Here is a 72,089-nt window from a genome sequence, read left to right as displayed (position 1 = left end):
CGTGCAGATAGAAATCGATTGTCGGAAGAGCATTGTACTGTATCTGAATCGGCTAGTTCGTGACAAAGACGGTACAATTTGGTACAAGACGCCTATTGAAAAATTTCTTGGTGAATCTTCAGGGGAACCTCCGGCAAAGAAGCCGAATATTCGCAAAAGATGCCAAGACTGTTCAGCCAAAAAAGACCGTAAATCGAACTATTTCATTTGCGAAAGTTGCAACTTACACCAAACACATTTGCTTAGAACATGTTGTACCTTTCTGTGCTGATTGCACCAAAGATAATGATTAGATGTGATTATTTGTTAATTTGTTTATAAAAATATTTTATTATTCTTTAAAAAAGTGCCATTAAAAATTAAAACTGATTGTTAATTAGTAATAGACTAACATTTAAGTAGAGGAGAAATATTTTGTTGACTTTTGTCGTCCTTTTTTTAAAGCTCTATTAAATATGGTTAAGAATTATATAGTATATTTATGTTTCATTAAGTCATATAAATACACATTGAATTTAATATAAACATATAAAATAAATTGATTATTATAAAAGGTTGGACTAATTTTGATATCTAACATACGGGTATGTGAGACCCACTCCAACGTCCGTGTAACACTTTTCTGCCCCCATGACGCCGGGTTAAATTTAAACTGCATACGTGCTTAGTTAAATTCTAATTGACTGTTAGTTACTTCATATAATTTTGTAGTTATTTTCATATTTAGGCAATTGGGCCACCAAATTGTGAAACTGTACGGTATTTTATTGTGTTTGTGTATGACTGGCAAAGTAACGTAGGTACCTAATACGAGTTACGATTTAATGCGACATTTTAAAAACGCTTCGCACTACTAACTATACATTACCTATTTACTGGCAGGTTCCCCATAATTTCGTTTACTTTTTGCTACGTGTTGCTAATGTTGTCAGTGGAAACTTTAATCTTGTGAGTTTAAAATAAAAATAGCGCAGTAATTTCGCACCCTATTTTTAAACCAGAATGTTTACGAGAAAAGAAAAAATATAGAACAAGTAGTAATTTACCATAAAACTAAAGATAATAACAAAATATGTTGTAATGTTTTTGTACGCTACAATAGCTAATTAGAGGACCGGAAAATAATTCCAGGAAAATGATAAAGGAACAGCACTACACAGCAAAAGAATAACAAAAGAGAGGTTAATTGGGTTATTTAGTTGTGGTAACACCGAGAGCACCAGTGTTCTGTAGTTTATGCTAATTACTTACAAAATAATTAAATTTTCCTCGAGGAGATTCGCTAATTTTAACGACGATATCTGTACAGACTGTTTTAGCACTGTAGTTAAAAGCTTCTTCACACTTTGATGCGTAGTTTGGATACAGTCAAATCTTCACATTAAGTATTATTATAGCTTCTTTATGATGGCTAATGATGGACAAATACCTGTTTTTAAGTACGTGTAGAAGATGTTTTCTTCTTAATTGACCATTATAGTTTTACGTGACGATTGTCATATTTCACATACAAGGAAGTCAATATTGTCTTTTTAGGGTTCCATAGTCAACAAGGAACCCTTATAGTTTCGGTCTGTCCGTCCGTCTGTCTGGCCGCGGTTTTGCTCAGACACTATAGGACCTACACAGCTGTAATTCGATATGAATGCAGATATTAATGATGTCGACAAAATGGTATATAAATTCTTAAAAAATATATTTTTTAAGGTAGGTACTAGTTCCCGTACAAATCAAGCGGGGATGATTTTTTTTTCGCGTCCACCCGACCGTGTGGGGAGTCGTTGGATAGGTTTTTTTTTAAATATTTATAGAGTATTATAATATAGAGTATTATAATATAATGAATTCCTTTTAACTTAACTGGGATGATGTTGTTAGTAGTGTAAAACACGTTCTAAATGTACATTAATTGACCATACAAATATTATCAAAAATAGCGGTTCTACGGATTACGGAACCCTTCATTGCGCGTGGCCCGACACGCACTTCTTTACTTAAAAATATTTGTGCCGTTCGCACTTAAAATTGCAATTCTTTGAATTATTGAATGTACAATTTTGTACATCTGGACATTTGCAGCATAAATTAAGCTGTTAAGTAATTCAAGATAACAGTAAATTACGTTTAGCGTCGCAATTTCTAGCTCCCTGCCGCCTGCGTCTGCAAATGGGTTGTTCAGCTGTAAGTGTCGAAAGCGAGATTAGCACCGCTGCGGGATAATGCAGCTAAATATACTTGACAGACCTTGTTTTTATACGTAAAAAACAAGCATGCGCGTAGCCAGGATTCTATATGGGGGGGCGCATAGGTATTGGAGGGGCGGATTAAGAAAGTCCTAAACGCGTTTTTAACAAAATATGTGCGAATGAACTTGGACTGAATGCCTCCCCTCTCACCCCGCAACTTGATCCACTCCACGTTTAGGCATGAAACTCGTGACTCGTGAGCATTAACAACCGATCGCTCTTGTAGGGGGGGAGGGGGGGCGTACCTCGCTACGCCCATGAAAACAAGTTCAAAGAACTGTGCACTTTCCCGCGATAAAAAAGCGTATGCCTTTCCACTTGATGGTGGTGTATTATCAAAATTCAAACAACAAAATTTAGGTATTCCTTTTTATACACGTAGATTATTCCACATCTGTTCTAGCAATATTCATCTACCAAAGTTCGTTTTAAATATGTTCGTTTATAATACAACACACAATTTTTGGGATAAAACATATTGGACCTGGATCCCAGAAGGATAAGACATAACTTACTTTCTGATGGATGAAACCATAGGTTCTTAGTAGCCTCGTTATTATTTGCCAAACGAATTCCTGGCACAGGTACGTCCGATTCAAGAACATAATAATTGTTGCATTGTTAATTAAATCTTCTACATTAACAACGTAATTAAATTATGTACTTTATTTTGTTGTTAAGAGCTACTGGACAGCCATAATATCGATACGAAACATAATTATACAAATTAATTAAATAGACAATATACGAACTTTTCGTGCCACAGATAAGGTTTTTGCTACTTAGGATCAACTTACTCTGTTTCCTGAAACAAGAGGCGCCCAAATACATAGCCACTTCTTAAGCCTAATTTAACTAAAACCTTAATCTACCTTAAGTTCTTCTCATTAACCTTTCACAAGAATTAAGGAGAGAAAAAAAAACAATATTATGATGATCCATATATTTTATAGACTAGCTGTTGCCCGCGACTTCGTCCGCGTGGACTTCAGTTTATAGCACGCGATGTCAACAAAATTGGTGTCAAAAGCTTTTATAAAAAAAACCCTGGTACCCCTTAAATCAAAACAGCTGTGCAGTGTGCACATAATATTTCATTTTTTAAATTAAACTTTATATTTTATGCCAAATTTTAAAGCTTATTTAGCCCCCCAATTTTACCCATAAACTATTTATCATTGATAGGTTTAAGGTAACGTCACTGTATATAATATAAAGTAATGACTTATTAATAACGTATAAAGAAATAACAATCGAAAAAAAATCGAAACTCAAATGTGCGATGATACCACCTCTTACAGAAAGATGTTGGGCAAGCGTTAGCGCGATGTAAGAGACGCACGGCGCCATCTAGTATGAATTTTTGGAACTAACTTAATTTGAACAAATTTTCGTATTTTCACCCCCTTACAACCCTTTTTTCCAGTAAAAAAAGTAGCCTATGTCCTTTCTCAGGCTTTAGACTATCTGTATACAAAATTTCATTACAATCGATTCGGTAGTTTTGGCGTGAAAGCGAGACAGACAGACAGACAGACAGACAGAGATACTTTCGCATTTATAATATTAGTATAGATTTCCGCCCGTTAGCTGAAACTTGCCGATATGTAGGGTGACAATAATTCTTAAATTAATAATATATTCTATCAATATAAAACAATAGTTCCCCACTAAAAATTATTACTACCTTTTTTTAAGTTTTGTGGCACCCTAAAAAGTTCATATTAATAATATTATACATAAGCCTCGAACCTGCACTATATAAACTTGTGTAATACTACATTACCAATAAAATTGCGTATCATTTATATTTATCCCGACGTATTGCTTCGACAGCGTGGTAACCCCGAAGACAAATCCTCTTTTCTTAATTAACTTCGTTAATTACGTAAGTTTAGTTCGACCCGAGACTCGAGTGTTTTGCTTTGTATTTCTTTGTTAATTTAAAAATTATTGCTTTCAGTCCGCCCCTCGACTGCGCAATAAACTTTTTACTGACACATTTTCCGTACAGACATGACGCAGGATGAAGCGTCAATAAAGCAACAATGTAAAATTCAAAGAAAACATTACGTATTCCCAAAGACACGATGAAAAGTAAAAGGGCGTAAAAGGGCTTTTATACACGAGTAGTAGAAATACAAAGCTCTTTAATATAGGTAATTTGTTGGATTGTTCCTTTTGGAAACGTGTGTGGAGTGTAATTTCTTTGAATCTTTTGAGGCGGAATAAGAAAGCGTTTTCTTGTGAGACGGAATCGCCGGGCGTTTTAAGACATGAACGTTATACTGAGTATATTATAAAAAGGAAATCTTTATAAATAGTATCTTTTTGCCTCAAAACCATCAAAGGACTTTGCTTCCTGAGAATTGCTTTTGTTAGCAAAGAGCAGATATACTGAAGCGTGTGTCATCGTAATTTTATTTAATGTAAGGGTTCTTTATCCCCGTATTTGCTAAAAATATAGAAGGCGGAAAATGTACAGCTAATATTCCACCTCAGTTGGTTGCAAGTTATTTAAATGTATGGTAACTACGTAGCTACGTACTACTCTTTTCACCGGCATTACTAAAATATTCTCAGGAAATTTTATCTAAGGCTGATATGTCGCGTATGTATTTAAAACCCATTTTAATAATTTTAAAACCTAATTATAATATTAATGTAATTTGCGTAATAAAGTTGGTGTAATAATCACACACGCGAACACACTCGAACACACACACACACGAACACACACTCGCGAGCGCGCGAACGTAACACCTTTTACTGTATCTGCGGGTGGAACCTGGAGTCCTGAAATACAGGGTCACCTAGTTTAGGCTCCAAGTTCACACAAAAATTTAGCTATTGAGTATAATATCTCATGTACCTAATATCTTGTAAGTTCCTGTTGTGTGAAGAATAAAACATTTTTTTTTTAATAATAGCTACAAAAGGCTAAAACTTGTGGTGTAAAGTACTCTACAATTTCAGCGTCAACAACATCCCAGGAGAACTTCCTTGAATTTTAATGTTCGGTTAAACCATATTTTGTGAACTGGGGAAATACAATTAGCTTGACTGGACGTTGGAAGTTGGGACTGTAAAATGAAAATGGTTTCTAAGTAATTTTTCTACATTGTTCCTGTGTAAAGAAGTCACTTAAATATTTAAATACGCGATATAAAATATTATGACTTTCGAACTCTTTAATTTATTCTGTGCCGGGATAAAATAAAAAAATACTCACATCCATATCCATACATTAAAAAAATTATAAACAAAAAACTTTTTGAAAAAAAGCTTTTATTTAAACACTCTAAAATGAAGAAAATAAATTTCTTCTTAAAATGTTTAACTATTAAGTTATAACTTATAACCTCAATATATTATACAATTTGCATGATAGTAAAAGCTTGTCGCGCGATTTGTGAATAAATTAGTACCAATTTAACTAGGAGTAAATTGATAATATTAATATAATTTTTTTATTTTAATAAAATTAAATACTGACAGTAAGTCTCGCGACAAGCTTTTACTATCATGCAAATTGTATAATATATTGAGGTTATAAGTTATAACTTAATAGTTAAACATTTTAAAGAGAAATTTATTTTCTTCATTTTAGAGTGTTTAAATAAGAGTTTTTTTCAAAAAGTTTTTTGTTTATAATTTATTTTTTGTTTTTTAGTTATTCTCTGGCTAGATTTCTTAGCCTGTTTGATTATACTATACTTACATAGTTTGTTTTGTTTCAAGAATTTGTTAAAATCTGATTAACTTAAGTCCAAGAAATCGTACTTGATCTTGATCAGTGAAAAACCGTGTCTATATTTAGCGAGTTCCATTTAGTACCATTTATTTCTGCGTGACTAAAAAATTAAATGTCACTTGACAAAAGTGACCGAATTTAACCGGGCATGACGCGACACGACACGACACGACACGACACGACATGACACGACGCGACGCGACGCGACGCGACGCGACACGACACGACACGACACGACACGACACGACACGACACGACACGACACGACACGACACGACACGACACGACACGACACGACACGACACGACACGACACGACACGACACGACACGACACGACACGACACGACACGACACGACACTACACGATACGACACGACGCGACGCGACGCGACGCGACGCGACGCGACGCGACGCGACGCGACGCGACGCGACGCGACGCGACACGACACGACACGACACGACACGACACGACACGACACGACACGACACGACACGACACGACACGACACGACACGACACGACACGACACGACACGACACGACACGACACGACACGACACGACACGACACGACACGACACGACACGACACGACACGACACGACACTACACGACACGACACGACACGACACGACACGACACGACACGACACGATACGACACGACATTGCATTCGCAAAATTGCAAAAGTGCATTAACAATAACTATTCCCGTGTCTTGGATGAGCCGCCATATTGGATGTAGAGTGACATTACATTCCCTTTTCATGTTACTCTCAATGAGCCCTTGCATTTGATACCCATATTGCAGTAGTGCATTAACAATAACTATTCCCGTGTCTTGGATGAGCCGCCATATTGGATGTAGAGTGACATTACATTCCGTTTTCATGTTATTCTCAATGAGCCCTTTCATTTGATATCCATATTGCAGTAGTGCATTAAAAACAACTATTCCCCTATCTTGGATGAGCCGCCAAATTGGATGTAGAATGACATTACATTAGATTTCGAGTTACTCTCAAAAAGCCCTTTCATTTAATATCCATATTGTAGAACTGCATAGAAAATAACTATTTCGCCATTTTGGATGGTCGGCCATATTGGATTTAGAGTAATGTCACATACCATATCGTGCATTGTCATCCAAACTAAACGTGTATGCAAAATTTCAGCTCAATCGGTTAAATATAATTATCTACTTCAAAATTGAGTTGCAAAATTTCACCCGAACATACTTACATACATACAGAGCAAGTTAAATAAAAGCTTTTAAAAACCAATATGGGTACATAGATTTATATCTATTTTGCACTATATTGGACCGAATAACACTTCCCTTTAACGCATTTAATTTATTTCAGTGTCCAGATAATATTTTATTATCTGTCTTTGTTAACTTCTAGACGTGGGAGAGCCATGCTTCGGCACGAATGGGCTGGCTCGACACGTTCTCACAGAAAACCAGCGTGATACAGCGCTTGCGCTGTGTTTCGCCGAGTGAGTGAGTTTACCGGAGGCCCAATCCCCTCCTATTCCCTTCCCTACTCTTCCCTATTCCCTTCCCTTCCCATACCTACACTCCCCTATTACCCTATTCCCTCTTAAAAAGCCGGCAACGCACCTGCAGCCATTCTGATCCTGCGAGTGTCCATTGGCGACCGAAGTTGCTTTCCATCAGGTGACCCGTTTGCTCGTTTGCCCCCTTATTTCATAAAAAAAACTACTATAAAGCTCTTAGGCAACTAAACCACTAGTATTCCGAAACAATAAAGTGTATAATAAAATCACTAATGTAAATTCCTGCCACGCCTACTGCGTTTACAAACTAATAACAGTAACTTTTGTTCGAGCTAGAGAAACAAAAACTGCATTCTACACTATTTATAGCGAAGATATGCCTAGCTAAAATGCGGAAACTGGGGGAATTTTTGGATTTCACTTTAATTTGTTTACAGAAACATAATCAGTAACAGAGACTAAAATATCTGAGTTATTTTCAATGTCTGGATTCCTTTAAAAAGGATTCAAATTCAATGATCACGATGATTTTGGTGGAACTAAAAATATTATTATCAGAGAAAATTATCTAATCCATACATTTTAAACGAGCCATTTGAAAAACTTTAAGATTTTGGTAATTTTTCCTAATTATACAACTATCGAATTGTAACGAAAGATTTTAAATGATAATATTTAATATTGAAATTTGTTCGTTAAAATTATTGATTTTAAATAATAAACACGGTGTGTACTAAGAAATACCTGTCATGTCGGCAACGTCCTCATATCTAGGTCCTCATATCCACTTGCTGATCATAGGACATAATATGAACTATACAGTAAATTATATGTATCATATTAATGAAGGCATCTTGCATTGTCATCAACGTAACCATTAGTCAGCAATTCCGATTACCTTATTACCGTTTAGAACTATTATAGTTTCGGGGTATAATTATAAACAAACCATCGGAATTTGCAAAATAATCCCTTTATTTTTCGTCTACAGCGATAGGAAAGGCAATTATAACGGTATGGTTTTTTCCAAGATATCGCCTAACCTACAGCTGAATGATGATACGGATTTCAACGAATGAGTTGTCTATAGATCCGTACTATACTTATATAAAAAATACTATAATATAGTATAATATTATAAATGCGAAAGTGTGTCTGTCTGTTACCTCTTCACGCTCAAACCGCTGAACAGATTAAAAGATAAAGTTAGATTTACCACCTAAAACCTTCAAGTAGACGTATTTGGAAACAATCTTGAAAATTATTTTTTCGAGGAAAAATGGGCTTCTATAATAAAATATTAAGATAGAATAAATTATAAGATAAATAATGTGAAAAAGAAGTTGGAAAATTCTGATCATTTATCCGTAGTCTAAATCGTACTTAAATTGGCTTTCGAAGTAAAACGTGCGTGGAATTTATCACGGGCCGCCCTTATGAGATCTGAGCTGTCTATTCGAGTTAGAAGAAGTTGATATCGTTACAAATCAACTTCAAGCTAAGTAGAGTTTGCTGTGAAGAAGAATTAGGACTAAACTGAAAAACATACATGTTTTTCAGTTTAGTCCTAATTCTTCTAAATATCATTTATAATAATGCTTGTACCTATACCTTGCTTCTTTAATGAATTGGTTCATTTCTTGGAGGTTACTTCGGGGCCTTAGATTTGTTTTAAATATCAAAGAGGCGTCTATAAAATATTAATACGCGAGCGAAAAACTTTGGATCCCTTTTGACGAATAATGCGAAAACGTAGGTGATTGAAATTTTGCACAGTTATAGTTTATATGGTGAAGGAGTGCATCGAGCTAATATTATTTTGAAATTATGCTTTTATCATACATTTTTTTAACAAACAAATATTTTTTAAAGAAATGATTAACGAATCAACAAATAAAATAATTTCCGAACTTAATTCGGCGACAACTTTCCCACCGTACACTTCATATTGCCGCCCGCATATAAATATTGTATTCGGATTAATTATTGTGGTAATAAATAAATGCACGTGTCGCGCTGCCGCACTTTCGGTCGCAGCGATTTGTCACCGCGCCGCACTGCGACCGCGCGTGACACATGATGGCCCCGTATTAACCAGACGAATGTGGCTATTGAATTATGGCAAATATTTAATTTGCCCTCACATATTGATTATATGAATGCCCTGAGTGGTTTTCGTTATGGTGAACATTCAATTGATAGGTAAATAAAAGTAGAGTCGTAATTTCAGATTAAGAAAATCCTAAACTTCAAATCTCACAATAGTATTGAAGGTAATATAGCCCGTACCTCGCTACGCCCGTGTAACTGGTATAAAACAAGCTCTATAGATGCAGTAGGCGACCGGAAAAACGTCTCACCTACTTTTATCAGACTTCAAGACATAACCGAACCCATCCAACCATTAGGAAAGAGAAAAGCATGATGGCTAAGTACACTTTTATAAACTATAACACTTAGTATAAAATATGTTGAGAGCTACAAGCGTCTGCACTGTAGCAATGTTTGTAAATACGTAATACACTAGCCGTGTAGTAAGAGACGTAATTCATCTTAGCGCTATGGCATCAGGCCGGTATTTCACACAACTTTTCCATTACCTACGCGTATATTATAATTTAAGTTCAAACGTAATACACATAATTCTTAAAAAGTAATTTTATTTTTCTATCTCCACTCGGGCTAACTTGTCGCTAGCGGTCGTTCACTCCCTGCCAAAAACTTGTCATTTTCCATATAAACCGCGATTGACAATGAAGTGTCAGATATTGTGGAGTATACACAATGTATACAGCATGACTGGTGAGACGTGATCAATACTTAAGGGGAGTACTCGGTGCTCGATTCTCATTATAATTATGTATTAAAATTAGGTACTTAATTTTTGTCCAAATTTCATTTCCCTTTTAATAAATGAATCATGGACACTTAGTAAATTACTATGCGGCCGGCGCGGTGGCGTGCGCCCCGCGCCGGCCGCATAGTTTAAGCTACATTTAAGCTACATTTACTCAGTGATCAATTGATATTTTTTTTTTTGTCAAATTATATAATAGCCAAATATCACGTCCTCGAGTATTGAACATGTCTCACTGTATAACATAATAATGACTATAATAAGTTTAAAAATTGACTACAAGATGTTACTATACAATACACAGCCTGAAATCTCAAACATTCATAATATCTTTCATAAACACTTGCAAATTAATATTTTTGCACTACAGTTAAATTTTTCATTTTAATATATATTATATTGATAAAAATTAATCATTTAACACGTTATACTTATTTTATAGTTCATGTTAGCTGCCAAAAAACAATATTTTCCAAGTAATAGATTTTCTTCGACTTATTAAAAGTTTAAATCCGGCCCTGTCACAGCTTAAGCTTTCCTGCTACACATGCCGTAGCAGGCGTGAAAATGAAGTTTGTATAAACGTCTTTTATAAAGAACTTTCTCAGGAATTGTGGAGATTTTTATTAAAAATGGCAAAATGTGCCTTCGTTCCAAGTAATAAAAACAAGCCTAGGACGAGTCGAAACCGCAGACGAAGTGTTCCGCAAAAATGTTCTAAATTCGCCCTTTTTTTTTAATTTATTGCAAATAGAGGCAATAGAAGCACAAAATTATTCGTTACAATTTCTATCACTAGTTACAAGATATAGCGACAAACGAATTGAAAGATGGAGTGTGGAGTGGACGCACTGCAGTGACATGATGATAGAATCTCTTCCTACCATTTTGCACGGTTACGGAAACATAAACATAAAAGTGTAAAATAAAAACTTTTTATATGACTGAAAGCTATTCATTATATTATTCAATAATTACATTAATACACGGAAAACATAAAGTAAGTCCGAAAAACATAAAGTATAGCACTCAGAAATAGTAAAATTAAAAATATAATAAAATCAACTATATTTTAAAACTCCTCCACAAATATTATACACGTTTCAATACCCATTAACAAAGTTACCTGAACCCTTAAATAATTATTATTGTACAGCTTAAACTAAAATAATAATTAATAAACTTTTATAATTACTTTTAAAAGCAAAATTAACTTCAGAACTTCACAATTTCTGAAGTCTGCGGGAAGCAGAATATTTTAATATAATAATATTTAAATAATATTCAATTTAGTACACGGTGTTAAAAACTGCAGGTTTTTTAAATGTTTGAAAATGTGTCTAAAATTAATGTTACATTTTGAAAGCAATAAGTCACACTGTACAATGTACCATCGAGGAAATTGAGTCCTAGGCAGTTGACGGACCTACGTCATGTGGTCGGTTTATGTCAATTCAATGTTAGTTGTGATCAGTCGGATGGGTTTGACTTAACGCGATCAAATTACTAACATCCGCGATCTGCCTAGGGATCAACTTCTCTGATAATACATTGTACTACATTTAAAAAAATCGATCAGCTAACGTCAAAACCAATCAGAACGCCGTTGAATAGGAAAAATTCTGTCAAAAAAACTCAGAAACTGGTCTGTATTAAAAGTTAAATTTAAAAATATATAAACTTGAAAACCCAGCATTGTTTTCGGATTCAACGAGGCTTAGAATTTTTCAATTATACGCAACTTTCATTTTACGCCTTATTACGGTTGGGGTTTGTAATAAAAAAATCGCATTAACATAATAATACGACGTGAGCAGGTTCGTATTAACTAGGCGGCTGAAACCGTGCTGAAAGTTGTATTGTATTGTATGTATACTCGCCGGGAGTCCAGACAGGCGCTAGCGAGCGGCGCGCCTGCACGCGTAACGAACGCCCGATCTGTATCGCGACAGATCGACCGACAAATCCGTGGTTTAGTTTAGTGTATGAACTAGTGACTGTTTAGTGAATGGATGAAAGTAAGTACGTTTCACCTACTCGGTTTGCTTTTGTGAAGATGTAGGTGGATTGGTTTGACACGTTTTCACTTTAAGCAGCTTTTTCGGTTATTCATTTACTGTTATTGTTTGTAGCTAATTAATTATCATTTGATGAGCATGGGATTAGCCTGTTAATACCGTGTTGTTTGTTTATCCCCTTACCTAAATGACTAGGATGATGTTATTAATAATAAACTCCTAGCTAATTAATTTTACCATTAGCTTATTTTTTTAAGTCGATGTGTTTTAATTATTATTTATTTTGCCGTAATAAAATTTTGTATTTATTCTTTAATACAACTTTTTAAATTAAAATAATCTATCTTCTATCTATATATATAAAACTCAAAGGTGACTGACTGATTGACATAGTGATCTATCAACGCACAGCCCAAACCACTGGACGGATCGAGCTGAAATTTGGCATGCAGGTAGATGTTATGACGCAGGCATCCGCTAAGAAAGGATTTTGATCAATTCTACCCCCAAGGGTTTAAAATAGGGCATGCAAGTTAGTATATAATAATACTCCATAACGCGAGCGAAGCCGCGGCCAAAAGCTCGTATACTTATACATATGTAATAAATAATAAAATTAACATTGCTAATGCAAATAACTTCTACAAATAATTTGAAAGAATGTTTTTTTTTTCATAGTCAGTATTTGTAGAACATTCGTAGCGCGGCGTAGCACTTCAGCGGTCATGACTTTATGTCGTGTAGTCAATTCATTTATAGCCTGTTCGCGTAAAGAAAGCAGTGTAGTATAACAAAACGGATTACTTTCATTGGCTAGCGCGAACACAGCTTATAATATTATCCTCTCATTAGTCAATATCATTTTGTACGCATTACGCATTTTTACCGCCAACACAATGTAGTGCCCCTTATAGCTCAGTTGAGTCTGTTGAGGCGGGTTTGAGGCTCCAGAGGAAAGAGTCCGAATTTCATTGTGGTACCGATGCGTTGCTACGAGATAATAAAATCTTACTATACTGTACTCGGCGAAACATGGCGGTAGCGGTCATTGACACTCTGTCAAAAACTTGTCATTTTCTATACAAAGCCGCGATTGACAACATCTGCCACTTCATTGTCAATCGCGGTTTATATAGAAAATGACAAGTTTTTGACAGGGAGTCAATGACCGCTACCGCCATGTTTCGCCGAGTACATAGTCCGTTAAAACGTTACTATGTAACACAATAGCGTACTTGTACGTTACATAGTAGCAGACATAATTGAGGTTCATTTCCTTAATATGCATGTTAAGGAAATGAACCTGGGTTTAGTTAGAAATATCTCCCGATGAAAATCCGCATAGAAATAAGTATTATGTCCTTCATAAGAGTTTCCGTGCCAAGGAAGGCTAAGTGTCATTACGCTTGCTTAACTAATTTAAGTAATAACGGCCGGAGGGTAAATTTACAGGCGGGAATCCGACACGCTGCGCATTTTTTTTAAATAACGATAACACGGTCCCTCATTTACATGATGTTAATATTATAATCTTCGGCTTAGTGTTAATCTGGGCGAGCACAGGCCTCGGAGTGCTCGGTCACAATAACTTAAGATAAGTGCCAAAGCTTTTAACGATGTAAAAAAGTAAACAAGTAACTTCAAGTTATGTTTATTGGAACGAAGTTCCTTATCGCGCGTTCGGCGTAAAGGAGGCTAGACAGAACGATATATTTTGACCTCGACACTTTTTATTAGACTACCTGCATAGTAGGGGCAGACCACATTTTTTTCATTCGTTTGAAGTAAAAGTACCAATAATTGGGTCATAATGTGTAATTATGGTTGCGATGATAATGATCAATCAAATAGTTGTATGGGCTTATGCTTTCACTTGTTTAAACAACGCCGAAATCCCCGAACCTGTATCTATAAGGATTCAAAAGTTCTGTTCAGTACCTTCGGATCCAGGGTATAACCTGGTGCGAAGTCTTACTTTTTGGTAGCATTTACCTCAAATGCTTCAGAAAAAATTGAAATCACTATATGTTTTTATACAAATTTCAAGGAGTCCTCTCGATTCCTCATGGATCCCATCATCAGATCACCACTTTTGTGAATATGGTACCAAATTAGAATTCAAACCTGTACAACGACAAAAGAATCATGAAAATCGGTCAACAAACGGCGAAGTTATAAATAACCTCCTCCTTTTTGGAAGTCGGTTAAAAAGAATGTTTTACGTATGGGCAACTTTACTTTGCCCTATTGAGTCGGGGCTCCCGACCATCAGTATATTTTTTGACGAAAATAACTAAACGTCAATTAATGTTGTTTATAGAGAAGCTCTACAATAATCGCTTTAGTTATCTATCCTAAACCAACGGGTTGTTGCAGTCCGAGACTAGCGTCAGAAGTGAAAACTTATTATTAATTACATTTAAATATTCTCGTCATTAACAACAGTACTTTAACATCCACAGAAAGATAATCTTACAGCCTGCGGATAATAACTGCGTCGTCGATGTTAATGTCGGTGTTTGTGAATTGACCTGGGAATTATTTTGCTGACCGTGTCTTTCCTGGGTAGGCTTTTTGCAAATTGCAGCGGTAACCGACATTCACGCGAGCGGAGCCGCGGGCGATCGCTAGTAATATAATATAATCTCTGTGGAGATAAACTGAAGGTACCGTTCCGATCTTAACCGCGGCTAGCCGCAACCGACAAAAATTCAATAAAAATGCCACTTTATGACATAGACTAACTCTTTGTCATAAAGTAGGATTTTATTCGAATTTTTAGGACTATAGTATATGTCACAAAATGGCATTAAATATTTTAACTAGACGTTCCGCGCGGCTTCGCCCGCGTAAATTAGATATTTCACAGACAAATTAGTCCACAAAAATAGCCTATGATCCTTCACGTGGTCTACTTCTTATCTGTGCCAAATAACTGAAAAATTTCTCCAGCAGTTCGTGAGATAAGCCCTTTCAAATAAATTTCCCCCGTTTTTCCTTATTTTCCTCTATTTCTTCGCTCCTATTAGTCATAGCTTCATAAAATATAGCCCATATCCTTCCTCGATAAATGGGCTATCTAACACTGAAAGAATTTTTTCAAATCAGACCAGCAGTTCTTGAGATTAGCGCGTTCAAATAAGTCCATTCAAATAATTTCCCCCCGTTTTTTCCACATTTTCCTCTATTTCTTCGCTCCTATTAGTCTTGGTATAATAAAATATAGCCTATAGCCTTCCTCGATAAATGGGCTAACTAACACTGAAAGAATTTTTCAAATCGAACTAGTAGTTCCTGTGATTAGCACGTTCAAACAAACAAACAAACTCTTCCGCTTATTAATATTAGTATAGATTTTTTGTCTGTCGCGGTTAGCCGCGGTAAAGATCGGAACGGTACGAGTACCTACAGCTAACTTCAGTTTATCTTCACAGTTTTTCTATACTTTTGCATTTCTGCAGTGGTCATTCTAGGTTCGCTGGAGTAGTTACTCTATTTCATATACCTATTGATCCTATTCTATGTCCCGACAGATTGCAATAGCATCCCGTATTCATCAGTCTAACTGTGAAATTAATTCATAAATGTCTACAGCTCGGACCAGCTGAACTCAATCCGAACACGAATTTAAGTGAACTCAGTATTAGCAATGTGCTGCTTATCAGATTAGAGGAATTGAAATGCTATTCAAAACCAAACTTCCACCGAAGATATGTGAGCTCTCCAAGGAGATTATTGTTTGGGAATCGCTAACAAGAAACTCTACCTATATAATATGTTGTAATAGTAAATAGATTGTTATAGTGTATGAAATAGTTCGTTTATAATTATTATATCTAGAACTTTTGTTGCAGTGATGCGGCCTACCCATACTTAAAACAACAACATTAAGTGTAGACGCACACGAGGCGAAACGCGTCAGCGACAGCTCGACGACTAGACGCGACGACGGCCGTAGCCGACAATTTTCATATATTTTTTTCGAGGCTCCGCACACTTGGCGTCAGAGTCGCCGAGTCGCGACGACAAGCTAGGGGAGCCGCGCGCGCTCGCGTCTAGTCGCTGCGTCTGGAAGCGCTGTGCACGCGCACACATGACGACAGTCGCGCGACAATCTCGCTGTGAGCGCTAGGAAGGTGCACGTCTTTGTTAGTGTAGGCGCACACTAGACGACACGCGTCAGCGACAGCTCGGCGACAAGATGCTAGATGCAAACGATAACGCCGCGTCTGACGCAACGACTAGACGCGACGACAAGTCGCCCTGTTTGCGATGGCTCATACTTTACCAACGTTACCGCCATTCCATTAGTTAGAAGTGTTTCTTGAAATTCAATTATGATGATTTTGGAATTATTCCAATTATGGAAAGAGAGAAACTTTTTAACCATTTTTACATTTGGCTTGTACAAAATTCCTAATTATAACAGTAAAACCGGTATAGCTTGACTTTCTTGAATATATTTGAGTTGGTTAATGCAGGATGACTAATAAAAATTTCATTATAATTTTTGTAATGAAATAAACAGAAAACAATGTCAACTACTTTTCTGCAACAAAATTGGTATTGCAAAATTTTCTCAAAAAAATCAAGTTTTTCTTCCCGACATTTTTTTTATGAAATAAGGGGGCAAACTAGCAAACGGGTCACCTGATGGAAAGCAACTTCCGGCGCCCATGGACACTCGCAGCATCAGAAGAGCTGCAGGTGCGTTGCCGGCCTTTTAAGATTAAATAGGGTAATAGGGGAGGGTAGGGATGGGAAGGGAAGGGAATAGGAGAGGATAGGGAAGGGAAGGGAATAGGAGAGGATAGGGAAGGGAATAGGGTAGGGGATTGCGCCTCCGGTAAACTCACTCACTCAGCGAAACACAGCGCAAGCGCTGTTTCACGCCGGTTTTCTGTGAGAACGTGGTATTCCTCCGGTCGAGCCACCACATTCGTGCCGAAGCATGGCTCTCCCACGTATAGATATCCATTAGATTAGATAGACATTAGATAGATAGATAGACATTAGATTACACATTAGAAACATTCAATTCAATCAATTCATACTTTTTCTATTTTCCATACTTTTACCGCTTTGCAGCTCCGTTTCAGTGTCAGTTTCATGATTTCAGCGGTATGACGGCGCGTCTTCTAAACAACTCTAAAATTGTGCAATGGAATGCCATAAATCTTAGTACTCATAAGTCTTTTAGAAAGTTAGCAACTAATTTGTTACATAAAAAATACTCATATTATGGCCTCAGTTATATAAATATAGACAAAACGATTTTTTTGGACAGTAAAAAAAACTACATACTACATCGTGGGGTAAAAACTTACCCAATAGGTCTGCACAGCTCAAACGGATTACTTTTCCACTACCCACTACACTAGTCCACTACCCCTTCAAAATGTGCGCTTTACTGAGAATACTTAAAAGGAATTAAATGTACCTACTTTCAGTAGAAAAAAAAATAGCAGTTTTTATGCCAGTGGGGTAGAAATTTACCCCACGATGTTACTTAAGGGTTAAATTACCGATGACACAACATGCCGAAATTCCGACGCGTTATATTGTATGCGTTTGACATTGCTGACGAAATCAAGCGGAATTTCCGCCGCGGAACTTCGGCATAGTGTGTTTAGACACTTAAATATACATAAACAAGCAAAAACTAAACGTATGAAATTTTCAATTAAAACTTTTCAGGACCATGATCGATGTTTAAATTTGAGCTTACATTTTAGTTCGCTAGAGTTAGCGACACATTTTGTTGTGTGAAAGCATTTCATCATTAATTTTGTTCCCGTAAAGTTTTCACCAATTTTTCTATTTTTTATTACGAAGACATACCCCAAATACGTGGTCTGATTTAACATGATCGTAACAGTTTTGTAGCGATTTTATTACGCTTTTATTGAGATTCATAAACGACTTCAAAAGTGAATTAATGTTGTAGTTTGCGGTTTATAACTTCATTAGAAAATGTGTATTAATAGCTCCCTTCCAAAACATGTTGTTCTAAAACAGGGGCTCCCAAACTTATTTTGTCTACTGTCCACTTTGAGAACACATTATATTTTAGCGCCCCAATTGTTTTAATTTAGAATGCATCCAGGTGAAATTAATCAACCCCCAAGTCTCTACACAACTCCCCCATGTTTTTTCTGGGTTCCACACCGCCCCCCTTTAGACCTTTAGCGCCCACAAGGGGGCGTTATCTCCCACTTTGAGAAAGGCTGTTCTAAAATGACGGTTTTTATGAATACTAAGCCCGGCCGCACATTGTCCGAAATTTCTGATCAGAAACAGTTGAACGTCCGCGCTGTCTCTTACATTTTGTACTGAGCCGAGTGAGCTCGAACTCGCCGGAAGGATATTTCGGATAGTGTGCGGGGTGGCGGTCCGGCGAAATTAAACTGTTTCTGATCAGAATTCGGACAATGTGCGGCCGGGCTTATAATTAGTAATGACGTTAACCAATAATACATAATGGCCACTACTATTAATACTTCAATCGTGGGAATGGCAGTCATAATAGATAAATGTATTGATTTCCTTATGTTTCTCTCTGTCATAAACAATACTTTGGAATTATTAGATAACATTAATCCGGCCTCAGTGACCTAAAGAGATTAGCAAATTTTAAGCTTGGTTAACTAAAATCGTTGAAGCCGTGCAAGTTCTATACGTAGATTAAGAATTGAGGTTTCTGGCGTATCGATTGTGAGCACAAATAATTAATTATTATATAATAATATCCTACTTCCTACTAGTCCTACTATCCTTCCTACTTCCTACTAATATTATAAAGGCGAAAGTTTGTTTGGATGTATGGATGTATAGATGTATGGATGTATGGATGTGTGGATGTATGGATGTTTGTTACTCTTTCACGCAAAAACTACTGAACGGATTTTAATGAAACATTTCAATAATATAGCATAAACATCAGAATAACCTTTGAAAAATTATGAGCCTTTTCATAGTCCTTTAGATCGAGGCTCGAGTTCGTCAAGCGATAATTTAAAAAAAATCTATACTTAATATTATAAACCTGAAGAGTATGTACAGGTCCGATTTAAAAACTTATTTTAGTGTTAGATATCTCATTTATCGATTAAGGCTATAGGCTATATTATATTATACTATCACGCTAAGACTAATACGACCGAAGAAACTCAGGAAACTGTGGTAAAAACGGGGAAAATATTAGAAAGGGTTTATCTCACGAACTACTGGAGCAATTTTTATAGCAATATTAGGCACTTGTATAGAGTAGACCACGTGAGAGGAGTATTTATAGCTATTTTTATTCGAAAATGTACGGTTTCTGTGAAATTCCTAATTTACGCGGGCAAAGCCGCGCGGGACATCTAGTTTGTCGATACATTTAACTTTTTAGCTCTTAGTTCAACAAATTAAAACTCATCATTTCTCTAAAAATATAATACCCACAATAAGTGCGTGTGACACGGTACACTTTTCGGTATCACCCTGGAATCCGACCAAACCCTTTTTAAATCTTGGTTACGCTTACGACGAGCGTTAATCTCTAAATAATTTCCAAAATTTTATAGTTTTATTTAGCTTAGCAAAGCAAACTTTCTTTTTTAAAAATTGTGTTTTTGGTTAATTTTCAATGTAAGCAATCGGATACGAGTCATTAAATAACAGGAACAAGAAAAAACTCTTGACTGGTTTTATATGGTGAAATATTAATTTTTAATTAAATAACTAAAAAACTAAAAGTACAAAACAAAATTGGTAAACTGAAAGTTTGTAAAAAAAATTGACAACTCAAAAACAAATGATTTTTGTTTTTGACTTGCATGCGCTTGGAATTAAGGCCCGTTCCTAAAGCCCCATGTCCTGTTAAGGACAAAGTTGTGGAATTTTCGAGATACATGAGTTGAAGTCCCATGAACGGAAATTTTGGTAATTAGCCTATCCCTACGAAGTTGTAAAGTGCGTATCCACATCTTGCAACAGACATAAGGAAAGTTTCAATCACTTGTCCCCCGCACCACAGGCACTACGGCTCGTCCCCCATCGAAACGGGAAAACTTTTATGTTATCCTTTAATGTAACACAAATTTTCTTTACAAAATGAGCAAAACCTTTTAGGCTGCATTGTGGAGACGGAAAAATGTTCTAAGCAATTTCAAACTTATTAATGTCAAAACTCATAATTGATATGAACAGACCCAAAATATACATTTCGCCGGAAAAAACACGAAAACCTTTTACGCCGAAATGACAATTTGTGTGTTTAAGAAGTTTCGAGTAAGCAAACTTGAAATATAAAATCCTTGTAAATTACGAAATATTTATTATTAACAAAATTTTTTTTTTATAATTAGACATATTATAATAGAATGGTTTAAAAAACTTATCTACGATCTAGAAATAACGGCATTATTTATGAAGAACTTTATTCTAAAAAATAGTATTTTAAAAAGATACAAGGCGGAAGCAGGAAATAATTGCGTTAACGTCAAGTGTACAAACGTCGAGGTTCCAATCCTCGTGTTAATGGTTTCCGATGCTCTAATAGGCTTTTGTTTGTAATTTCTAAGGTCCCAAAGTACGCATCTGTTACAAATTGTGTCCGATCTCCCCGTTCGGCTGCAAAGTTGATTTTAATTAAAATTGTCGCCCGGCCGACCTTAATTTACGAATAGGGGGTTAGATAATTTTGCAAAGACAAATATTTGTTTCGGTAAATGGCGTTGACTCCTGATCTTTAATCGGAATTTCGTACCGCCGTTCATTATGATTATTAAATTATGTTTGCACGTTCACCCGTTATTTGCGTTGCTTTGACGACTTTTCTAGTCTAATTAGGAGTTAATGTAGTTCAGTCTTTACCAGAAGAAACACCTAGATGATTTACTCTAATATTTTATGAGTATACGAATCGAAATAACAATATTATGTTGGTATGTTCATCCTCTAAGCACGTTGAACTTTTATTGGACCCCAACTTTAAGTAACATCACTACTTCACAGATGCCATGACAGGTTAAGATTATTTAAAATTATCTTGCGGTTTTATTTTCATTTTAAAAATAAATAGTTACAAGAAACCTCCTTTTAAGTGATTTATCTGTACTTCTGATATTCTAAAGAAAAAGAATAAATTGAAATAAATTTTAAATAAAATATATTTTATAAATTAAGAATTCATCAATCAGCAGCCCGATTTACTTTTTAATTTTTATTTCATTAGAGTTACAATTCTGGATTAAAATATCCATAATATTTTAAATAAACAAAAATCTATGAACATTTTCGTATAAAAGATTCCGTTGTATTCGACAAACGCGTGTTCACTCAACCTTAAAATTGAAAGTTGTCGAAACATTGAGATAAACCAATTGTTTTTTAATTGCAGCGAGATTGACGCTTCGATTAACGAATATATTTCATTGGCAGATCAAAAATAGCTTCGGTAAACTTGCGAAATATTGTTCCCGAAAATAGAAGATTTTTAAACGAATTATTTACATTCTAATAGAACCAAAATTATAAAAAAAAGTACCGACGGTCGATTCTGACTGTTTAATATTAACTTACACTACAGAGGTAACACTTTGAACTTCGGTGCAATACTCGTCAAATAATTTGTACTACTCGAAGATATTTTAGATTTCCACTTCTCTTTACCAGGAAAATTCCACAGTTGGTCAGTTTACTTACGAACAACTTCTAAGACAATAAAAGCCAACAGTAAATGCTTTCTAAGTCCAACTTAAATGGAGGGCAATTCCAAATTAGGTGCACTAGCCAAATGCAGCCTTTGAACGCGTTAGAAACAGTGTAAGCACGACCGAGCAATGCTTGCAAGTCGTTGGTTCAACTTAAAATGTACATTAATGGCTACATTTTGTTTTAAACTTCTGTTTTGGTTGCAGCGTTCTAAGTTAATTGCCATACAACTATGTAGGCTGTTTAGGAGCGGTATTCGGGTGCTTTATATTTCCCTTAACATTTTTAGTTGCGATTCTGCATTAGCTTATCTAAATAAAAAATTACAAACTATAAACACATTATCAGACATAACATTATAATAATATTATAAAATAATATTATAATACATGAATATAATGTACGAAAAATTTGTTGTACGGACTTATGTGGATTTTTGAGAACCGTAAAGAGAAAATTTATTTACTTTAGTTTTGAACTTGACATTTTATACTTATCAGTAGGTACCCTAATTCTACTATTTTAGAGCAACATTGTTGCAGCTTTGCTAATGTTGAAACTAAAATCCCCTATTCTATTCAATGCGGTGGTACGACCGATGTTTATTGAACTAGTAAATAAGTGAATTGAAATAGAATTGAGTTGAAGACGCGTCGTCAGGCGCAGGGCGCAATATCCTGACCTCTGACCTCCGTGACAGATCTCCAACTGGACCGTGACGCGACCTCCCTAATTAATGGCTTTTCCTTACGCCTTTGTATTTCACTTTTCATGATACTTTTTGTGTTAACAAACCATCTTTTATATTCTGTTATTGTTTATGTTTGGCCTTTTCTTCTCTTTTTGATATTCGAAATATTTTTGTATAATATATTTTTTGTATAAAATTTATTGACTGTAAATTACATATTTTAGACCAGTACAAATCAATTAAATAAGTACATTGTAATCTACGACTGATTTCAACACAATTAGTAGTCTATACAATAATATATTGTTATTCAATTTTAAACAATACATTTTTTTTATTAGCCATAACTACATTATAACATAATATGAATACAGGAAATAAAAAAGGGTGTAAGTGCCAAAATTTTCGAAACGTATTTTTAGCAGAAATGTATTCTATGTGCCATCGCCAATAACCTAAAATAAGCATTATATGACTAGCGTAGGTTTATGCTTGGTATTTATATCTTTAAAGAAAGGCGGAGGAGCGGGACGCATAGCACATTGTTATATAAAAGGGTTAAAAATATTTTATTGCTTTCATTATTTTTACTTGGTATTTCAATATGTTGACTCAAAAACTTGGTAACTTTGTTGTTTTTGGTTATTTACTTATATAATATCACGTCACTAGTATTTGTGTGTCTAAAACTTTAATTGTCCAAAGTGCCAATTTACCGAAACAAACGAACGAACTCAGATCTTTATTTAAAACATAATGAATGGCACTTAGAGCCTTATTTAAGTTAGTTAAAATTGGACTTAAGGTTTTCTATATATTGTCAATTAAAATGTAATTTTGCTGTAGTAAGTAATTGATAAGTAAAATACTTTGTTTTTTCTACACAAATAGATTTTATTGTAATATAAGTATATCCCTTAAAAAAATTAACAAAATTGATTACGAAGATGAGCTACTATTTTAATCAACAATTCCTCCACATTTTGTTTTATGGCACAAACACCATTTTTTTATTTCCGGTATTCATATTATGTACTTAATAACTAATATCCCAACAGTTAGAATGTTTAAAACATTATTCAGTTATAGTATTTGTGCATTACAAGTTTTCAAGCAAATTTACATACCGTACGTTGCGAAACGTTCATGTACTAACCGCATTTAAAAGTAAAATGCTCAAAACATTTTACAAGAACATTTCACAAGTCAGTACAGATTTCCGTAACACTGTCGATGGAGCGTTGTAATAATGCGTCTTCAAAATGTCCGTTAGCTGGAACTGCATCGCCTCGTGTAAACAATTTCTTATTTTGGATCACTGTTGTTTGTACACGCTTGTTCTCTAAGCTTTGAACTTTGTCAACAAATGTTCGTTTACTATACTACGAGCTGTACTAGTAACTCGTGCAACGTTTTCAAAGAATACGAATTCGGAGGTATACGACTTCAGTACGAAGTCAAACCTCGTTTTAAAGTTTTGAAAGGGACAGCACATACAAGTTTGACATCAAATAAGCTGTCTACTCGAATTTTCAAGTTTTGTTTCGCTCAGTAAACAAAGTGGGTTTTTGTTTTCCGTAAAACTATATTTTTTACTTAAGTTTTAATTTGATGGTTCACATTATTTTAGCTTCATAAGCATTTCAACGTTAATACATTTTAATAAACATTAAATAAAAATTCAAATGTATATTTACTTCAGCACCAAAATTTTCGTAGGTTTTTAACAGTAGATTAAATATCGCTTAGCCCTTATTCTCTGAAGAGTTCGGAAACATTTCTTTTTCTTACCGATCTGCGTGGAGTTTTATTTGACGTCAACTGTATTTTATCTTCGACGTTTCTCCTATTTCTTATGGCATGATATCAATTTTTCCTAACTCCCACTATAAAATATCATATAATATTATCTATTACTAAGGAACATTTATAGAAATTTATAAGTTCAGTTGGATGCTACAAACTTTGTACTACCTTTTCTCTTTTCAACTTCCGTGCAGGAAGTTGTTGGGCACGTTTTTAATCATTTTCGTTTACAGTTAATTGAACCTTGATTCATCATTGAATAAGAGATCTGAGTCAAAGACTATTTGTATTTAAGCCGGCATTAGCTCAATAGGAAGGCAGACTGCAAGCTGTAAGACGAGCCGTGTATCTTAAGCCGAATTTATCGCAGGAGCCATTGAGTGGAACATAATTGTACACCCGAGAGTTGTCCCTTATCGAGCGTGACCCAGAACTTACACCCGGGTTGGGTCTACCGTCCACCGATGTAGATTACCCCGAGGTAAAATGTTTTTCATTTTCTGTACCTGTTTCTGATAAACAAAGATGGTGGTATACAATAATAAAGAATTTTACATCGATGAATATTTAAAATATTTCAGAAATTAAATCGCAATTCTTCTTGAGTAACTGCAGAGACTGTTGATAATAATAGTTATTTCTCAAATTATGCGTAACCTGAAATAATAAAAAAGATTTTACAAAAAGTTTTAGTGAAATCAAAAATAGAATCGATCGATAACAAAGTTTGTAGTCTAAGGTATTTCCATAAAAGAAAATATTTTAAAATGAATCGAGAACCAGAGACCATAATTACTTTACCTCAATTTTCGCTCCCATTTCTCTCTTCATTTTATTACTTTATAGATGTAGTCTTTAACAAAATCATATTCCTTTTACCGGCTTATTCCTTCTAAATCCTGATATAATTTAACTTTAAAATAATTAATCCATCGATCATCATCGATGGAATTTAAAAGTAAGAACCTGTGCACGTAGCTAATATCTCTCAATCTCATACGAAAACGTGAAAACAATCTTCTCAAAATTGGAATATGGAATCCGTGCCCCAATTGTGAAAAGATCACAAAGAACAGATACCTCTCAGAGAAATATAGTAGCAGTGACATTATCTGGAAGCTTTATGCATCCATGAAGTAGAGTGTCAAAGATTTCAGACTTAGATAATGATAACGGATATCCAAAACTGGTGTCTTTAAAGCTCTATTTATTGCGCTACCTCGTTGTATACAAAATCGGTTTTGGACGTCGAAATTTAATTTACGCTTTGCTGTTGCTCTCATAAACTTGGCTCCATTACTAACTTAATATTTTGTTTAAATTATTAAATATTTTAGATCTTAGAACTATGGGAAATAACGTACCTAAAATATAATATAATATTATTGAGAAGGCTAATTATATATAATCTTGAAATTGCCTTTCGATGTCGTAAAATTCAAAGATCGATTGACTTTTAGCCCCTGCGGTACCTACTCTGACTCCTAGAATAATAAAAGTAATGGCTTCTATAACCATTATTGTTGGGCTCCGGTAAAGTGGCCAACAAACCCATCATTTATTTAGGTTAAGCACCCACTTTTATAGAGCCTTAGAATTGGGGCAAACCGGAGCCATAGCGGAGGTCTACAGTTTTTACTAAAAACACTCGCTCCCTTTGTAAATATTCACGATCAAATTAAAACCAATCGAGGCGAGCTTTAAAAATCTCCGTGAGCCCACTTTTTTAAGAATGCCTCTATGCTGTGCGAAGTTCGAGCATATCCATTGAAAATCTTTTCAAGCCCGAAAAAACATGAAACATGCTATTACTGTATTCAACCCAAAAATGCCATCATTTTACCGGAGCTTCCGATCGATAGTGACAGAACTCACTCAGGATTATGGAGCAAATTAATCTCGGTCCACGTAATCAGAAGCCAAAGTCCGATGGGCAGAAGGACTGAAACAATATTAATGTAGAACCACGGATCACGCTTGGCGCCTGGCCAGCCGCACTGCTGTATCACTTGATTTAATTTAACTACGAAACCACGGAGCTCGGGAGTGCCTCAATTAAATGACCAGGACGCTGAGGAATCTTAGATTGGCCACAAGTAACGTCTGCCCAGGAACAAACCTGAAGTTACTTATTTAGTTTGACTAATTTACGTGAAACTACGTATGTACCACGTATATTTCATTCTGTTTATTTAGGTATAAGAAAAAATATTTCGAATTACGAAGGTAAAATTTTATATTCTTGCCCTAAAATAAATAGAAATCAAACAAGCAAGCGTGTCACGAGAATCGTGAAAGAATGACATAACCGTCGCCAAAAAATTCCCGCAATATGGGAGATAGACCCGAGTTTCATCATGTAAAAAAAATATTCCAACATAATAATTTTGGGCTAATTTCTTATAAGTTGTAATTAATAACATCAACACGTGAGTTAGCGCTAAAACCATGAAGTTTGCCCACGAAACTAGAGAGTAATGGAACAAGAGAAGGTAGCGCTAAGTTTGTACTTTGTACATATTAAGTAATAACTTTTCATATTGCTGGTTTCGCTCAACCGAGAGCTTGTTATTCAAATTATAGCAATTTTAATAAATATCTAGAGTATACTGTCCAAAAGTTTAGAATAGAATTATAAGGGGGCTATAAGCTATCATACGTAGCTAATACGGTTCGGGAACTAACCCGCGAGAAAAACCGGCGTAAGAAATTCGCACGAGGCCTCTTTTTAGCGAAAGTATGGAAAATCAGTAAGAAAGTATGGAAAAAATAAGGAAAGCCTTAAAAACTAAAATTCCTTTCCTACTGATTTTCTTTATAAACAAAAATAACAATTTAAGGAAGATTTTGACAGATGTCCCTTAAGCTATGTCCACACTATGCAATTTCATCTTAAATTTTCGTCATAATTTTTTATTCAACTTTCGTTTGGTATATTCAATAACTATTGAATGCGTCAAAATCCACCCGCGTTGGAAAGAAAAGTGTCGTAGCATCGCGGGCATGCCTCACGTGCGATGTTGACTGCGCTATAACGCATGTCCCTGATGAACAAAAAAGGCACAGTGTTGACAAAGCTTTTCGCTTATGTAGTTTAATGAAAGTTAAGTTATAAATACTTGTCTCTGAGAGCGGCAGTTAGTTTAACTTGTGTTATGGCTAGAGATGCGCACTTAAATGAATATTATGAAAAAATAATTAAAGCTTATTTTATAATTGATTAATAAAATAATAATTCGTGGAAATCTAAATTGAGGTTCAAGCGGCAAATTGGAAAATCTATTGGCGTATTACAGGAAAATAATCTTTTGGGAATACTATGATAGTGCTGTTGATCTAATAACTGAATCGCAGTCAATATAATTACGTGTGGAAAGCTTAACAGTACTTAAACGCAATCGCAATTAGTAGAACCACAATTTTGTAAATGAGTTACTCCACATCCCCACGCATACCCAACAAGGTAAACAGAACTGACATTTGATTAGCATTCTACCAATTGTCAATTATAGCAATATTTTGTTTTCAAATACGTTGTCTGTCATAAATAACACACTCGACGGTACTTATTATGTATTTTATGTAAATGTACCAGTGCTATTTGCGAAAATTTAAACTTTCTTGTATCAATCAATTGGCTGCAGTTTGCTGAAATCATTTTCTTTTAGCTTTTATATAATTTATTGATTACACGTTAATTAATAGCATGTTACACGATTATTGCATACATATTCACTTTTTCACACAGAGTTTTTTAACTTCAGAATTATTTCGTGAAAGTAATGTATTGGGTTTGGTTTTCAATGTTCGGTCAGTAAGGAATATCCGCTGCTACGCTGGTCTCACAGGTGCTAAATAACTCCGTCGTGATTTATATTTTCTTCCTGATAGAACAGATAAACGTCAATACTTATTTACTAAAGATAAATGACTACATACGAGTACACACCTCATACATATTGTATAAAATTCAGCATCCCAACTGGGCCGGGCTATCAGAATTATTTATGTCGCGTTTTCACCTGTGAGACGGAAGCTTTGCAGTTACTTTAGCAGAGATTTGAGGAAAATATAAAAATTGGGTATGTTTATCAATTTACGCAAAACGCCGGCTCCCTAAGTAAGGTTTATCCCAGTGTAAGTGTTTAGGGACAAAGTAAAAAGGGCTGTATCATATTTTGTAAGATTATAGCACTTGTGTTTATTTTTAGAGAGCAATTAACTACGCTTTAATATTATATTATTCAGATATTGTATTTTAATTTGTATTCGACTTCAAGTACGTGATAGACCACGCGTTTTGAGTATTTTCGTGAAGAAATAACATGAACTAAACTCTTGACCGTCTTTAAGTAAGAGCCTCTTCAGTGATTTAGCCATATTATAATTATTAACAAGTGGTTGCACAGATATTCCCGTTATTATAATAATTGTAAGTGAAATTATGTAGAGATGGCGGACCGCGGTACCCACAATTAGCGCCACATTCCTGCGTCGCGCTATCGAAGTTTTCTAAGTGCGTCGGTATAATATTATATAGTACGACAGCTGAAATTATTCACGTCGGCTTCGGCCTGACCGAGCATACCACCTCGCTCAGTCGGAAAATCTTTCATTGCGGCCACCACGCACATATCCCGTCATATACTTTAGGTGTGTATTAATTGAATAGAAAAGACAATTTCTGAACTTTTTTTTACTTACGTAACATATTATGTAAGTACATTTTACACACCATCTGTTTCATGTTGCTACGTGGCTACTAAAGTTGTTCTTACATACTGTTAAAATTGTTCTTACATGCTGTATCTGTAGTATAATATTCTGAAATGTAAGCATTTATGTGCAACCTTTTCGTGTGCAGCGTCGAGCACAATATCTCACGTGGATCCTGTGTCCTGACGTCCGCAGGCCGCACATTTGTTCCGCGCTCCGCAGCGCCGCGCCGCGTACACGACCGTGTCAGGAAATCAACGCCTGCTATTACAGCACTGGTATTCGTCAGCACATGTGTTGTACAAACATTTTATTCTGCTCTGTTTTGATTTTTGTGTTACCGCATACGGAATGCGGGCAAACATTCGAATCTACGGCGGGGCTAAAATGGTCGCTTTGGAGAATCATATTACGAATTATTTTTAGGGTTCTATAGTCAAAGGGTAAAAACGGGACCCTATTACTGAGACTTCGATATATTCTGTCCGTCTGTGACTCTGTCTGTCCGTCTGTCTGTGTGTCTCCAGGCTGTATCTCAAGAACCGCTATAGCTAGACTTTTGAAATTTTCAGAGATTATGTATTTCTGGTGTCGCTAATCGTAAAATGGTCACTCTGCTTGCAATTTATGTCTCTTAATTCGTACTAATTTGACATTCGTGAGTTCGACAGTTTAGACAATTCGTTTGCTGAATTGATTGAGAAGAATTGCTAAATGTGACCATTTTAGCCCCGCTGTTCTTATTTTTTTCATGAAATTATCTTGAATTGCGATGTTGACATGTATGTCATGTCGCCACCCCCGTTTCCGTATAAAAGACCGTTTAACCCGATTAAATGATAATTGTATTAAATCTTTAAAGTAGGTACAGACGGCGGGAGTAGGGCATATCGGGCGATATCGTGTTTCATGAAGGTGCCATGGCTAATTGGATAGAATGAGCCATCAATTCGAGCAGAAACATCATTGTGGCCGCCCGCCACGTCATAAACTCCCCCGTTTATGACTCTTTATGGTCCTAGATACGCAGCTCTCATCAAATATTGCTGTCTCTTATTTTCGATGACAACATACTTTGTTTTGAATGGGACGAAAAGATTAGACATAATATTTTGCTTTAGAGTTTCTTTTATTTGTAGAATACAACGTACGACTTTTGAAATATAAAAGGTATATTCCGTCAAACTACTAGAGACAAAATGCTTAAAAATTTTTAAACATGTTACACAAGTAGTTTGTATAACTTCTAGAGTAGCCTACAACCTACTACCTACAGCCTACACGCCGCATATAGCCTGTACAAAATATAATATTGTCCGGAAGGCACGTTCCATATTACATGATTTAGAGGCGAGCCTGAAAGTGCGAAAAATATTTGCACGGACTGTTCTATAAATTATAGACTATACGCACATCAATTTTTAGAATTATTGTCAATCGTATAAATTATTGACATTGGCATGAAATATTCTCGTAATTTTTAGGGTTCCGTACCCAAAGGGTAACAACGGGACCCTATTACTGAGACTTCGATGTCTTTGGATTTTATGAATATTTCAAGGTAGGCATTTGAAATATTCATAAAATCCTTAATTATATTCGTACTTTAATATTTAATAATAAAATAATTAAGGGGGGCTCCCATACAAAAAATCAATATTTATTTGCTCTACAGGGGTACGGAACCCTTCGTGCGCGAGTCCGACTTGCACTTGGCCGATTTTTTACATAATATTATGGCCTGTGGTCATCTATATTCTATAGAACCAGTTGTAAAATAAAATAAAATAAAAATGAAATATATTTTTATTCAAAATGGGTATCATGATACACTTTAAAAGTCGTAGAAAGAACTAAGAAACTACGTTGCCTACCACCGGTTCGGAAACTACCCTGCCCGCGCCCAGAGCTTTTACAAAAAAAGATGGAAAATTACAATTTTAAAATAATAATATACATAACAATGTTATGGCTTACAGCTATGTAACAGAAATAAAAGTAAGGTAACCTGCATGGAGCCACCCTATTCCCAAGGTGTGATGTCCTCGGCGAAATCATTGACTTTATAATATGCTTTAGCACACAAACGTCCTTTAACTGCTTTTTTAAATTTGTTTAAATGTAGATTTTGAGCATTTTCTGGGATTTTATTGTATAGGCGTATACATTAAAGGATTTGCCTTTAAAGGATTTGCTTACTTTGGCTAGTCTGAACCATAAAGTTAATATACAGGCTATTAACTATATGGTCTGAACATTGGTACTGCTAAATTGTTTTTATTTTTGGTATTTACATTATGATTATCGCTTTTCTTTTTGAAAATATTTATGTTTTTTCTATCATAAGAGATTTCGATATACGATCGAAATAGGGTCAGAATTCTTATTTCCTTACATTTTTCTCTTAGAGATTCAAAAGACGACATCTTATATACGTGGGAGAGCCATGCTTTACGTGGGAGAGCCATGCTTCGGGACGAATGGGCCGGCTCGACCGGAGAAATACCACGTTCTCACAGAAAACCGGCGTGAAACAGCGCTTGCGCTGTGTTTCGCCGAGCGAGTGAGTTTACCGGAGGCCCAATCCCCTACCCTATTCCCTTTCCTACCCTCCCCTATTCCCTTCCCTTCCCATCCCTACCCTCCCCTATTACCCTATTCCCTCTTCAAAGGCCGGCAACGCACCTGCAGCTCTTCTGATGCTGCGAGTGTCCATGGGCGACGGAAGTTGCTTTCCATCAGGTGACCCGTTTGCTCGTTTGCCCCCTTATTATATAAAAAATAAAAAAAATAAAACTCTTATAAATAGAACGAATAGCTCGCCTGTGCAGCACAAATATTGTATTAATGTCGGCCGCGTTTCCCCACAAGAGGATGCCGTAAGACAATGAAAGTAGCTAAAGTAAACCAATCGCGCGGTCTCTACATCAGTGATTTCACGAATTTTTTTAACGGCATATGTTGCAGAACTGAGATTATCTGACAGTTTTACAATATTGTAGCTTATAATCCAGTGTTATGCCAATTAAATTCATAGGTGAATCAACTCTCCGCCAACTTTTCAAAATACCAAATTAAATAGAAGGACCTATTCCAAATACATTTTTTGTTTATGTTTGTAATGTACATAATATTTTATTTTTTTTGCGGCCCCTGCTATGGGAACTTTTTATAAATACAACTCACTCCACTTTATTTCAGTAATGTATTTGCATTGCAATGTTGAATTACATTGCACTCGCGAAAAAGTTAACAATAGCCAAATCATTGTTTGAAATAGAGCTGAAATTATTGTTTGTTTAAACTTAAAAATTATTTAGTATAGGAAATGTTGTATACGCCAGGGAAATTCAAAGTTCGTTAGGTTTTGCGGCGGGAGTGCCTTGTATGTGAAAAGTTTAGTTTTCTGGGCCATTTGAGAGTCAACATCGTGTATATTATTAACCCATACGAGGAGATGAAATTTCGAGAACATAGGTATTTTAAGCGCACTTAATTAGCCAATAATAATCTTATATGGGACAAGTTACATCCTTTTATTGTTTAGTTTAACCTGATCGGAGTTACTGTAAAGTACAACAACATAATTAATAGCCAAACAGTCTAATTACATGATTCAATCGAGCTTAATTATAATACGTTTGTTCAAGAGATATCACTCATACTGTCACTCATATAATAATATTATTATAATGCCTAAATATAACGCAGAGCATACAGTTTTACTAAACTATCAATTATAAGTATATTTTTCTAGTCCGTGATAATAACGTAATTTTCTCACAGTTTTTATTCACAAGAAAAATTAGGTAACGTCAGACGTAAATTTAAGAACCTTTCTCTCTCTTACGAGGATAAAAGTAGGTTAATTTGGTAAGATTCGCATAAACCCCCTAAAATCCTCATGTAATTTATCGACGCCCTTACTATTAGTTATAACACCGCTGCAACGCTCAATCAAGGTTAAAAAGGAACAAAGGAACATAATATAATTAGTCGGCTCATTTACGAATTGTGTTCTCTAGTTTCTTAAGAGCTTTAGCTTCATGAATATATTCCCTCAGTGCGCCACTAATAGTTCCTTAGCAACACGTCTCACGCGCGATACAAGATGGTTAATTGCCGGGGTACATTATTAACGAAATGGCGATGTCCTTAAACATCTTGGCTAAGCTGTCATTCATTATTGATGTAGCCATATTACAGAGTCTTGTTACCGTGACAATAGGTAAGATAATATAACAACAAATATATAAATCCATACTATATATTTGTGTGTCTATCTGCCTGTTACCTCTTCACACCCAAACCACTGAACCGATTTTATTGTTTGGTATAAAGATACTTTGAGTCTCGGGAAAAAACATAGGACATAGCCCGGCCAAATGACGCAGGTCCGTCATCTGCCTATGAATCAATTACTTCGACGGTATAATTATATATTTTTAACCCCCGACAAAAAAGAGGGGTGTTATAAGTTTGACGTGTCTGTCTGTCTGTCTGTCTGTCTGTCTGTCTGTTTGTCTGTGTGTGTATCTGTCCGTGGCATCGTATCATGCAAACGGATGGACCGATTTTGATCTAGTTTTTTTTGTTTGAAAACTGACAAGATCGAGAGTGTTCTTAGCTATAATTCATCATCATCAGCCTGCTCAGTGCTGGACAATCAGGGTTTTTTTTTTATGAAATAAGGGGGCATACGAGCATACGGGTCACCTGATGGAAAGCAACTTCCGTCGCCCATGGACACTCGCAGCATCAGAAGAGCTGCATGTGCGTTGCCGGCCTTTTAAGAGGGAATAGGGTAATAGGGGAGGGTAGGGAAGGGAAGGGAATAGGTTTATCTAGTTCATGAAAGGCCGTTAGCAACTTGTATTCGTTTGATGGGTTTTATATTTCATTCTATTTAAAATGTATGTTTATTGTTACAGGTAATATTGCCGGAAGCTGATATGAGATGGGCATTCGGGCATGCTGCGCACTACTACTCCTTGTACTAGTCCACCGCTCGGGGAGCGACTGGTTGAGCTGCGGTCACATCGCCGAATGCCACTGCAAATGGTCGTCCGGAAAGAAAACAGCGTCATGCATCACAGCAGGTCTGACGCAGATACCGTACTTGGCCTCGGACATACAAGTACTGGATTTAAACGGAAATCCTTTGAAAGAGTTGCACCAGGACGCCTTCGCCAAAATAGAATTATTGAACTTGCAACGCTTAAATCTCAGCTCGACCAATTTGCGCTTCCTACATCAAGATGCATTCAGAGAGCTCCGAATTTTAATAGAACTAGATATTTCAAGAAACGAGCTCACGGAACTTTCTCCTGACACGTTTAATGGTAACGACCGACTCCGACTTTTGATCATTAATGACAACCCTTTAAGCAACTTAGTTTCGGAGCAATTTCCGAGTCTGCAACATTTGAAGAAATTAGAGCTTTCGAGGTGCCATCTGAGGAACGTCCATCCGTACGCCTTTGTCAACCTACGAGCACTAGAAACGGTGTATCTGCATCAAAATATGTTATCGTTCTTACATTCGAACACATTTAACTTGCCGGTGCTGAAAACTCTCACTCTATCGGACAATCCGTGGTACTGCGATTGTAGATTGAAAGAATTTCACGAGTGGTTTTTGCATAGCAACCTAGGGAGTGAGGAAGTTTTTTGTTCCGGACCAGAGAACAAGCGCCACCTCTCGTGGCGAGATATGAAATCAAACAGTATGGTCTGCCCGCCGACCGCACTGACGAGCCCCTCCGTTATAAGGTCCGAGGTGGGTGCGGATTTGCAATTCGGATGTTTCGTGCAGGGCGACCCGAAACCACAAGTATCGTGGCTGTTTCGTCACTTAGAAATATTAAACAACACGAGCTTCGATAGCGACATTTCGATTCATAGGTACTCCTTGAGTTACTTTAACGAGAACGAGGATGATTATATTAATAAGAGCTCACAATGGGTAAACATTACTATCAAAAATGTCACCAACGAACTTTCAGGGCAATGGACGTGCACGGCGAGGAGCATAGCCGGCGAGGCCAAGGCATATTCCACCATATTCTTACCGAAAGCGAGGGCGGCTACCGCTCGCAGGGCGCCCGAGTACTCGACATTTTTTATCGCACTCGGCTCTGTATTCGTCATGGCGGCTACGGGCTTCATAGCCGCATGCGTATGCTGGAAAATACGGCGCCGAAGAGTCCCGCCCAGCAGAAGTTTCACCGACCAAGAAAAAAAACTTTTAGATACTTCTTTAGCGGTAAGTTGCGATAGAACTAGCGTCGATTTAGGATCGTCCTATGGATTTGAAATGTTCGACAGATCTATGTCTACAGATAGTCAAGACACGCAGCGCTGCTTAGACCCGGTTCAAATCACTATAGAGGGACCTTCAGGGCCATTCCCGCCGCCACCCGCGGAGTTCGCGCTCCCCGGGCCCTATGGAAACATTTTCATATCGGTGCAAGTGACGGGCCATAGCAAAGAATATCCGGATTTATTAAACGGCGGAGGAACGCTACCGAGGCGGAGCCGAACGTGCTTTATTAAGTCAGATTACGATAATATGGGCCCCAGAGTTACGGCGACCGGGAGCTCTACTTGGTCTCTACCTGGTTCTAAATTGGGCGATAAAACAAACAAAGAAATCCCAGCGACGCCTTTATCAACATTTTCCACAGAATTTACTGCTTTATAAAATTAATATTGTTCCCATACTTTATACGCTACGTTTTTACATTGTATGAAAGCAACTGCCTAATGAAGCTTTGAAATTGTACTCTTGTCAAGAATTTTATTTCATTATTTTATGAGCATTTTTTTCTTTTATGTGTATATTCTGACGTAGCTTTTGATCAGCCTTTATTTTTTGAAATGCTTTGTAATACCTAATCGTGATACAGATGAAATTATAAGGCCTACTACTTATTAATTTATGTTTATTTAAACTAAGTTGCTATTATACCTAAGTGTTGTAAAATATTTCAATAACTTCCAACTAATGCTTAAAATAACAATGATTTAGAAAACAGGTTTGAACTAATCTGAAATTATTTTTAATTTTCATTTAAAATGTTTTGAAATTTATTTTGCGATTATTACAATAATATAAAGTCTGCGCTAAAGGACCATGCGGGATTTTGTATGGACCCTGTCCCCACCCTTCAACAGTGATGGGAAGCGTCTCGATTTGTTCACTGGGACCCAGAAAAGTCTTAAGTACCTGTGTCAGTTTCAAAATCAATTGGGTTTATTTAAAAAAAACTTTTCTCCAAAAAAAAGGTGTTCGGCATGTATGCATGTGATGCCGATAAAATGGTATATAAAATCTTTAATTTTTTTTTGGTACCTCCCCATACACATCAAGCGGGGGTGATTTTTTTTCCGCGTCCATCATATCGTGTGGGGTGTCGTTGGGTACGTTTTTAAAAAATATTATTCAAAGTATTCAAAAGTCATTTTTCGATTTAGGAATCCACTTGTGAAATATGAAGTTTAAAAGTGGAAAAAAGTTAGAGTCCAGTGTCCCCCCTTCCACTAGCTCAAATTGTTTTAGCTCAGGTTTCAGACTCAGGTTTAGCTGTTTAGTTTAGGTTGCTTCTGGAAATCTGGAGAAATTCGCGGGATTAGGAGATATGATGCTGACTTTAAAGGAAAACTATCACGGCTAAAAAAACTTCATAGGTAAGTAATTGAGTAATAGTCGATGAACTAAAAAAATGGATTCGAAGAAGTATAAAGAAACTTTTCGTTCAAATTCTTTTAAACATAACTGAGATAGTATTGTTAGTAGTGTAAAACACGTTATAAAATATGTACATTCATTGACCATACAAAAATTATCTAAACCTAGCGGTACTGCAGAGTACAGAGCCCTATATTGCGATTTGCGCGTGACCCGATACGCACTGTGCCGATTTTTAATTTCATGTAAAAACGAATGAAGATTTAATTGAAGACAATATTATAATATTAATATGATTTCCATATTTTAACACTATTTATTTGCACACTAAGGAAATGCGTATGTAAAAGATAAAAAATAAAATAAAAACAATATATCTAAAACCTAAGGCGGTGGCGGCGTCGTATCGTGCCATGATACGACGCCGCCACTGTGACACGTGACGCGTGTTCCGACTTCCGTTGCCACGAACAGTGCGCCGCCCCGTGGCCCATTTAGTTTGATTGAAATCTGACAATATTTCCACTACGCGAATTTGTTTGATAGGTATTTCACATGCCTCGTTTAAGTTTGGAACGCCATTTTTCAGAAGTTTTACCCTGAATAGGGGCGCGCGGTGCACCGTTCGTGTCACCGGGACACTGTGCGTCTCACCGTGTCAGAGTGACGGCATCGTGTCGTGGCACGATGACGACGCCGCGCCAAGTTTGATGGAATTGCACTGTAACCCCACGTATTTGACAGATGTCGCCATAGTAAAAACATCTCTATTCTAGTAGATCTTTCGAATGACACCTGTTTCTGCTCTGTTGGTTGGTGGGTACGTTTCTTCTCATATAATATAATTAATGTTGCAGCTAGGTTGTCTAGTCCAGTGTTCCGCAAACTTTTTGTGTTTAAGATACTTACATCTAGAAAAATGACATTTTTTGGAGGTACACCAGAAATTATCAACGTGTACGGGAGTTCTTCATTTCCAATTTCTATTATTTTCGTCGATCGGTCTGAAATTTTGCTTTTTTGGTTCTTATAAACTAGGGATATTATGTAGATAAAATGCAATTTTTTGAGGCACACCAACTACTGCAGGCTCCAGTAGTTGGTGTGCCTTAAAAAATTGGATTTTATCTAGCGCCGTAAGTCGGTACACCAGTGTGCCGTTGCACACCTTTTGCGGAAATCTGGTCTAGTCTATAGTATAAATTACACTTTTTATTACTATGTAGAGGTAATTACAAATTACGTTCTTAATTTTGACTTTTTCTGTGTATATTGTTACCACATTCGCTTTTGCGGATATCAAAAGGTTACATATCTTGTATACGACTTTTTCTTATTAAACTTAGGATCAGGTCACACTGAAAGGTGATAAGCGCAGCGAGGCGATGCTATTATAGTGATACACTATTATTAGTATCAAGTGATGCCACGCGTTGTAATAATTCAACTTTTTATTGCTATTTTATCTCGTTTTGGTGTGACCTTATCCTAAAGTTTATTAGAGTTATTGACTATTGTTAACATATCTTAAAATATTCTGTTGTGAGCATCTAATGGTTGTACGTTTGTAATTAGATCGCGACGAATTATTCGAATAATATTAGTATCATCATTTTTGGTCGCTTATATGATCGGTTGTATCATTAAAAAATACAATAAAATGATAGGTTGTTATATTATACTATTATTATAATGTTATTATCACTTAATCCTTTCATACCTAACGTATTTTTTCCTGCTAACGTCGCGTTGCCACAAAATATATGTTAGTAGTACCAAGCGTTGCTAAGGTCACAATACCGCGTAAGTAACATTTGAAAAGTTTTTAGTAGAGAGTAGAGACAAAAACTTCGTATTTCATAAGAAATCATTAATTGATATTTCATTTAAAACGATTTCTTAAGGAATAAGAAGTTTTTTTTGTCTCTCCCGAAAACTTTTTTAACTTGACTACGCGGTATTGTTACATGCGACGTTATGCATTGTTGCAATAGTACTTCACTGATAAACCTCTCAACCCCCATAAGGTCACCGGTGACCGCGATAACAATAGAAAACTGTTGTCTCATTTTTTCACGATTGAGAGATTAATTTAAGAAATTTTATAAAATGTTTTCAATTATGTTTATTGAAGAATATCCTTAAATTTTATACACAACAACTTATTACCTTAAAGGGCTTTATGAGATAATTTTGCATTAGTTATAGCGATAGTAATATTAAACGTTTGCTTGTATTGATACACAAACGAGAAACCATAGATTTTATACTTTCAAAATAGGAAAAAGTAAGCCTAGATTAGAAATAAATCTACAAACCCTTAGTTTTAAATTATTGTAATTTATCTTATTCCTATTAATTAATGTTAACAAGATAGAGCAAGATTTTATTGTTGTTTTTATTAATTAATTATCAATTATATGGCTTTAAAAGACGAAACAGTAAATGAATCTTCATGAAATTGTTTTATTTTTCAAACCCATCGCAGCAGTGATTTTACCCTTATAAATTTAATCTCAATAATAAAATGTTTGTCTCGCTAATACTCGAGAACGCCTAAACCGATTTGGCTAATTTAAGTGTTGTTAGTTCTAATGTTTTAATTTTTTTTTCAAAAATTTTAATAAAATTTGGTAAAATCGATATAGGCCTGTAATTTGTGGGATCGGATTTAATTCCCGCTTTAAATAATGGTCCAATCTTACAATGCTTCATTAAGTCAGGAAAAATACCACTCTTTGTGCAGTCATTGAAAATCATTGCAAGATGAGGAGCTATGATGAGGAGCTATGATGTCAATTACAGATTTAATATTTTTTGTAGACATTCCCCAGATATCAGTCACTTAAAATTGACATCACATTCCCTTACATTATCTCTGAGTAGCTTTTCAGCAGCTTCACTTGAGGAATTTAGTATGGGCTAGTTCCCGAACCGGTGGTAGGCACCAGTGGTATCAAGATACTGAAAGTATTTGTTACAAATCTATTGAGAAATAAAACATTTTTTTATTAAAATATTTTTATGCTTATATTAGGAGAGAGGTGATACAAAGTTCACTTGGTTATCTAGTAGATCAATAATACCTACAGTTTTGGTGAAGTTACTTAGATTCATTGTAACCAACTCCTTCATATCCGTGAAGTACAAAACCCGCATTTTACATGTACGCATGACATAGTCACATCCATGTGACCACACCAAGGAGGTGGTGGTCCACCACCTCCTTGTCAGTCAACCAGGTGATCAGCTGCATTGTTGTAACCCAATTGAAACAACAAGTTTTTTAGTTTTTATATATAATTACATTAATATTGAATATTAATCAGTTTAACAAATCTAGCTAGTCATATTTATTTATAACGTCCTCATTCACTCAGTCCATAACACAAACAAGAAATTTAAAGAACTATTTTAACACTTTTTTTTTGTGATAGGTAATTTGTAAGTGGTAAAACATAGACAGACAGACACACTTACCCGTTTATAATATTATTAGTATTAGTGTTGACTTATTCACATATTTTTACTATTAATTATTATGGCAATAGGCATGACGATTTTTTTTTCTTGTTGGGAAGTGAAAGACCATTCAAAAATATAAATATCTATATATATAGCTTAAAAACTCTCCAAGATATCACAATTCAAAACTCACATAAAATAGATCTTCCCAAAACGCTCCAATCTCCATACAAAATGTCAGCTAACTGTGACGTCACGCCTAGCTAGTTTTTTCGATAGCTATGTTAAATATTGCGTTTATGAAAGTGGTAGCTATGTTAAATATTGCGTTTAAAAAAATGTTATAAACTGCATAACTTATCGAATGGTATACAAAAATTAAGGAATTTTATTAAAATAATTCGACTTGACTAGCCAACTCTGAAGGCTCATAAAAATACATAAGTTATGAAGCTGAAATTTTAGGAATACGTATTTTTTACCGCTATGTCTTTTTTATTTAAAAAATCAGCTAATTTTTGACCTTGTCGTCATCCCTATTGCATATAAAGTACTTCTAACGTAGTACTCGGACGTTAAAGAGATTAAAAAACTTGATAAAACATAATTTTAAGTTTACTCATTAAATTAAATGAAAAGAATTTTATATCCACGGGTAGCAAATGTTGGGCACTTCCACTAAATGTAGATAAAAATTCATTTAAAATTCCAACATGCCGAACAAAAAGGAAGGAAACATTTTATATGAATTCAGCTTGCAGTGTCTTAAAACAAAATGCCACGAAATAAATTGGACGGTCGGAAAATGGAACAGAAATACAACGCATTTTAATGGAAAAACTGGGCGTTCGCGCGTTCAGCGAAAAATCGTCAGCCAGATACGCGCCAGTCACGTAGGTGTATCAGATTTTGTTACGGAATAACTTATACCGCTACGGCATTTTAGCTTCCTGCAGGTCTTTCACACTGATACAGTGGGCCGCTTCTCTGAGTATAATATTTTGTGGAATATTATAAGATTTACTTTTTTACAATGAAATCTGTACTTGTTTACTTAAAAATTATGAAATGTATATTATTGGTAAATAATTACCTTAATAGATAAATAAGGTAATAATAAGTAGACACAAAAGAATGTCGGTTCAGTCCCGCATCATTTTTCAATCTGAATGCTATATTTTTCACAATCATAATTATGTAATCATCACAATAGGCTTGATCACTATTTTTTTTTTCTTATTGGTAATTGAACGACCCTTAAAAATAGAAACATCGCTGAAAGAATGACTCTGATAGCTTAAAAATTCAAGAAGATATGACAATTCAAATATCTCATAAAATAGACCTGCCCGAAACGCTCCATGCAAAGTGCTACGAAAGACTGACGTCACTCTTTCGTAGTTTGTATGCATCGGGAGAGAACTTTGTTCGATAGGTATATTAAATATTGCGTTTATGAAAGTTGCTTTTAATTGCATAAGTTATCGAATGGTATACAAATATTAAGAAATATAATTGAAAAAAAAAATCGACTTGATTATCCAACTTTGAAGGCGCATAACAAAAAAAATACAAATGCTATCGAGCTGAAATTTCGGGAACACTTATTTTTTACCGTGATTTCTTTATTTTATTAACTAAATTCGCTAATCTTTGACCTTGTCATCATCCCTATTAGTGCAAGTAAAAAACCTTGCGAAGTAGACACGGTTTATAATAAAGAATAGAATGACTTACTTTCCCCGATACCTATACTTAACACAAATTAAAATTATTTTACTGCAGCGTTGCGGTAGAATGACGCAGTGTGAAAACAAATGCGACTCTTTCTTTTCCAACTTATATCCCGACGTTTCTTTTAACTTTAAAATTTCATTGAAGTCAGAGTTTTTGCTGGTGCATACAACGTACGCCATACAACATATCGCGATTCGCGTACGAGACGCAATCTGGCGCAACTTTAAATGCGCTAGTCCCTAGGCAGTGCCACCGGTATTAATATGCAAATAAGTTGTACTCGCATTTTTTATAATATTACGTAAAATATAATATTGCCTTTTATGATAATATAACATTACTTGCTATCAAAATGTAATTTTAAGTAACTTTCTTTGATCTAGAATAATAAGCGGTTATAGCCGGGAAGTTTAACAAAACTTTAATATTTTGCAAAGTTTTTACATTGTTATTAAAATGTTTGATTTATTATTTGAATAATAATAACTATAGTTAATGGAATCAGGCGTTACTTTGCGGAAATCCATAGTTTAAATTTAGTTTGTTATTATTTTTAACAATATTCCGCGAAAACAACTTCCACCTTTAACCTATGCGTACAGCACCTCCCTCCTCCCATACTGCCTATGCGTACACTCGCATGCAAAAACTTGCAAACACCACCACTCTACGAACTGACTCTACGAACAACGTCCGTTAAGTCACTTAACGGACGTTGTTCGTAGAGTCCACATCCTGAGGATGCTCCGGTGTTGGGGCGAAACGCGCGTCGAGGTTTTCAACCTGCATGGTGGTGAGGGGCCTTGCACGGATTTGCCAACATTATTGCTTGTGTGGTGGTGGTGTTTGCAAGTTTTTGCATGCGAGTGTACGCATAGGCAGTGTGGGAGGAGGGAGGTGCTGTACGCATGCCTATGCGTACACTCACTCATTTACTTAAAGGTGGAAGTTGTTTTCGCGGAATATTGCTAAAAATAATAACAAACTAAATTTAAATAATAACTATATTATATTAGACGCCGAAAGCTTTTGTGTTACTTATAGGTAAGTAATATATGTTTGAAAAAATATTTCTCAACAAGCAAAATATTACATACGAGAGCATTGAACATTCAAAATTGACATAATAATATCTGAACCACACAACACGACGCATTTCAGAACATAACCAGACATATACGCTGCGTTGCAACTTTGCTGCATGACAGTTGGGAAGTACCATTGCGTTAATTTTCGCAACTGCTAACAAAAAACACACATACAGACTACAAAGCTCTTTTGGCGCGTAGCTTAAATCAGTCCATTGGTCCACTGGTGATTATTTCAATGAGTAATACTTGGTACTCATATACGTCACGAGTCACGACTCTTCTAGTGCAACAAGATCCTTGTAGGTATAATATAAGTATATTAAACAGGGCCCCCGTAAGGGCTACTGGCGTCTGTTTGCAAAAAAAGGATTTTGGCGCCCCTTTAGGCAAATTTTTTGGGACCTTGGTTTTGGCGCCCCTAAAGATGGCAATTTGGCGCCCCTAGAGGATGGCGCCCGTGTGCATTGCACACATTGCATATATGGTAGCGGGGGCCCTGATAACAACGCACAATTACTATGTACGTTACTTACCTTCCGCGAACTTCACAACTTCGTTACTACTTATTTTACGAAACGCAGATTGTTACTTGGCTAGATTAGTTGGTGTTTTGATATTCGCATATTATTTCATAGTTACACCGTACATTTACAATGCTCCATGTATGAAATGTGTACGAATCGTACTGTAAACTATGTGGGAAGTATTCTGATACGGTGTCAAACAGCGGAGAAGCGCTAGGAATGTTCTGTGTGCACCGCGGATTCACGCCGCTATGCAGGCACTGCTCCAAGTATTCCTAGATGTACAAATAACCTCTGCAAATATAATATCTTGCCTCGTATATTAAATAATAACAAAACGGTTTCTCACTACGTTTGAGCCGACGACGTCGTCTAGAAAGTGCGTATTTACTCGTGCGTTAAGAATTGCGTAAGTCGAGATCTTAAGAGGAGTCCACACCGCCCCTTTTTCCATACAAACGTTGTCCCCTGTTTCCTCCCTGGATAATGCTAGTAGAGTTATAATTTTTTTCCTGAATATCTACGGCCACTAATACGATGTCCCTATGTTTTCTTTTTTTTCATAATTTAATTATTAAATAAGATATGAACGTTCAAAAACCCAAAAAAATGGCCAGATTTTCCGCTGTGTTCAAACGTCCAGAAAACAGATTTGGCTAGATTATACAAAAAAAAGCAAAACATAGGAACACAGATCAAGCCTTTTTTTAATCTTTAATGAAAAAAGTACTTAAATCGGTTAAGTTTTGGAGAAGGAATCAGGGGACAACGAATCGTTGATTTTCTGGATTTTCTGCAGTTGTCTCTATCGCGTTCTGCGGTATAGGCTTGAGGTAAGGGAGACAGCTATAGATATTACACGTGCTTTTTTTTCATTTCTCTAGCCCCTGGTGTATTCTCTTAAGCCCACGCTTTGTCCAAAAGCTGTATTAAGGGGGCGACTAACCCTAAAGAGTCGATTTTATAATTCATTTTTATACTTGAAAATAAGCCCCGAATTGTTTCATTTTCTAAAATTAGATACTACATTATGTTTCCGATAATTCGATCTGAGCAAAAACACGATATCTTAAAATTTTCTTGATAGAAAAAAATCACAAAGATGCATCTAATTTTCACGAATTTTTCATTTATTGCCATAGCCGTGCATTGAACTAAGTTAATATTTTAACACATTTTATAAAATTCTATCATTGAGAGATCGACCTAGCGGATTTTTAAAATGTTGTATATTTATCGAGTTATTGAGAAAAAACTAATTTGGCGATGAATCCGCGTCGTCCTTTTTCACCTGGCATATGAAAGACGGGAGTGTGAAGAGAGAAGGACGATGTTTGATTTTTTGAGTTAGTCGCCCCCTTAATTCAGTCAGTCGATGATTTTTAATTTATAAATAACAGGTAGGTACGTCTACTAATTTCTATATAACACTTTACCTCTAAAACAATATTATTATGAATAAATATATTATACAGATCATTATGCATATTTTTGCCAAGCTTACAGAAAAAAATTATAGGCAAAGGTTTTATATACTCTAAAAAGAAGAAAATAAATTTCTTCTTAAAAATTTTAACTATTAAGTTATAACTAAGTAGTACCAATTTAACTGAGTAAATAGATATCATATTTTTTGTTTTAATAAATTTATTAAATAAGTACTGACAGATTTATTATCCTATTTATTTATTGTTGTCTCGCGACAAGCTCTTATTATCATGCATATTGTATAATATTATTATATTGAGGTTATAACTTAGTTTTACCTTAAATTTTAAATAAGTATATTTAAAATTTAAGGAGATTTTATTATTTTCAGAGTATTATTTATTAAAAGCTTTTTTCAAAAAGTTTTTTTGCATATACTTAATCTATTTTTTGTTTTTTAGCTATCTCTGGCTAAACTTATTAACTCTATTTGATTGTAGTTTGTTTTGATTAAAATCTGATTAACTTAAGTCCTTAAGAAATTGATTTAATCAGTGAAAAAACATTGTCTATGTTTAGCGAGTTATTTATTCCGTTTATGACTAAAAAGTTAAATTTCGCGTATCAAAAGTGACCGGATTCAATGGGGCATTTTCTTAAGCCCGACTGGATTTAACTTGACATAGATTGACATGACACGACACGACACGACACGAGACGTCACGGCACGTCACGTCACGTCACGTCACGTCACGTCACGTCACGTCACGTCATGTCACGTCAAGTCACGTCACGTCACGTCATGTCACGACACGACACGTCACGTCACAATTCACATCACGTCTCGTCATGATACTTCACGATACGACACGACACGACGCGACGTGACATGTACACGGCACGACTTGACTTTTCAATTTACTCTCAATGAACCCATTAATTATTTGATACCCGTATTGCAGAAATGCTTTAAAATTAACTATTACCGTATCTAAGATGAGCCGCCATATTGGATGTAGAATGACATTACATTCGCTTTCGAGTTACTCGCAAAAAGCCCTTTCATTTAATATCCATATTGTAGGACTGCATAGAAAATAACTATTTCGCCATCTTGGATGGTTGGCCATATTGGATTTAGAGTGATGCCACTACTCACATACCGTGCATTGTCATCCAAACTAAACATATTGTATGCAAAATTTCAGTTCAATCGGTTGAAGATATCTACTTGTAGCACAGAATATATATTATGTAGTTTGTATATTATAGTAAGATAAATATCTACTCCAAAATTTCACCTGAACATACCTACATAGTACATAGTACATAGTACATACTTAGTTACCTAAATTACGATACAATTTCGAGACGGTTGATCAAAATTACATTAACTATATAGCGACTCTTTGTTCGTTGTTCCCATTGTTTTTCGCTAGAAGGAAAAAAATATCTCGGCCTATTACAATAGAGAATCCTTATTTATTTCTCCAAAGAAATGAAAATGGATGAAAGTTCATATAAATAGGTATATTTTATTCACGGTATTACATAGCTACGTGTTTATCAAACATACGGCCCGACTCCTGAGTAACTCGAGGTAGAACAAAAACCATCCAACTTATATAGAAAAATATGTTTCGGGTTAAAGCCCGGATAACTTTGGGGACTAAGCGAAAATATTGTTCCTGTGCAAGCTATACTTTTAGTTTTCAATGCTATCTTACTTGTTTTTTTAAACTTACTGAGTGTCTTTCGATAATTTTTAAACAATTTGGTGAAATACTTTTGTTCGGTATTTAAATATTATAGAGGAAATTGTTTCCTAAATTCTAGGCAGTTGACTGACCAACGTCATTTGGTCGGATCATCTGTTAATTGTGATCTGTCGGCTAGGTTTGACTACGTATTTCCCCCATCTGCCTAGGAATCAACTTCTCTGATAGTAAACAATACATAATATATTATAATATTATAATTACTTAAAATGATAAAACTAAGCATCGTATCCGACGTAGGCAGATACTTCTTACAAGCTCAGTGGTTAGATGTTACTTTAAAAAGACAGTTGAAATAGTTTTATTTTACAGTAGGTACGCTGGAAAATTGTTGAATCAAAACTACAAAAATGACCGAGAAACTTTACATGGGCCACTTCATCCAAATCTTATAGCATAAGATACAACAGAAGCATTATCGCATTGGAATCGGTGACATTTCAATTTGGGCAAAATAATGGGTGATATTGTGAGGCGCAAGGCGTCCAGGCCGTGACGCGCATACCAAGCGGAGAGCAAACGAATTTGCGTCCCGACGTCAGCCAGATTGGCGTGTATTGAATAAATCCCAATTTACCCGTGCAATGATGTCCTTGTTTACCTTTTGGTAATGGAATTAATGGAAACCATTGTAAACCATCCATCAGACTAATTGATGGAACGAGTCGTCTACTTTTTTTACACGATTGATAAGTTTATAGTGGCACTGATAGTTTTCAGCTTGTTGATACCAATAGAGATTGTAATTTGTTCAGGATTTTATGTAGTTTGCACGTGATATTTTAGAATTATTGTTATGTCAAGATGGAAAGACTATGTTGAAACTTGAACCCTTAATATTATTACAAAAACGTAATACTTTTGCCGGAATAGCGACTACAGTGGACGCAAAACTGTATGAAAAATATGAAACACGTTTTTCCACTTACGACGATAGCTGCGACATGCAGGTAAAATACCACGAACCGACAATCTGGCGAGTCTCTGAAAACATTACTGCTACTATAATGTTCCTGAAGAACGTAAAGACATTTGATGTAAAGTTAAATAATATGAAATTAAGTAACTTTGTGAAGTACATAGCGAGGTTTTCCCCGCATCTTTTGGCTCCAGCCATAGAGATATTGTTTCTGATATATACGGCTCCAGCCTTGTCGTTATAGAGGCGCAGCTCCATATGGTGTAGGCAAGATATTCTGACTTGATGAAAAAGTCATCTTTTATGTAGTGATTAAAGAAATTTCGGTGATTGCAGCATCTCAACCACTGCAGACGGCGACTACGGTGCACACTGACCTCCATTATACAAGTTGTATAATGGAGGTCAAAGACGGTGCAGCACAATCAACTTTAATATTTTAAAGGATGTATAGAAAATGCTATGCAGCAAACAGAAATCTATAATGTCCACCTTAGTCGTCTAACCGCGTCCAATGACCAACGTGTACGGTTAGAACACTAGTAGCTGCAGTAAGCCGGAGTATGACATTGGTAGCAATTCACCCTTATGAGGTTGGGAACGATTGTCGCTGTTGACACTGTCTGAATACGATCAAAGCGCCCATTCTCCGGAGTTAACACTCCACTAACTGCGCAACCGACCACTGTCCCTGTGCCACACAAATATGTACGGTCCGGTTCAATTGTCAATTTGGAATAGCCATAGGTAGTCAAAAGTAGCCTACAGACGAAATTTTACTGCTTGTAAGTCCTGAGTGACTTTTTAAAATTTTAAAAATTTCTCATACCCGTAATGAATACAATAATATTTATAACTTATAAGTATGTAATACTTTTATGTTGAAATGAAATAAAGTTTCCTCTCACTAATTAAAATAACCACACTATATAATAGTTTTGTCCTTGCCTCATATGTTATAAAATTCGCCTGATAAACAAGGACAAAACATAATATAATGTCTATATAAAAGGTACCTAAGCATATATATTTAATTTACAAAGAGGCTAATGTATAGGAAGTGGTAATAAATAATCGATAACTATATTTAATTTCTAGCAATTCAAACTAAAACCCTATACCAAACTTTATCAGGAAAAATGTATGTTAAGAGTTACATTAAAAGAATTTTCTTTTTCCAATAGAGGCTTTTTGTCTACCTCGATCTATCGGGATCTAGGACATTTATGCAAATGCTACCTTATCGTGTAACTATCTTAGTGGAACCGAACGGAATCCAATATCAGGCCACGATCAGACGGCTGCAAATTGAAATAACGTCTCTCAAGTACTCCGACGCTGGATAAATCACTTCAGAATTGTCTCTTTATTTGAATTACGATTTATTCATTTTTTCTCTCAAATGTTTACGTTTGTTACCTGTAGTGGCATACTATCTTTCACGAATTATTATTAAAGGATTTAAAGTGCCTAGACGTCACAACTCACAGTTATACATTTTTTGATACGTTAGAAAAGCTAGGTTCAAATAAAGGTTTTTACTATTGTTATGAAAAAATAGGTATATAGGCTTTCCCTCTCCTTCTCTTACCTTCCACATTCAAATATTATTTAATATTAAGTCATCACGTGCATTATTGTAAAGGTTAGAGCAAGTTGGCCGGCGAAGCTCCGACGTCGATTCGTTCGACAACGACTTTCATTTCTTCAGTTCTTACCTTTCCAGGTGAGTGTTTGCACTGTTCTATCACTAGGGAGTCTAAAAGTATTATAGGGTAAGCGCAATCTTCATGGAAAATGCAGTTGCCTCTCTAGGATAATACAAAAGACGATGCTCATTAGAGCATTTTAACCATGCACTGGAATCTATCGCGCCTGACCCGCTGAACCGATTTTACTGCGGTATGGGGATAATGCGAGTCCCACGAAAAGATTAAATAACACTTTTATTTCGAAAAATTGTACGCTTCTTGCGCAATAAATGAATTTTGGTGCAACGGAGTTGCGGGCTCCATCTAGTAGAAAATAAAAAATCATTGTAAAAAAGCCTTGTTGTAAAAAATCATTGTAAAAAAGCGAACCTACATGTATGTAGGTTCGCCTCGATGGCTTGCTTCAATTACAAAGTAATAAGAGATTGCATTCAACCTATTTATAGCTCCCCCTGTCCCGGGGGACACGTGCTTGAAAGGAGTTTACGATGACTTTATGATTCAAATTCTGTGGACCGTAAGCCCACAACAGCGACTTGCTCCTTACAAATCTCATCATCATCAAACGTACGTATTTGCTTATATTGGTATACTAAAATTCAAAGAATGGACGGGTAGGTAGAACATATAGCAATAGGAACACCATGTTTGTAGCAAATCATAATCATAATCATAATATCTTTATTTGCTCGAAATGTGGTTACAAAGGATGACAAAAAGTGACACAGTACCAGCACACTTCGCTAATAAATTGTTAGCATGCAAATGTTCATTTCTTAAAAAGAATAAGACAACATTAAATATAAACATTCAGACAAAATAACAAAATCAAATTTAAATAAGTAATACAACAAATTACATTATGTACTTAGCACAGACTTGAGTTTTATGGTTTTACCCTTATTCAAACTTATATTATACGCTGGTTCTATACCAGCGTATAATATAATTTAAAAATATTTGCCTGTTTAACATACTAAAAAGTCTGTTAGTGCTACACAAAATTGTGCTAAGCTCGGTAATCAATTTTAACTTGACTTCACAAATAAATTTATAAAACAGTAGCACTAAATGAAATTCACTAAATGCATTCAGAGTTGAAATTTAGTTGCATAAATTTAACATAAACTCGTGCAGTTTAAAACTACCTTTTTGAGTAAAAATTTCTGAGGAGCGGAGTCTCGCCATACCCCAGGAAGAGGCGTTATATCATAGCTTAAGAAGATTCATAGGAACATAGTAATTTCGTGAAAGAATATCTCATTCTGAAATATTAGTAGACTTAACTAATTTTTTTTCTTTTGGAGTATCAACAGAAGTGATATACTAGGCATTATGTTATCTACATTTGAATGTAGATAATATAATGCCTAGTAAAACCAAGATGGTTGACCAAATATTTCTTTTTTGCTATAAATATCATCAATAATATTCACTACAAGTTCTATTATTTATTTTTTACTAAAGTATGAGACTACGTTTATTTAGAATACGTATTTAGTTAATTCTCCGACTTTAAAGTTTATTCTAAAAGAACTCTAATCACTTATGTATTTCCTGTTACAATCCAATGAAAATTCATTGTGATTAAATAGACTCTGGCAATTAAAGTTGAGATTGAATTACTTCGTTTGTTTTTCTGCTACTATCTTCCACTGGTAGTAATTAGTGGTTAGTTAAATATCTTTTTAATAAAAATACTTTTATTCTTAGGATGGGTTGCACCAGAGGCGTGGTAAAAGTTAAAGTTATGGTTATAGGTAAAGCTAACTTTAACCTTAACTTTGACCACAGAATTTGACAGATGACAGCTGGTCCGATGAGGCTTGAAATGGACGTGGGCGGGGGCGCTGCTGGTAAAGGAGAACGTATCGAAAGTTTTTGACAAAATGGCATTTTTGTTCCTTTTTTCGTCACGTTCATTCAAAGCCTTGTCGAGCTCAAGGTTATGGTTAAATATGGCGTCCATTTTTTACTTTAACCAAAGATTTGACATTTTGCATTGTAGTTAGAGCTGGCGCGCACTACGACTTTTTGCCGCGCGATTTTTTTACCGACCGACGAAAATTCAAATAAAATGTCACTTTATGACATAGGCTATAGCTTTCATTTTCTACCGACATTGATCTAGCAACCCATGCCGCCGATGCTTTTAAGTGGTGTAGAGTAAAATGAAGCCTATAGCGTATGTCGTAAAGTCACATTTTAGTTGAATTTTTGTAGGTCGGTAAATTAATCGCGCGGCAAAAAGTCGTAGTGCGCGCCAGCTCTTAAAGTTACAGTTATAGCTAAAGTGCAACCCACCCTTAGTAGTTAGTCTCGTGGTATTTGAATAATCATTATATAAGTTAGGAAAAATTACTATATACTAGAGATCGCCCAATGGTCGAAATTCGACCTTAATAGCAACGACATTAGGACTACTACCTATATTTTGTATTAAATATTGACTTCATCGTAGTTTTTTTTCAATTCTTGTCTCTGGGACTCAGATGATCTCAGACTGGCCGTTTAAGCAGTCTTATAGTATCTAAAATTAAATTAAAAAAACAATAATCCATTTTTAATTTGTCAACTTGTTGTCAGCAGACTTCAACCATTAATAAAATGCGTATGTATAGGCTTGTCACTCAAAAATCTGTCATTTTTCCTAGTAGTAGTGTCGTAGTGTGTGTAACGTTTTATTTGTTAAAAATATATACGATAAAAGCATAATTTTAAAATAATATTAGCTCGATGCACTCCTTCACCATATAAACTATAACTGTGCGGAATTTCATGCCCCTACGTTTCGCCATTTTTCGTAAAAAGGGTTACAAAGTTTTTCTCTCACGTATTAATATATAGATATATAAATAAAATGTAATTTTAAATTTTATTAGTCTTGCTTAAACTCAAGAACGGCTAAACCAATTTGACTTATTTGGTTTTCAAGAATTCGTTTAAGTCCATGGAAGGTTTATATAAGGAGAAAAGTGATACGAAGTTCACCAGATCATCTAGTTTTGTATAAATTACAAAAAGATTTTCCCAAGGATTAAGTATCGCCCAAATTACCTAATTTATTAGTGAGTAAGTATAATTCGTTCAAAAAATATTGAATTTGGTCAATGGTAGGGCTGTAGGCAAAGGCTGCGTGGGCGACGTGGGCGACCGCTCACGGCCTGGTGGTCCAAGGGGCACGAGGCCCCTTTTTAAAGGATTTACTAGTTTTGATACTTACTAAATTTATTTAAATAAAAAATATATACTTAAATAAAAGTTTGAGTACAAATATTAATCAGTAAATCTTTCTCTCAACAAAATCCGACTCCTTGCGTGGAAGACGCAATCAGGGGGCCTCGCAAAATTATATATCTTGCCCACATCAAGTTTAAGTCTTGCCCCGCCACTGGGTGTAGAATCATCGACCCTCGTCTTAAATGTTGAATTTTCAACCGACTATGTTATACTTTTTAAGCTCTTTTCACTTTTAGTACAGTTATTTTTCATATTATATTTTTCTCATAATCTAGGACGAATTTCCATAAAACAACTGCAGTGGAAACACTATCTTTGAATGAAAAAAATGCGAACCACATTATGGCAAAAACGGGAAAATAAAATTAAAAAGTATTCGTTACAAAACCTAAAGCAATGTCGCACGCCTACAGCAGAATTACATTCTGGCTTTTTATGCCAGAGGCCTGATATATTTACAGCGTTATTTCGCTCATAAATTCATATTTCTTTCTATACTTTTTCGGTTCCTACTTACTAAGGCTCTTTTCGCGTGTGCTACTTTTTAAACGTGATTAAATATTTTCCTTTTTATGCAGATACAGGTTAAAAACGGAAAAGCTTAAAAAATTGGGCCAGTCATAAAAAATGTTATTTTTGATTAGAGTTACTACTGCATACTTATATAACATTATACCTAGAGATTTGTCTAAAGACCTTGTCGCGACCGTACATTTTTCCGCAATAAGAATGTCCTCTCCTCATAGCATATAAGTAAGTCACACCTCTAGGCCACATTTTATGAAGTTAGTTTGGTCTTAAAACACTATAAAACAAAGAAACTGTAAACAGTTTGTGTAATAAAGAACTGTAAAAAAGGTAAAATACTAAAATTTCTGGGATTATAATGAAAAAATAGTAATCATAATTTGGCGAAATTGTTATTAATAGATGATATACAATATTAAAATAATGCAATATAAACATAGCCATGAAAATCGATCGATAGAAAGATTTCCTATACAATGGCATATGATAATATGAATAATTCAAGATAATTTCGAACCCAATATCGACTTCCTTTGTATTGGCACAATATCGTTAAGATATGAGATAAAGCTGGGAATTAGTGACCCAAAATAGCATATTGTTTGCAAGATTCCAAGGGGCTTAAAATTTTAGTAGAGATAATCCCATCTTCTTGGTCTACATTTCTTTGTCTTATCTAAAATAAGTATCTTCAACTAGATAATGCCCGCAACTCCGTTGCGCCAAAATTAGTTTATCGCGCGGGAACCGTACATTTTTCCGGGATAAAAAGTATCATATGTCCTTTCCCGGGACTCAAAGTATCTCCATGCCAAATTTCAGCAAAATCGGTTCAGCGGTTTGAGCGTGAAGAGGTAACAGACAGACTGACACACTTTCGCATTTATAATATTAGTATGGATAGATAATATAGTCTGAGCGATAAGTTGACAATGGTGAAATATAGAGATAAGGGTCTTAAAAATACGTGAGATAGCTCATTAGATTCGAGAAGACGTCTAGAAAAATGTATAGGAAGTGTGTAAGCACGTAGGTAAGCACACAAAAAATTACAAAAGTTATAAGCAAATTAGGTTGTAAAAAAGTATTACGTTTTTTGTTAAAAACTCCGAAACTATTAACATTTTTAACCCATCGATCGTGGAATAACGAGACACAATAGCTTATCTATTGTTATCGCGGCCGGATGCGGCCTCAGGCTTCATGAATTAAAAAAAAAGATTCTTACAGAGGAGGAAATTTCCATAAAAAAACTCCCGACTCCCGGAATTTTCTCGGAAAATTCTCTCCCGGAAATCTAACAAATATTAATAATGAAACAAACTTAATTTAGGAGTACAAGTTTGCAATTAAGACTATAAACTGCATAATAATAATTATTGTGGCAAAAATCAAGAGAATTTGTAAGTATGATTGAAAATAGTAGAAAAATTATTGACATTTTATAATTTAAGTAGGCTTTCATAGTAAAGGGCAGGAGCTCTTGAATTCTAATATTACTTCAGATAAAACATCGGATACTTTGTAATTTCAATTTAATGGAAGCTAAAGTAGAAATGTAATACCAATTTAAACAAGACAATCAAATTTCAGATAACGAAAACAATTTTATACGAAATCTGAAAGAACTTGAGGGCGTTAATTCAATTTGCCCGGTCTGATCGCGGCCAACTTCCTGATATTGGATTTCGATTAAAAAAATACTTTCAAAGAACATTTTTTACAGTTTCTGCATACCTGATTCTATAATTTTAAAATGTTATGAATGCTATTCATTCTGATAAACAATATGTAACTTGATTTTAAATTTTAGAAATAAGTATTAAATGCCTTGTTACTATTATTTATTTCATCACAAAATAAAATATTAAGCACATTAAAAACTTTTATAAAATACGCTCTAACAAAGATCTGAAATACAAACTACACAACACGTCATCGTGTAGTACAGAGCTCGAGCTAACAAAACTCATTTGGCCAAAACCAGGTGTTAAATATTTAAAGCAGCGGCCAGACACAACGGCGACTACTTTACACAAGAAATGAAACAAGCATTCATGGACATAATGCGCCTAATATTCTCGTATGAATTGGACTATATTTTTTGTGTTCCAAGTGTAATAACTAGGTTAGATACCGCTGTTCAGTGACTATACACGGCCTGTCTACGTCCTTCGTTGGTCCACATGCCACGGTGGACCAGTACAAGCGGAAGCCAAGGTAGGGTATTCGTTTATTATTGGGGTATATACGATCACCGTTGACCTATAGACAACTTTGCTATCATGTTATCCATCATGGTCCAACGTGGAAAGGTTCCTTTATTTTTTTAGACTGCTATTAAAAACCTTTTTCAAGCAGCTAAGTAGGATATAGTTACATCGATTACAAGAGGACTTTCCTTACTACTTATACAATGTGTAATAAAACTAAGTGATAATACTTAGAGTTTGTATAATATGTGTCTCATTAATATAAGATTATCAGAATTAATATATTAATAATTATAAAATAATCTAAGAAATAATATAGGAAAAAACAGTATTTTGTGATTTGTATGGGCAAGCGCGGGAGCGTCCATGAATTTTCCCATACAAAAGTTTTAAAAAAAGCTACTATTTCTGCGCTGCTACTTTCACAGTGAACCCTATATTATAGGGGACCTACAAATACACTAAAGTATTTTCACTTAGTTTTAAGTTTTGTTACACCCTGTAAGTATATTTTTCTACGTTTTTGATGTACTTAAATTTATAATAAAATACTAACAATCCGTAGATTATACCATTATTTTATCAAGCCCGAGAAAAGAATAGCCGTTAAGTTGGAGATAAATGTATTGTGACAAAAAGCTCGCGAGGCGTGGGCGAGCGTGAAGCAGAAAAGTTCGGTAATGAAGTGTGCACCTCGGGGGAAATCATTGTGGCTTATTAGATCCTAGACGCCACTCAATTCGCCCAATTAAAATTGTCATTCGACAAATTGCCGAATATTAGAATAATTTTGCATGAAAATATAATCTAAATTCTGTGTATAGGTACTCTCTGATTCCAGTAACGTGTCACCTGTGGTTAGAGTTTTGGTTCAATAAACTTAAGTTTACTTGTTGTAGTTGTTTACTTTCAGGAGAAACATATTCTACAATTAAATATAACAAAACTCGATGCTTCCAATTCCAGAATTTGCCCTTAACTCAGAACAAAATTGACGTCTATTTATTCATTCCCTAGCCCGTCGCAAGGGAAGCGAAGTGCAATCTCGTAAAGACTGGGTGCCCAGATAATTTTAATATTTTCCAAGAAGCGCAATCAGAGACTATTGAAGAAAATAAAGTTTTACCAGAGATTCCTCCAAGTTCTCAAAGAGCAAAAGTGAGCTGGATTGGTTAACCAGTCTTGCCAATTTTACGAATTTACTTCGATGTAATCAAATGGCATAATATAAAGTAACGGAAACACATATTATTTTATGCATTTGTTTTATTTGAGGTATTAAGTTTGTTATTTAATAATTTAAATACTGTGCACTCAATTGTGCCATGGCTCTATGTAGAATAACTGAGATGATTAATGCAACTAAAATAAATTTCTATATTAACGTGCATAATATTACAGCATTTACTCATACAATGATGTTGACTTATTTATTATGTGCTGATAATGTATTCCACGTTCTATCACTTTATTGTCCTACCAAATATAATTCTAAACATAAAATAAATACATCAAATTTTTGAACAACAAGAAAACAGTGTTAGAATTCTAATTAACATCATTGCACAAGAAGTGCGACACAGAAGCGTCGATACACGCAGTATCGTGAACACTCAGTGAAATGGAGGCTTTGATCGCGACTGAAGCCTGTGTCAACAGCCGCAGACCTCATAAGGCTCTGGTGTACAACTTGTCTATTGTTTCATCTTTAACGTTTGACGCAGCTGGGTTTTCTGCTAGCTATTTACTTTAAATGTAACGGGTGTTTTCTATTTATTTGTTCAAAATACAGTACAATTTTGTACTTAAATAAACGGATGTGAATATTATTTTCTTAATCGTTGAACATAAGTTTTGACGAGTTTCGATATAGGACATAGGTACGTGGAACGTACCATCGAGAAAGTGGTTTTCTATGCAATTGACAGACCAACGTTATTTGGTCGAATTCAATTTTCATTGTGATCTGTCAGCTGGGTTTGACGTAACACAACCAAACTACTTAGGTCCCCGATGTGCATAGGAATCAACTTCTCTGATAGTACAGTACTTAGTCATTTCACGTATCCGAAATATTGTCGCTCCCGTATTACCTCTGTAATTTATCAACAACGTCGCCGAGCGTTTAGCAAGCTCATGCAATTTCTATTTCGGGATAAAGAGTTGGTCCCAACAATAAACGTCTCACAATAACGCCTATCAAAAAGTTAGCACAAAAACTTGAAAGATTGCTCTATTGTGTAAGTTTTGCCGATAATAAATGACAGCCTCCTTTATCAATGATAACTTTTGACTCGAGATTAATAACCACAACAAAGGTGTGAGATTTATGCTTCATACGGGCGCTATTTTCAAGATTTTTTTGCTTTTGTACAAGAATAGAACGGACGTCTGGGGTCTGATGATTGAGAGCTTTCTCTTTACACCTCGGAGCACCGCAATCAAAGAGGTGAGGCGTTTTATATTGCCGTTTCAATCCTTGCAGGTAATTCCCGCTTTAGAAAAACAAAATATTGTACGTTTTCATCAGGATTGGAAGCTATTTTCTGCAATTCAAAGTCCATAGCGTCGTTGAAGTTTTAACACCACGTAAGTCAAAAATAGCAACTATTCTATATTTTTTATTCTATTATTTTTTAATTTTGTATTTAAGACATCATACTTTAGTGTAGATTTACTATTTATTTTTCTAATAATTTGTGTTGCCCGATACGTGTTCCTTTTGGCTAAAACGATGCGTCTTCCGATTTTCTAGCTTCAATGACGATGGGCAGTGGCTACACAAGTTTATATGAAAGGAAGATAAATTAAGTGAATATTACTGAATCCAAAATTATTAATATTTACAAACAGTGCTGTAAAAACTTCTTACATAAACAAAAAAGTAGTCGCCATAAAAATATTTCCTTTATGCGATCGGTATGGACTTCTGCTAGAAAAAAATATCCAAGTCAAAGTTTTCAATTCTTAAGAAATACTTCCTTTGATAGGACAGAATCGATGGCTGGGATTTTAATTAATTAGCAAGTCTGCCTTCGGCAAAGAGACGTCCGTATTTACGTTAGCGGTTAATTTAGTTTCGTTTTTTTTACTTTTAGCTAAGAAATTCATATTTTCATTACTATTCACGATAGCTGTAGTATTTCAATAAACGACTTCTTGACTGTACAAAATGAATGCTTACCCTCACAAAATTATATTGATTTTTATTAAGTACTAGATGTCCCGCGCGGCTTCGCCCGCGTAAATTAGAAATTTTACAGAATCCGTAGGTACATTTTCCCATAAAAAATATTTCCCCCGTTTTTCCCACATTTTCCTGAGTTTCTTCTGTCGTATTAGTCTTAGAGTAATAATATAATATAACCTTCTCGATAAATGATGAGTCTTACTCGATAAATGATCTATCTAACACTGAGATAAGTTTTTAAATCGGACCTGTAGTTTCTGAGATTGACGCGTTCAAGCAAACATACTCTTCAGGTTTATAATATTAGGTAGATATAGATTTTTTTTAATTATCGCTTGACAAACTCGAGTCTCGATCTAAAAGACTATGATATGGTAGTGATGATGATGATGATGATGATGAAGAATGTAATTTGCATAGTAGCATATGCTTTCTGTTCTTAAAACAACGCCGAAACTCCCAAACTTGTATCTATAAAGAATCAGGAATTCTCTCAGCACCTTCCGAACCACAGTATACCAGGTATATCTCGGTGCAAAATCTTACTTGTTGGTAGCATATGCTTAGAATACTTCTCACGAAACCGAAGTCACCATATGTTTCCCTATAAGTTTTGAGGAGTTCCCTCGATTACTTATGGATCCTTCATCAGATCATCACTTTTCTGAATATAATACCAAATTGGGATGATACCCTATATACCAAAAGAAAAATTTTGAAAATCGGTTAACCAACGGCGGAGTAATCGTTGAATATAAGAAAACGAACATAACACCTCCCCCATTTTGAAAGTCGGTTAAAATTGTAGCCTATGTGTTATTTATTTAATATTTTAATCAGCACATGAATTGAATAACAAAATTTTTTTCAAATTAATCGTAGCACCATCTGTCAGGACAAACTAAAATTGAAATAGAATAATATTGAATGCGATGATAGCGCCGTCCGCCGGATCTAATGTAAAACATTCCAAAATCAACAACTCCTTATAAATAAGAAATTAATTGAAAAAACATTTTCCAGTAGACCAAACTGTAAATCTAAACCATTCTCGAATCTCCACGAACACACACAAAAAATTTCATCAAAATTGGCCAAGATAAGATAAATCCGTTCAGCCGTTCTCGAGTTTTAGCGAGACTAACGAACAGCAATTGATTTTTATATATATAGATTTATCTTTCGATTTCTATATAGTCTTATTAAAAAAATAATCGGACAGAGTAACAACTTAAGTTAGCTAAAATAAAAAAATAATCGGACAGAGTAACAACTGAAGTTAGCTAAAATTGTGTTTATTTATGTACTATGTATTTTGAGACTATGCAATTTTGTCGCGTTCGCGATTCACTTTCACTTTTGTTGAGTTTCAGAACGCGATATTAGGTCCTCCAACGCGCACGCGAATTTGAACTTTATGCAGCGGTAATAAATTACAAATTGACTCTCCATTTTATTTAGAAAACGTTTGTATGGGAAATAGAAAAATGCTATTTTGAGGATTTTCCTTGAGGATTTTTCTCACCTTTTAAACCTTCCCTAGACCTCCACGAATAATTCAAGACCAAGATAAGATAAATCCGTTCAGCCGTTCTCGAGTTTTAGCGAGACTAACGAACAGCAATTGATTTATATATATATAGATTTAAAAAAAGTTATAGGTACATTGTAATATCTGCATGGGCGTACCCAGAACTTTAGCTAGGGGGAGGGGGGGCAACATACCTGTTTGACTTTTATTAATTTGACTGAAAAGATATTTTTTTTCCAACACTTCATTTTGCGCAGAGTAGGCATGTTTTTGATTCCCACTGTATACTTTGCTACGATTTCCCAAAATATTTTTCGTCTAATATAATTAAATATGTAATAATAATGATTATTTTTCCGACCCAAATATCGACCAATAGAATTGCACCATTCGACGTCACGTGGTACAACCTACATGGTATTATACTGATAATTTTTTGAAAATTTTCTCTGGTAGTTGCTATATATAAAAGACAAACACGTCAAACTGACAGGTTGAATTCAATTGTGTCTCATGGTGCAATTATATTGGCCGACATTTGGGACGGAAAAATAATCCCCCGAATACCACACGAGCTTCAAAATTATCTGGCATTTCCCTCAAGGTTCCCTGCAAACAAATAAAGTCGTCAAGTTTTTCAGGAAAAATCACTCGCGCTTCGCGCTCGTGATTTTTTAACCTGAAAAACTTGAATCCTTCATTTGTTTGCAACGAACCTATCGGGAAATATCCGATAATTTTGAAGCTCTTGTGGTATTATAAGTGATAAAAATGTTGGTAATATGAAAAAAAACTATTATTGTCATTATTTTTTTTCATATTACCAACAGGTGTTTTTTATTTTAATTTCATATCTATATTATACATAACTAAAACAGTTCTAAACCTAGCTAGTTCTATGGCACAAAATGTTATTATAACTATTCAGAAAGTTTAATTACTTTTGTTAGCAACTGTTTAAAACATATTTTCAGCTGAGTCGATTTTGAACTGAGCAATACTTTAGTTAGCACTCGGGGGTAACATAAACTAAGCTGCTGGCGTAACAGGACTCACTAGTTATGCGACGTGCACATTCATATTTAGGAGTTACCTAAATTCGGTCAGGATTGGGGTAAGTTTTTTATTCAACTACTTAAGTTGCACTTTTAACTCTTCAGGATATACTGCTTAAGGGAAATAATACACCAAAACACTTTCCCTATGAGTATTAGTATACAAGTAAATGCATGTATTTTTATTATTTAACATATTATAATAATAAATATATTAGTCATTTCAGAAACTATCATAGAACTTAGACAATTGGAACTTTTATTAATTCGTTTTTGTTGTCGCATTTTTCAGGTGCTTCTTTTATTTCTTTGTGCAATTGATCCATGTAGCTCTTGAAAACGTAAATGTAGTAAGTGGTAATACCTGGAAAAATACAATTAAACATTAAGAACCTAATCAATATAATTGAATAAATATATTCCATCCTATTTTTTCTACTATTCTGCTAAACCAGATTCGACACAATCTTCAGTTTGATTTTGATATAATTAGGGCCTGTTTTACCACTTCCTGATAAGTGCCTGATAGGCTATCCACCACTTAACTGGACAGATAGAGTATGGAGAATATGTCAAAAAAGTTGTGGATAGCCTATCAGGCACTTATCAGGAAGTGGTGAAACAGGTCCCAAGTCACATTTATTTATCATGTCTCTACTTTGTTAATAATTTAAAAACTCAAAAGACGTCAGGTTAACTCGTCCGACTACCCTACAGACAATTACTTATATTGTAAACTCAGACCAAATTAACTGTGTAAAAGCAACACTGTAAAAGCCGTTAGTATACGCCGTCTCTTCTCGTCTCGTCTCCCGACGCCGCGCCTTAGCAAGGAAATTTCAGGAAAAGTGTCAATGTTATAAAGGTACAGTCTCGCGGTTTGGCTTCATATTATGATTATGAATATACGTACCAATATCTGTCAGTTGCCCTACCAGCAGGCCGAAGTTGAGCCCAGCTAGTAGGTTGTACCCCAACGTCGCTACTGTGATCAACATTCGCGTCGCCGTGAACGAGATGTGCCACATCATCAGCCGCGGTCGCCTCTGTAATACAAATTAATATTAAGTTTAGGGACTGTTACACCACTTCCTGATAAGTGCCGAATAGGCTATTCACCACTTAACTTGAGATCAAGTATGGAGAATTTGTCAAAAAAGTTGTGAATAGCCTATTCGGCACTTTATCAGAAAGTGGTGAAACAGACCTTTAATCTAGTAGTCTTAAGACGCCAACTCCATGTTAGGCTACGATGGATAACTATATGATTGCCTCCGACCGACATTGCTACAGACATTGTAGCGTGTACAAGCGACACCGATCATGGGCTATCTCAGACTTTTATGGCCCCCAGATCGTAATCACTTGTACTATGTACTTATTAAGTCCATGATGAGGCAAGGTGAAGAAGACGCTCAACAATTTTAGAGTGCAGCAAGTACTATGTTGATTCAGCCCCGAATTTATAAATAGGCCGTTATAGGCACGGCCTAGGGGTGGCAGCGTCCATACGCCCTACAGATTGCGTACATGGGGCGGCAGAAATTAGATGGCCTACTCTCAAAATATAAATTCAGCACTGTGCTGATAAAAATTAATACAGTAACTGTCTAAACACACCATGCCGAAGTTCCGCGACGGAAGTCAAACGCTTACAATATTGACGTGGTTTCGGCATGGTGTGTCGGTAATTAAAAATACATTGCAGGCGGAATCATGCCCAACTTCCGGAGCGGAATTTCGGCATGGTGTGTTTAGACACTAACAGGCACCAGATACTGGATGGTGGACTGGATTGGAACATGTTTACATACATCTACTGAATGCTGAACATCTCTATGTAAACAACTAAACATATTCGGCATTCAGTAACAATGTTAGTCCAGTGTCGGGAACCAGTGATGCTAGCGCCCGCTCCTGTATCAATGTAATTCAACAATCCATACTCATAAGTAATAATATTAATCTCTAAATAGTATAAAACAAAGTCGCTTTCCGTTGTCTGTATGTATGTGTGTATGTATGCTTAGATCTTTAAAACTACTCAACTGATTTTGATGCGGTTTTTTTTAATAGATTGAGTGTTTCAAGAGGAAGGTTTATATGTATAACATATGCATAATATCTTAGAGAAACACTGATAATTTTAGAGGTTTCTAATGTTATGTCGTAAATAAATTCATTTTTTTGCGTTTATATTGCAAACGCTGGCTAAACCCTACGAGATAGATCAAAATAATGTACTACAGTATTGTACACCTTAATAAGGTAAACAAAAAAGTCCGCGATGGTATATGTGTATTTCTTAGGGATAACTCACAATAGCCATTTTTGTTCTTTACTTTTTACGAAAAATAATGGCTTATTTACGAAGCGATTTTAACAATTTACAACATTAACCCTTATCCAAATAAACATGTTTGCAAGCTAAGACATTAAATGTAGATTATAATTGTCTTTTACACTATACAATTTCGATCAATACTTTAGAAGTTTTCAAACGTATAAACTTACGCGGAATCAAAAAATATGTCGCGCGGCGGCGGCCGAGGGACATAGCGGTTACGGCGGAACCGGCCGGGGGCTCTCATAAGCTTCGGGCTTATGTTATTGTAGTACATAGTGTATTTCGTCATTGTGTGGTTGTGCAGACGGTAACGCAGAGGAGCAACCACAGCGCTTTCTTTCAGATATTCATTGTTTCTGGTTCTTTGGTTTCTGAATTGTCGATAAAAATATATTTGACTTGGTTAGAAAAACGGACTTTTGTTTTTGCTTTGCGATTGGGTTATTTGTTGCTTTGTGGGTATTACTATACGATCATGCCTGGAAGACGTCGTCGTTCGAACATAGGTCGTAGTACAGTGAATGCCAAAAGAGCACGTTCAGCAAGAGATGAAGAATCGTCAACGGAACGTGAGACTCGCCTCAGCCAGAATAGTGATAGAAATCGGATACAGAGAGAAAGAGAATCGTCTGTAGAGCGTGAGGCTCGCCTCAGTCGGAAAAATGATAGAATTCGGATACAGAGAGAAAAAGAATCGTCTGTAGAGCATGAGGCTCGCCTCAGTCGGAAAAATGATAGAATTCGGATACAGAGAGAAAGAGAATCGTCTGTAGAGCGTGAGGCTCGGCTCAGCCAGAATAGTGATAGAAATTGAATACAGAGAGAAAGAGAATCGTCTGTAGAGCGTGAGGCTCGCCTCAGCCAGAATAGTGATAGAAATCGAATACAGAGAGAAAGAGAATCATATGTAGAGCGTGAGGCTCGCCTCAGCCAGGATAGGGATAGGCATCGAATACAGAGAGCAAGAAAATCATCCGCAGACATCATCATCATCACTACCATATTATACCATTTCATAGTCTTTTAGATCGAGACTCGAGTTTGTCAAGCGATAATTAAAAAAAATCTTTATTTTATTTCTAAAAATAGATTGACGACCTCTGTGGCTCAGTGGTGAGCGCGTTGGAAGCTCAAGCCGGAGGTTGCGGGTTCAAATCCCGCCGACGGAACAAAAAGTTTTCAAAGTTCCTGGGTCATGGATGTGTATTAAATATGTGTATCATATAATAAAAATCTTAAATATATGTATAGTATATAAGTATTAAATATATTTCCGTTGTCTGGTACCTGTAACACAAGTCCATCAGGTACTTACCACGGGGCCAGACTGACGTGGTGTGAAGCGTCCATAGATAAAAAAAATCTATACCTACCTAATATAATAACATTGAAGAGTATGTTTGCTTGAACGCGTCAATCTCAGCAACTACAGGTCCGATTTAAAAACTTATCTCAGTGTTAGATTGATCATTTATCGAGTAAGACTATAGGCTATATTATATAATATATTATCACGCTAAGACTAATACGACCGAAGAAACTCAGGAAAATGCGGGAAAAATGGGGAAAATATTTTTTATGGGAAAATGTACGGTTTCTGTAAAATTCCTAATTTACGCGGGCGAAGCCGCGCGGGACATCTAGTATTATATAAAAATGGATATCTAATTGTGTCAGTAACGCTATACCTCGATAACGTCTTAAAATAATCCTTGAAGTCCAGGCAAGGTTTTAAAATGACACGAATGTACGGCGCCATAAACAAATTTCTACGGAGTTGCAGGCGTCAAATAGTTTCATCATAAATCACAAATGTGAAAAGACTCGGTATGAATAATAAAAATATACCTTTAAATTTCTCTTAATTTAAGATCAATTCAGTAGCTAATTTCAAAGATAATAACTTAAACAGGAAAAATTTTATATCAAATCTCACACATAAAAACCCGGAAATGTTAGAAGCTTTCTTTCTGGTTTTCCTCCCGTATTATACGTGTTACAGTTGTTCTAATGCTACCTCTTTGCGAAATGGCTCATGATATTTGTACATGAGATGATAGAGTAAATTAATAATAGAGACTTAGTTTAATTTTCGAAGGGTTCTTACGTGATTTTTTTAAAATGCTCAAGAAACAAGTTGAATGATATACTGATTGGGATGTTGCACTAATTTTAAATATCAGCTGATAGCACTATCAGAGAAGTCGATTCATTGGCTGTTGGCGGACCTACGTAATTTGGTCGCGTTAGGTCAAACCAGGCCATCAGATCACCACTAATGTTGTTTTTTTAATGAAATAAGGGGGCAAACGAGCAAACGGGTCACCTGATGGAAAGTAACTTCCGTCGCCCATGGACACTCGCAGCATCAGCAGAGCTGCAAGTGCGTTGCCAGCCTTTTAAGAGGGAATAGGGTAATAGGGGAGGGGAGGGTAGGGAAGGGAAGGGAAGGGAAGGGAAGGGAATAGTTGAGGGTAGGGAAGGGAATAGGGTAGGGGTTAGGGGATTGGGCCTCCGGTAAACTCACTCACTCGGCGAAACACAGCGCAAGCGCTGTTTCACGTCGATTTTCTGTGAGAACGTGGTATTTATCCGGTCGAGCCGGCCCATTCGTGCCGAAGCATGGCTCTCCCACGTATTGTCATATTCCGACCAAATGACGTAGGTCCGTCAACTGCCTATGAATCAATGTCTTCGATGGTACATTTGAAGACGTGAGTTGAAGAACACGATAACTAACAGTAAAATAAATCCATTTTTTTAGGTTTTTTTGCATAAATGGAGGCTTTAGGGTCAGAAAAAATTTAATCCAAAAAATCTGTGCATTTTATGACGTGTAAATATAATATCATTAGCCAGGTGATATAGTACATAAAATACATTTTTTTGAACGAAAAGTTCCTTCATACTTCGCCGAATACATTTTTTTAGTTGATCGACTATGACTCAAAAACTTATGAAGTCTTCTTAACCGTGATAGGTTTCCTTTTAAATTCATCATATACTCTCGTGAATTTTTTCACATTTCCAGAAGCAATCGTTTAGCTGGTAGAAGGGGGGAACACTGGACTCTAACGATTTTTTCCACTTTAAAACTTAATATTTCACAAATGGATCCCTAAATTGGAAAATAATCTATGAATAATTATAATATTTTTAAAAAACCTATTCAACGACACCCCACACGGTGGGGTGGACGCGAAGAAAAATGATGTGTAGGAGAGGTACCATAAAAAAAATAAGATTTTATATACCATTTTGTCAGCATCATTAATAATATGTGTATTCATGCCGAATGACAGCTTTGTAGGTCCTATAGTCTCTGAGCAAAACCGCGGATAGACAGACGGACAGACGGACGTAGGGACGGAACGAACGAAAGGGTTATAGGGTAATATAATATACATAAGGATTCCTTGTTAACTACGGAACCCTAAAAATTAGTAAATGTCTGTATGTTATGAAATGTATAGTTATCATGTTCATCCACTCACATCTTCATTTGTGATAACTCACCTGGTGAATACCGACCAAGCAGACAATGGTCAGAACCAATGCGAAAATATTAAGGAGCATTACGAAGATTGTGATGGATATCATGTGGCCTATTAAGAAGTCCCCGAGCAGAAATTCGCCAGACTTTAAATCAAAGACGCCCACTTCCGTGATAAGCCATACTAGGAACCCCAGGAGGCAAATACTTATCAGTGACGTATAAAACTGAAAAAAAAAACAGATTTTAAAAAAGGCACATTGAAATCAACCACTGACGTTATATCCGGTTTACATAATTCCAATCCAGTGATCCGATTCAGCGCTAAAATAATGTAAACGAGCACTGAACTGCATAAACCAGCGCTGAATTGGATTTGGGAAAATGTAAACCCTACTTTGTCATCAACTTTGTTATTTAAAGGACAAATAAAAGAGAATGATTATTTTTATGTTTCTCACGTGATAAAAAAATACATAATATTTGAAGGTAATGTAATAATAATAACCTTACCAAAGTCATGTATCCCATGATGAAACAGGCAATCCTAAGTGGCATACAGGGACACGGTTTGAAGGAGGGCTCAATCTGCTTAATCTGTTGTTTAGGTTTCATGCTAAAAGTTGTATTGAAATGATTAAAAAAAAACAGAAAAGAAGTTTTGTAAAACGGTGCTGCTTAAAATTACGTTTCTTGTGTTTAAGAGCCCCGTTAAATGGTTATTTTACCTACATAGTCCGTGAACATTTCAACTAAGTATCACGGCTTAATCTGTGCATTAAGAATTAATTAAAATTATTCAATCGTCACATAAATACTGGTAAAATAATTTTAATATGTACTGGCAGATTTTTTATTTCTTAATTTACAACCATTTTGTTTCTCAAGTAAAAGTTATTCGACGATAAAAAATCAACCCAAAATTCGTAATAATCCAACTGACGATTAAGTTGTTGAGACAGTTCATTGACATTAAGAGGCTTTTTGCTCAACTCAAAGATAAAACGTGTAGAAACAACAATTGTCATCATTTTAATTTACATTTACAATAGTAAAAATAAACACTTACTTTGAATATGGGGCAGTCATTTTAAAAAAAAATATCATTAAACGTATACGCGTGCACACTGATCAGTTTCACCTTAACATTGGCACACTGGTTGTTGATATTTTGAAAGCCGAATGCCGCTAAAACCAGTTCTCCGTAACACTTATTCTTGTATCACATAACATAACGATATTGCAACAATATGATATCACTTCATCAGTAAGTGCTCAAAAAGCTCAGCTACACTAATTAAAAGAATAAATTTAATATGAGTAAGTTGTACAGTTTGCTAAGTCCTAGCTAATAAAATAATTAGTTAACATATTTTTTGCAAATTTTGCAAGTGGTAAATAATTACTATATTTTGCGAATTTCACAATAAAAGATGTTTATTGTTTACTCATAAAATGTTTATTATAAATACCTTTGTAAATATGCTGTATAGTAAAATTATATTACTGTATTTAGATTTATGAAAGTAAGTTCTGGAAATACACACTTTACCTTAATTGTGTATTTTCTTATTTTTTGTTTTTAAATTATTGATTTAATACTGCAAATATAATCCCTAAATTATGCGTGTGATGTAATAGTAAATAGACAATAATAATAATTGTAAGTCATCGATGTAATTCTTAATTGTTTTTTATAATAATTCTAGTTTATAGATTATTTTAAGCAGTTGAAAGTTGACAACGATTCCAAATTGTTCTAAATTCTCTTGCAGTAAACTTGTAAATCTGATGGGGAAAGCAAAAAGTAGAATATAAGTTTAAAGTTAAAACTGACTGAGCTCTACTTTTTTAAATGAACATTTCAATGTCAAAATTTAAAAATGTCATGTTAATTATGTTAACATAGTTAACAATAATAATTTATTTAAATAGTATGTAAAAAAATTATATAAATATTATGTAATATTATGTAGAAAAAATAATAAATATGTTTTTTTAAGTTAAGTACATTTTAAATGCCGTGATTTCTTTTACAGAGCATTCAATATGATTATGTTACAATCAAGGCTTTCAAACCTGTTCGTGTACCACATACTGGAATGACCCCACTGGGTTTTACCAATGCGCCAAACTAAATACGGTTTCCTCAAGATGCCACTAAAATTGATAGCCGGGTTCCCTCGAAATATAATATAAAAATAACGTTTAATGTACCGAAAATTGAGCATGCTTGATCAAAAGTGTGTTACGTACAAAGTAAATGTATCATAGTAAGTAAATAAAATATGTAATTACTTAATGGCAAATTTTCATTGGTCGTTAACTCGTTCGTTATACAGCATGCGGGCAGTCCCCGCAGCCGAGATAACGACCAATGAAAGTTACAAGTCGATACGTGTTCGTTACCCGCATTGATTTTTGATTGCCCGCATGCTTTATACCGACCGTGATATCGACCAATGAAATTCATCGGTCGATATACGGCTTGCGGGACGCGAGTTGCCACGTTTCCGACAGTTCCCAAAGGCCGCCATACTACTTGCAAAAGAGATTTTTTTTATTTCTACCACCCTGAAACTTTTTTTAACAGTTCCCTGTATGATCATAAATAGAAGTCTGATAATGCCATACCTGTGAGAGGTCGTGAATGTGAACAATATTTTTTCAAAATCCTATGATTTCATTCATAATTCGAACGATTTGTAACAGTATGGCACTAATTTTTCTGTAAGTTTGAGGTTTAACAAAATATATAAATACAAAGTTTCAAACACCTAGGTGGCGGCAATCTTGTCAAAGCAGATGTTATGTTGTATAATATTCTGCGGCTCCCCCGCTCGAAAGATTTCTCAAGATGTCTTTCACCCCATAGTTATAGTATGGTTACATACTTTTTTAAAGTTGAATTTTATCCAAATGAACCAAATACAATGATGCCTAAGGGTCTAAACACACTAGGCTGAATAACGCCGGCGTAATTTACGTGGCCGAAATTACGTTCAGCCGCTTACGCCTGATGCGACACACTATTATAAATTACGCGAAGAGCCGAAATTTCGCGGCGTAATTTTCGTTGCGGAACGCGCGCGAAAGTGAGTATTTAAAATTTTCAGATGTAATGTGTGCGTTAACGATTTGGAGTTAAGGTTTGATTTGCTATGTTCGGTTTTGATAATTTCGTCGCGTATCTAAGTGTGTTGCTATACAAAACATTACCGCCGAATCGTTGCCGAACTTTACGCTCGACTCGGCTCGACGGAAATTCGGCTGGCGACGGAATTTCGGCATAGTCTGTCGCGTTACGTCCGTCCGTAAAAATTATCATGATCTTCTACTGTATCACACTCCAAATGCAATTGTAACTCCTTACACAATGTTTCTGACGCGCCATGCCTGTTTCTATTTTTCAGTAAAGTTCGCACCCGAAATCTTTTTCTCTTCTCCTTCAGTGACGCCAATAGTTTTTTCTTCAATAAATCACAGACAGTCAAAATTGCTCCGCGTAACATCAATTGTTGTTCCATGGCAAGAACGTCTGTAACTGGCGACGAACACAGAGGTTCTTCCCAGCCCTGCGGGCCCTATCGACTAATGAAAACGGTTCCCCGAATGCGGGCCCTGTGGCATGCGTTTCAGAAATCTCCCGCACCCCGCATGCGGACCCTATCGACCAATGAAAATGAGCCATAAGGTCAATTCATACCAAAATGAAACAAGGCGTAACGCAGCCACGCAAACATAATACAGGGTGTAATGAAACAAAGACGTACGTGATAATAATATATTATTATGTGTCCATTATGTAGAGTTCACAGTGAAAGAGATTTTTTTAATAATTTGTGTAGGCAAGCACCCCAACATCATGCATTTACCAATACAAAAATGAAAAAATTTACTCTTTCAGACCTGCTACTTTCTCAGTAAACACCTGTGTAATAGGAGACTCATAGACCCCCTAAAGTATGACCACTTTGTTTTGTTGCACCCTGTATAAATAATTTCAAGCTGCACCACTTTATCATGTGACATTTGATTTTTTTTATTATTTTATACCTTGTCAATTCGCCCCTCGTTTCCTATCGTCTCCTTTAGATAGCTCGCTACCTTTATTTAGATAGTTTTCATAAAATTATCGACGTATTTGTAACCACTTACAACTTAAATTTTAGTTGTAGTTTACCATAGTATTAGTATCTAAAAGATAGTCCATATGATTTTATTGGCTCGGTCCCTTATCGTAACAAAGTAGCTCGGAACTACCCCACACAGTGCGCGATAAATTTTTGTGTGATTTTTACGGCAACACGTAAAAGTGCAGTGCGACGGTTTTCATGTGAATGGACCTGGTAGCGTCGCTTAACGACACCGCTGATAAATAAAACGTCCATGATTTCCCTACTACATTGACACACTTTTGTGTTTATGCGACGAGTATTATATACCGAACTCAGGTGCACTTCTTGCATGATAAGCACCAAGCAGGCAGCACAATATTAAGTAGGTACTGAAAACATTTTAAATTCCGTCTTTATTTACCTTACACTCAGGGCACCCATTAAAGAAAACTACTATGGAATAATAAATTTATGTCTAACGTATAAGTTAGTCACAAATTAGCTATGATGCATCTATTCGACCATGATGAGCTATAGATCATCATATTCGAATAGATGTAACTATCGTCTACGCTGTAGATGAGTATGCGGATTTAGGGTCAATTCAGACCGCAACGCGACGCGTAGATGCATTTCTAAATTAGTATGGATTTGACAGATTCGCAAGACGTCTCACGCTGACGACATCTGTCAAATCCATACAAATTTAGGTCGCGTCGCGTCGCG

At 35.5% G+C, this 72,089-nt stretch overlaps 2 protein-coding genes across 2 annotated transcripts; one reads left to right on the top strand and one right to left on the bottom strand.

The window, feature by feature from the left end:
• The first annotated feature begins 12,310 nt into the window (after window positions 1-12,310).
• LOC121726365 (leucine-rich repeat-containing protein 24-like) lies at window positions 12,311-36,075 on the top strand. Its single transcript, XM_042113702.1, has 2 exons — window positions 12,311-12,392; window positions 34,236-36,075. Exon 2 carries the CDS (start codon window positions 34,262-34,264, stop codon window positions 36,005-36,007), a length of 1,746 nt encoding a protein of 581 aa, XP_041969636.1. The 5' UTR covers window positions 12,311-12,392; window positions 34,236-34,261; the 3' UTR covers window positions 36,008-36,075.
• Window positions 36,076-61,647: 25,572 nt separating this feature from the next.
• LOC121726074 lies at window positions 61,648-68,437 on the bottom strand. Its single transcript, XM_042113302.1, has 5 exons — window positions 68,315-68,437; window positions 67,759-67,861; window positions 67,269-67,472; window positions 62,319-62,451; window positions 61,648-61,769 (listed from the first exon to the last, which is right to left on the bottom strand). Exons 1-5 carry the CDS (start codon window positions 68,350-68,352, stop codon window positions 61,648-61,650), a joined length of 600 nt encoding a protein of 199 aa, XP_041969236.1. The 5' UTR covers window positions 68,353-68,437.
• Between the last annotated feature and the right edge of the window lie 3,652 nt (window positions 68,438-72,089).

This window comes from Aricia agestis, chromosome 4 (assembly GCF_905147365.1).
Source record: "Aricia agestis chromosome 4, ilAriAges1.1, whole genome shotgun sequence".
NCBI lineage: Eukaryota > Metazoa > Arthropoda > Insecta > Lepidoptera > Lycaenidae > Aricia > Aricia agestis.
Note: the sequence above shows the minus strand (reverse complement) of the source record. Positions and strands in the feature narration are given on the sequence as shown.

Excerpts from the sequence above, each read along its gene's own strand:
- LOC121726074 (XM_042113302.1), bottom strand. The coding sequence starts at position 68,352 with ATGATATTTTTTTTTAAAATGACTGCCCCATATTCAAA. Across the intron at positions 67,862-68,314 it reads ATGACTGCCCCATATTCAAA|CATGAAACCTAAACAACAGA; the intron begins GTAAGTGTTTAT and ends TACAACTTTTAG. Across the intron at positions 61,770-62,318 it reads AGGGCAACTGACAGATATTG|GTATTACCACTTACTACATT; the intron begins GTACGTATATTC and ends GTATTTTTCCAG.
- LOC121726365 (XM_042113702.1), top strand. The coding sequence starts at position 34,262 with ATGGGCATTCGGGCATGCTGCGCACTACTACTCCTTGTACTAGTCCAC.